At 39.2% G+C, this 51,249-nt stretch overlaps 1 protein-coding gene across 2 annotated transcripts; it reads left to right on the top strand.

Moving 5' to 3' along the window:
- The first annotated feature begins 19,063 nt into the window (after nucleotides 1–19,063).
- NSMAF (neutral sphingomyelinase activation associated factor) lies at nucleotides 19,064–51,044 on the top strand. Of its 2 annotated transcripts, none has more exons than XM_015855615.2 (31): nucleotides 19,064–19,242; nucleotides 27,083–27,172; nucleotides 27,272–27,350; nucleotides 27,433–27,500; nucleotides 27,588–27,624; nucleotides 30,332–30,382; nucleotides 31,713–31,784; nucleotides 32,174–32,221; nucleotides 32,320–32,372; nucleotides 32,873–33,002; nucleotides 33,936–34,007; nucleotides 34,837–34,945; nucleotides 37,720–37,896; nucleotides 38,777–38,856; nucleotides 40,033–40,123; nucleotides 40,216–40,279; nucleotides 40,390–40,441; nucleotides 41,510–41,630; nucleotides 41,909–42,040; nucleotides 42,807–42,849; nucleotides 43,167–43,324; nucleotides 44,756–44,864; nucleotides 45,496–45,554; nucleotides 46,136–46,203; nucleotides 47,253–47,320; nucleotides 47,559–47,682; nucleotides 48,363–48,446; nucleotides 48,924–49,074; nucleotides 49,433–49,535; nucleotides 49,964–50,073; nucleotides 50,691–51,044. In XM_015855615.2, exons 1-31 carry the CDS (start codon nucleotides 19,190–19,192, stop codon nucleotides 50,783–50,785), a joined length of 2,751 nt encoding a protein of 916 aa, XP_015711101.1. In that variant the 5' UTR covers nucleotides 19,064–19,189; the 3' UTR covers nucleotides 50,786–51,044. The 2 variants fall into 2 exon arrangements, with proteins under 2 accessions (XP_015711101.1, XP_015711099.1); XM_015855613.1 differs by lacking the exon at nucleotides 19,064–19,242 and adding an exon at nucleotides 22,262–22,332.
- Nucleotides 51,045–51,249: the final 205 nt, after the last annotated feature.

Genomic DNA, 51,249 nt, shown 5'->3' with positions numbered 1-51,249 from the left:
ATCCTGTCATTTTTACCCATAATCCCACACACATCTTCATAAGAATTGTACTCTCTCGCAGCATAAGGGTAGCGTAGCAGAACAGCAGTCCAAAGAACAGTTTTTCCCTCACGTGTGGCAGAATCTCACACAACAAACCTTTTGTGTGATTTTCCTCTATTCCACCATTGTAGTGCCTCTCTACTATAACAGAGGCCAATGTAAATTATCTAAAAATATTGCCGCAAATCTTTTGTATAATAGAGTTAGGTGAGCCCTTTATGTTCTTTAGTGTATTTCACTGGACTAGCATTGTGACTTTCGCTTTTGTACTGATATCAGACCTCATTTTTCCAGTCTTGCATCAATGGGACCAACCCAATGTTTCCCAACTCCCAAGAAAATCTGACCTTATCCTTTTTCGATATAACAGTCCCTAGTGTGCATATCTGATAGCTATATTATTTTATTATTAACTTTTGTCTATTCCTACATCTTTCTCTCCCGTTAAGGCCATTATCTAGAATTATAAAATATTTTCTCATTGCGCTGCATGGTTTTGCACTCTCACTTCCGGTTGCCCACGGATATTTCATTTTAGTGAATTGTAAATTTAACTTCTATTAATGATCTTTGTTGATCCAGAGTGGTTGAAGTCGTGTGTAATATTTTTTCTCGTTAGATTGAAGCCTTCGATTTGAGCACTAAGTATTACTACTCAAGCGAAACCACTATACACTCCCACTCAGTAAATCTGAGATACCTTTTTATGTTAATCAGGGATTTTGTGCACATATGCATGTTACCCCTGTCAAGACCCCACAGTAAATCCTACCTCCACATTTCAAGGGAAACCAGGAGTTGTGATGAGTGAACTGAGTAATGGTCCCACTATTGATATGAGCCCTTGGTTATAATGATCCTCCCGCGTCCTTGATGTTGCAAATCAGCCCAACATCACCTACATATCCAGCAAATGATGGTCATATTCTGGCACCAATCTTACCTACCTTCTGAGCAGATGAAGAAAGAAACAACCAGACTCAAACAAGAGGCTTAAGTCATCCAGATTCACTGTCTCCTCACGCTGTAAGGCTCTTAAAACTATGCTAATTTTCGCGCGTAACACACCCAAACCATATGTCTCTTTCCACACTGTAAAAGAGAGGAAATCAAAAAGTGTTATGCATATTTTACATTATCTTGCCTTAACCATACAAACAAGTGTGCAGGACCAATTGGCTTTCATGTTCGTTTTACATTTTTTTCCTAGAGCAGCGATCGTTTGTGATACCACTATATCCACTTTTTAATTTTGGGCTGCCCGCGGTAACTCCTGAAGGTTCCCCACCAAGGTAGACCCGACTCTGATGGTCTACTTATCAATAGCGAGTCGTGATCTCCATGCCTGTGCTAATATAGAAGGAGTGCTAAGAGAGATCATATTCATACATTAAGGATTTTTAGTTGATTACATATTGATTTAAAGACTTTTGATAGCTCAGATCTTATGACTGATCACACTTCATGCGTGCGCAAAGACCTTCTGATTTTTATGAATTTCTTTCCGTTTTTCTCACTTATAATTTAGAGGGATTATTAAGTAAACTCTAAAAAAGTTATTTACTCTATATCTATTATTTTCTAAACCACATCATCACGGATCTTCATACCTTAAACACGCACTAGGCACCTGACATATCCGGGCAACATCACACAGAGCGTAATAATGACTACTCAATATGATTAGCTATCAGTCAGTACCTTGGCTACCTTGCATGAACTGAATCAGTTCACGGAAGTAAACTTACTCTTGCAACAGTAACACTCATCATACTGAAGTATACAGTATTGCAGGATAGTAATACTGCGTGAGAGATCAGCTACTCAAAGACACCTTGTTGCGAGTATTATTATGACCACATTACCTGGCCACTGAGGTAGTCGTTGACGGACCTAGCGCTACAGTATACAACACACACTATGTCAATTATAAGCCTCTCCTTCAGATATTATCCCTGAGGTCTTCTTCTAGATCATATCTTTTATTTAATTGCATTCATGCTGCTTATAGAGAGTGTTCACAATTATATTGTGATAAGATAGCACTGGAGGAGCCAAGTGTTTTGTGTAGCCTGAAACAAAAGTGTACAATGCTTTGAGCAATCCGCATTCGGTTTAGATAATACGCATGTTTTGAAGCGTAAACATATAGAGCTGCAGTCGCCACCTTTTGGAGAGGTGTGCAACAAGTTTGGAGGGAAGCCAAGACTTTGTTTCGGGCATTCATTCGCTGCATAGAAGGTTCCTCCCCCTCCCCCCGCCTTCCTCTTTGAACGGTAAATTGGTTTCCAGTGCTTCAAATACGCCAATATCCTCTATAATATCCATTGTTGTTGGTATAGCCTATCGAACTAGTGCAAAGTACAAAATCATGCCCTAGTGCTTTTATTTCTCTACCCTCCAATCCAATTTGCTAGACATATGAGGTGGTCATATACAGAGAAAAACTTGCCTATACAGCGTAAATCCCCATATAATTTAGCAGTGTAGATTGTGTGATGAACAAATACTTGGCCTTCCAGTGGTATAAGACATCGGCAGGTAATCGGAAGAATGTTGAGATTTGGACTGCAATGCCTTTTGATGAGTGAATAAGTTTCTCTGCGTTCCCTCAGCTTCCTCAGTTCAGCCGACAGAAAGCATCGTCAAGGAGGTGTCAATACAGAAGAAGGACAGTCACTGATCGATGACTGCAGAGGGCCTAACATACATGGCCAGATGCTTAATCTGTATCTTCTTTAATGTAGAAGACTCAGCTCTTTTCCCAAACTTGCACTCGCCAGCTCAGGACCCACAATTTAGGTATTAAATACAAAAATCGAATCCAAGGTACCAAAGAAGGGGAAAGAAAACCTTTCTACTACTGCACCACCACAATGCTGCAAACAAGACGCTTAATTTAAGTTGATCCTTCTCCAGCAGCTTCTTTCAATCGTCCATGACAGATACATAATTTGGGGATAAAGCAAAATGCTACTTTAATGACTCCTCAATAGCCTGTTTTGTTGTTTGTTGTATGTGCCTGTTTTTTTCAATTATGATTTTTTTATAGCATTGTTACACCTAAAATTATTTTTTTTTTATTCCCCTTTCCCCCTTCTGGGACTTCGACAACAATATTTCTGTTTCTTAACCATCAGGAAACTCCTGATAAGTCTTTCCAGATGGTTCCAATAAATAATTTATATATCTAAATACACCAGTGGTATTTCAATCAGAGGACTGCGCCCAGACCCATGGATATAAATGTGTGCGCTGTACTGTATAATTTCAAAGCACAAAGGTTGCAAGATCCTGTCTTCCTTTCTTTCTATCTTTCCTTGTCTCTTCTTTCTCTTCTTGATCTTTCTTTTCTTTCTTTTTTTCCTTCTTCCTCTATATCCTATTCTTTTCTTTCTCTCTTTCTTTCTCGTCTTTCTTTCTCTCTTTTTTCATTTGTCCGGCGGTCCTTATTCTTTTTAGTCTCTTGGGTTCTCTTTTCTATCTTTCTTTAATCTTTCTCTTTCTTATTCTTGTTTTCTTCATCTATTCCTTCATTTACGTTGTTTCCGCTTATTTCTCTTCTTTCGTTCTTTACCTCTCCATTTCTTTCTTTCCTCTCTCTTACTTTTTCTTTCATCTCTTCTTTCTTTCTTTCCTTTCCTTTCTTCCATGTTCATTTTCTTTCGTTTCTTCCTATTTCTTTTATCCTTCTTTCTTCCCTTCTACTTTTCCTTTATCATTCCCTTTCTATTCTTATCCTTCCCTCTCTCTTTCTTCCATATACCTTCCTTCCTACCTTCCATTCTCCCTTCCTTCCTCCTTGCCCCTTCTTTCCTTCCTCCTTCCATTCCTCCTCCTTCCTTCCTTCTCCTTCCCTTCCTTCCCTTCCCTCCTTCCCTTCCTTCGCTTCCTTCCCTTCCTTCCTTCTTCCGTTCCTTCCTTCCTTCCCCCATCCTTTCCTTCCTTCCTTCCTTCCTTCCTTCCTTCCTTCCTTCCTTCCTTCCTTCCTTCCTTCCCTCTTTCACTCTTTCCTTAACTTTAATGGGCCAGACTCTCAGTTTGGGTAATCTGGAAGATCTGTGTTGATGTTAAAGGAGCTGTGCCATGCTACATTAGCATCTGGCTTCATAGCTTTTTTCCTCTTTGTATCATTTTTAGTCTTCAGTATCCATACACCAATAATTTGAAATCTGTAACTAAATGTATTTTTTTGTGGTTGTTTTAACAGAAACTACTGTTCAAGAACTTGTGAAAATCAGTAGCCTCTGCAAGAGGAAGGTTGTGAGTATAAAATGTTAAAGCTGGACTTTTTCAATTTGGTCTTCTACCGAAGTAAATGGAAATGTTGACAGAGCAGAGGATGAGTGAAAACATATAGACTTGTTCGCTTCAATCTCTCTGTAAAGAAGAGGGTACAGTAATTCCTACCCTCTTTTAAACTCAGGCACAAGATTATTCAGAATTAGGAGGCAACTGTGATCTGTTTTTTGCCATTAGGTTCAATCTCCGTGACTTCTGAAAGCAGCTTGAAACCATGACAAACTCTCAGATCTGCCTGTTTCTTATCTATTGACATCTTGTTGATCCCTTTTGCCATCCACAAACTTGAATTTAATGATTAGTTAAGACCTTGTATTTAATGCTTCCTCCTAATGATCAACAAGCAACAAGATATTATGTAGGATCCTATCTGTTCTGGGGGCATCATTGGTGGGGCCATACTACCAGGTTTGCTGGCTGGATGAACCACTAACTTAGATCTTAACAGGGCTGTCCCTCAAGTTTCATTCAGTAAGACCAAGATTTTATCCTTAGCTTGATTACAAAACTCTGACATGAATACCATGACTACTGAAGTGGTCCTTTAGCTAGCTTTGTTTGCAATGAAGAATTGGGCTAAACTTCTATTAGATTCATAAATAGTAGCATACCTGAGTGCATATAATTATGAGAGAAAGAACTGAATACCATAGAAATATATTATCCACCTTATTAGGTGGCTAATGGCTGAGAGGAATAAGTAACGGACTAAGTGAACATAAGAGAGCTCCCTAGTTGTCTGCAGAAGTGTTCCTAGATGAGCTGCTGTCATTTTGGCATTTTATCCTGTTTCACAGAGGTATAAATTTAATGCAGACCTGTCTGAATAAAGATTTCAAGTTTTCATGAAGACACAGAGGAGAGAAAGAGCAGCAGTACCCAAGACATTCGGACAGCACAGTTCATGGCAGACTCACTGTCTGTCCCCATGTCCATCCTGCTGGAAGTTTCCCTAGTAGCCCTCTCAGTGGGTTTCAGATTCTTTATTATTGCTTTTGCAACTGTCTTGAGACCTTTAGAATTTATTTTTTTTTAATATAAATTTTTGCTGTATGACCAAACATGTGAAGGAAATGATCATAGTTCAGCAGCATAAGGAGAGGGCGGTTTCTGAGTTGCAATGAACATCTATTCATTTTGAGTACAACTATAATCAAAACTTGACATGTAATTAAAATGATGATCATTTTCAACCGTGGCTGTAAAAAATTAGTTTTTGAGTTATGCAGGTTCAACACATTTACAAGAAGCATAAGAGATGAAGATACGTAGCAGTGGGAAAATTTTATGACAGTGTATAATATTGAATAGATTTCTTGAGCTCTCCATTTCTCTCCTTCATTTCTCTGGCACTGAGTCTGTGAGTTTGAGTTTAGGCTTAGCTTTCTCTGCTTATATTTGTCACGCACAATCTAGACCTGCATCTAAAAGACAGAACTGCTTCTATCACTTCTGAGAAGATTTTCACATATATTCCCATACATATTTCCAAATACAATTTTACTGGTATTACATAGAATTGTGTGATTTTTCACGTGGTTTATACAGTTGAGATCACATTTATCCAGCTTCATGAAGAGACTGAGTTTCTTGTAGTTGGATTAAACTTAATGAATGTATGATCAGATAGCCAAGAAAACAATGTATTTTAAATACGAGAAAGCCAAATTTGCCCTTATTTACCTTCTGTGGATACCTCCTGTGGATATCCATGCATTTTTATGAGTAGAAGAGAGAGCAGAAATTGGTTTTGAATATTGTGGAAATCACTCCAGTATTTTGGCTAACCATCTCCTCTAACTTAATGTGGTTAAGGACACATGAGATTACAAAACCAACCAAAATTCTGGCAATGGATTCACTGGCTGGCAAGGAGAAAATTACTACTTAACTGAAGCCACGACAAAGTTCACAAAACCCCAGGAAGCACCATATTTCTTGGATGTGGCAGAATCACTGGGAAAAAGAACAAAGTGAAGCCCTTCACAACACTACCTCAGCAGTAGCTGGAGCTGGAGCTGGATGAAAAACCTGATAGAGGTTACTCAGGATGAGTACCATCCAAGTCTCTCATACCACAAGTAAATAAAGTTAGTTATAAAAGAATGGAAACAAATGGAAAATACACTAGGTAACACTCTAAAAAATTATAAAAAGAAAGAAACATTGCCTTTAAATACAACGACCACATTTCCTTCCCCTTAATCAAGACACGTGTGACGTAATGGCATTTCCCATATTCAGCTCTATGAAAGTCCCTCTGTGCAACTGCTGCTCATCCAGTCACCTCTGCTCTTTCAGGAGTGTTGCTAAAAGGGCAGAGAGTGGTTGCAATCAGCAGCGTCATTTCTAGAGCTGCTTGGGAGTTTTGTGCCACGGCTCATGTTTACTGGTTCATTAAGACCTACTTGTGGGAAAGGACTGAATATGATCTCCATTTGAAGAAGAAAAAAAATCCCCTCCTTTTTGAATTGCTGTAGTATCCTGCTTTAGATTTCCAAAATAAAAGACTGCTTTTGGAGGATGTAAAAAGTCTTTCAAAATCTTTGGGTTTTTTTTTTTCAAATCAAAGTAACTTCCTGTGTAAGTCAAAAAAGCATTATCACAACGTAATACATTCTTTGATCCAACCAAAGCATGTTTTATTGCTGGTCTGTGAAAATTTTCCAAAAAATTACTTTTTCTCCTTTTGTAGGATAAGAAAATACTTTGAAAGCTCCAAATTTCTGTCAATCAAATACAAATATTCCCTTCCTGCCCAAATCACATCCTGAAAAGTCTCTAGAAGGGCTCAGTTTAGCCAAGATTTTTCTCAGATTTCAAAGCACAAATAAAAAGAGCACAGGCATTGTGCTGGATAGGCCATGAGGAGGTGAGGTGCCTTTACAGAGAAGCAAGAAAGGCTGCAATCTGCCTTTAGCCATCAGTCACACCAGCAGCTTCCTATAAGAAACTGAGATCATCCATGCCAAATTCTCCCTGCTTCACCTCCACATTCACACAGTTAACCCTGACATTTAGCCCTGAAATATTGGCCATTTCCCTGTAGCTACTGAGATATGTAAAGGGCCAGGACATCCACCTGTTCTGCTTAATGTAGGTAGCCAGAAACAAGTAGCTGGCTTTACACTACAGTGGAAACCTTACTGTCCAAACTCTGTAGACAGGTCTGTCAGATTTTATGCTTGAAGGCTTCATTCAGTGTGCTATATTGGAAAAGTGACTTTTGTTCTGCTCAGAAATGCTATGTATTCCATTACTTTGTGGTATTTGTAGTATGTCATGAACTTTAGCAAGACAGACGGAACAGAGTAAGCCAGATTTCACAACTGTTTCTAGGTTTTATGTTTGTTTATTTTTAATCTTCCTTATGTCTGAAATCTGCCCTGAACAAAACAAAACACTTCCATCAGGCCAAGCCTTTGAAAAAAATAATAAACTGGCATAGAAATATTCTTGTGCTGTTAGTGATTAATATGTATACTGTGTTAGTTTAGTGCCATCAAGTGACCAAAAATGTGAAACAGCACTTTTATTCTGTGAGGTTTCTTATGGATATTTCTTATAAATATAAAGAAAGCTGACTTGTTATCCTTCCAAAATATGTACACAGAAACAGTTTCACAAGGTTTTGGTTCTTCGCTTTGAGAGCATTTCTTATAAGAATACAGAAATAAACTTTAAAACTTCACCCATACAATGCCAAGGCAATGAATCCTTTCATCTCCCTGTTTATCAGGTTTGAAAAACCTCATCCGCTTCTCTCTGGCTGCAATCTTCACTGCACGCAATTCAGTAAGAGGTGAGAAGTCATGATAATTTTATTTCATGGTGATATCTTGACACTCTGATACAAACTTATCTTTTTTTTTGACTGAGGTTATCATAACTTTGATGTATAAGTCCTTACATTAGTTTCTAAAACGCAGTAACTAGCTCTGTTAGTACAAAGCATCCTAAGTGGATATAGAATAGAAAATGTTTAGGTTTTAGTATGTCCATTAATTATACGAATGGCCACTGCACAAAGTAGCATATGTAACATATGTAAACATCTAAGAAAACTTTTCTACAAGTTTTTATTTGAGATTTTCTTTATGTAAATGTGTATGTAAATTAACTTTGAAGCAATCATCAATCATAGAATCATATGAGTTGGAAGGGACCTTTAAAGGCCATCTGGTTCGATTCCCCTGCAATGAACAGGGACACCTACAGCTACACCAGGGTTATCAAAGCCCCATCCAATCTGACCTGGAAATGTCTCCAGGGACAGGGCACCCACCACTTTTCAGGATGCAGAGTCCAAGCATAAGTATGCTTCTGATTTGTGAGGGTAGAACCAAGTTCAAAACAGAGGTGAGGGCATTTTATCTCCGGGATATTACGTTAACTTCCCACCAGCAGAAAAAGTTCCGAATCAGTCATCAAGTGAATGTGAGCCCTTCAGAGGGAAGTGGGAGAGCTGAGAATTCACAGGCAGAGCACTAAATACAAAAATCCCACGTAATGCCCCAGTGAGTAATAGGCTGAGAACAGGGGCCTGACAGAACTAGGCTGTGGTCGAGAGGAGCCTGGAGTGTAACTACAAACCATGCGTGTTACTGGATAGCCCTCAGAGTTAACACCATCGGTAGTTCTTTAAAACTTTTCCTGAAGGTTTGCATCATCTCCAACAAATTCCTTTATCATGCGCACACAGGTAGCACTTGTGGTTGTAGCTACTGGTGAAATATAAGGAGGAACAAAACCTGGCGGTGTTGCTATTTCACAAAGGGCTGTAGTTTACAGTTGGATCTACTTTGCGAAAAGCCTGTAAACACTCTGTATGTACCCCCCAGCTTCTATAGGCTTCATTTGTCTGGAAGTCCCCTAAGAGCACATATAGTCAGTATGTATGTAAATATTCAGATGCTATTTATGTTCAAAATACATGTATGAGGGCTGCATAGAAAGTAATATCTTCTATGTTATGATGTTGGCCCATGACATCAGAGGCAGATGGTGGCGCAATGGCAGTAGAGGTTGAACTTCCCACCAGTATTCCATTACATTTTGTTGCTGCGTGACAGATGGCAGCAGAAAGGTAGTAGGAAAATGAAACTAGTGAAAATGTATAGCTCCCTTACCAAACTTACTGTTTAAGCTAACATAAAGAGGTAACAAATGCTTGCATTCAGAGTAAGGAAAATAATCAAAACATCCAGTTCTCATATAAAATAAACTGGAAGAGTGCATCCCATCCACTGGACATGTGGGGATAAAATACATTCTTGGCTTCTTTTCTTTGGTTCTCCTCTTCCCAAACCAGCTACCATTCATTGCTCAGTTGGTAAGGCAGAGCACAGGATTCCTTGATGCCTGGTCAATAGTGATGCCGAGCACACAAGGTCCTTTGATGCAAAGGATTTCAAGCTCAAAACCTCAGAAGACGAATAATACCATTTTGTTTTATACCTTTTAAAATTCTTAATTACACAGAGTACACCACTGAAACATATGAACCTCTTAATCTTTGCTACCCAAGAATGAAAGCCAAAGACTGATTTGACGTCTAAACTGTCTTTCAAATACGCTTTTGAAAGAAGTGTTCAGGTACCTTGCAGTTAAAAACAGTTTCTTCCACCCATGGTCTTTCCCTTTAGGAATTTTTAAAATACATTTCAATTTTGGAAATAATATACCATGAAGAGCTTATCAATTTATATCCTGCACAATGCTGAGTGATGTAGTCCTCAGCAGTTTCTCACACCCCATTCTGTTCCAATTCTTTGAACAGAAGGCCATTGAAGTCAGGCTATAATAATGAGACAGCCATATCAAATACTGGATTTTTCTCTTTTAAATCATACCAAGTGGGAACTCTAAATGTGATACTGTGGAAATTACCATATGCTTATGAGTACCAAGCAGAAGTCCTAGTTTGCTTTCAGAAATTTTTCAGAGCACATAAGAACCTAGAATTTCATCTCCGCTCTTGAATTAAAAGCAGTCCGTGTAAAAAGCAACAGACTGCTTCTCCTCTCTCCTACTAATGGCTGAGCTGATAGCAGCTATGCCTTCGCTACAATGAGAGCACGATCTGCAAAGCAGCTGAAAAAGCGGTGAGCTTTATGTCTGGGGAACTATTTCTCCCTAATGCTGCCTAATGGGCAGCCTGTTCAGGCACATGTGATGGTCATAACTCAGGATATCAACATAGCCACAGAAATATCAGCATGCTGGAAATTACTGTGTGTGTTACTGTATCTACATGTGTTACTGCATGCTCATTGTACCTAGACAAAGTTATCCCAAAATAGGAAGTCTAGACAGTCATCTGGACTCTTCGTAGCAAGTGGAAAGCATAGGAAGCACCATAGGAAGCAACACATTCTCCACAATGCACTGTAGAAATACAGGAGGCAATCTATGGCTAAACTATAGGTGAGCAGAATCCATCTTTAATGCCTAAGATTTCATTATTTCCAGAAGAAATTCTGTCCTAAACAATTTCTCTGAATAGAAGAGTCGTATTCCCTACTCACTTTCCCAGCTGCTCTGAATTAAAATCCAACTTCATTGACTGGTAACAGGGGAGACAGAAGTTTCCAGCCAAGAAAAATTCTGGTCTTGCATTCAGGAAGATATTTACAGGACAACAGTGTAAGACATCACTCAAAACACATCCCATTTTCTGGATTGGAGTACTGTTGAAGAAAGGGCCTTTATATCTTTGTTGTGTAGCCTTCACTACAGTGCAAGCAGTCCAGTTTGTTTATTCAGGCTTTGGCTGAGCTGGTTTTACACCTCCCCAGCTCATCACACAGTAGGAGCTTTTAGACCAAACTTAGGTTTGCTATTATTCTTGGCCGATCTAGGTTTTGATTTATGGAAAGCTGGATAGAGTGAATCAATAATTTAAAATATATATCAAAGAAACATTCCAAGCTTCCATGTATGTCTGAAAATTAAATTATGGATCTGCTCTACTGAACTAAAGTGGAAGTACTATTTTATCACAGCTTCTGCTGTTGCAGCAAGAATTGTGTTGGACGCGGAACAGAAGTAGTTAATAAAAAAAAATCAATCAAACATATGTAGAACGAGAACCTACAGGCAAAAATACGAGAACTGAAAATATCCTTGGCCAAGATATTTAAAGTTTTCATCTGCAATCTAAATTGGCAAATTACAAAGAACTGCCCTGTATCTCAGTTCTTCTTTCTTTTCCCTCCTGTACAACCAGGCAAACCACCCCCTGCAAGAAAAGGTACTTTCTTGCAGAATGCTGAGACTGTTGACCAAAAGAGGGAAATTCCTTTTTTTAGCATTTATGGGTTGGCACTTCCCCTTGCCAGAGTTTTATACATACGCATTTTTAAGCATACCCTCAAATGCACTTGCTCACAAGGAATGGGATAAAACAATGAATTCATTTGCAAACTTACATTCTGCCAACAAGTCAGCTTTGTTCATAAAAAAATAGGGAAACCCCAACAATATTATGCATTTCTATCTAAACTTTACATGTATTTAAATAATATATTAATGTGGTGAATACAATGAAAACCAGATCTTACTCTGAAAGGTTGTATTTTTATATTACTGTCATGTAATACATCTGTCTTGAATGTCCTCCCAAAGACTTCTGTGGAACTGCCTCACCATTACTATCCACATCTATTTTCATTGCTGGGGTTTTGTTTTGTTTGTTTGTTTTGTTTTTAACACAGCTCTATTGTCCTGAGGACTGTGCACAACTGTATGTGACAGGTTTACTAAAATGCCTCTCTTTAAAACATTGGCTACACAGGAAAATGACTCAACTGCTTCTCCACATGTCAAACAAGTATTTATGGTGCCATATTTAGCATTATACCTCAGAGCACAGTGACTCCTACACTTATAATGGCAGAAAATGAAGTGCTTGGGCAATGAATTCATGAGGAAGAATCTTACTAGAGGAACATAATCTTTTCTCCAGTGCAGTTACTGTGTGTTTCAAACCTATTTAATAAATATACTCAGTTATGACAGAATAGTCTTTCGTCTTTAAATCTTACAGGCCTTTAAAAAAAACTGAATTAGTATGGAGTGCAGTATTCCCGATCAGTGCAGGTATGGATTCTTTTGGGATTATCTTCTCCCTACGCTAATCTACAGGTTCTCTTCAGGACACTTTCCTAATGAGCCTTGTACGGATCTGCTTGTGTGGGAACAGTAGAGGCTGAGCAGCATTTATGAGATGTTTACATTTGCCAGTGTTCACTGATGGAGGACCAACCATATGCAAAGCCAGGCAATGCCCTGATGTTTAAGAATCAATCTTAATTTTCAAGAATATGATTAAACAGTAATTCAGCTCACTCAGAGATATTCAGTTCAAGCTTCTGCAACAGGAAAAGACAAAATACCTCTGCAAATTTAATCTCTGACCAGGTAAGACACCTACAGCTCAAAGGAACTTATATATATAAGACTTTGCTGACAACCTACCTCCACTAAATTGCATCTGCAGTTTCAAGATGCCTGTCATTTCCCATGCTTGCTTGCATCAGCCACTTTACAGCTCCTAAACAGACTGAACTGACCGAATCAGAAGATGAGAATCCAGCCTTGAAATTCTTCATGTCTTATCCTGTGATAAAGAGCTGCTAGCAACACTAACAGAAGATCCAAAGGAGATCTAAAGGAGATACATTAACTGACTAACCATTCACAGAGCACTAAAATCACAAGTTAGTGAAGCACTTCATTTAATCACTGAGGTAGTTCAGAGGGATTTCACTGGAAACATTACTTTTGTATGAAATTGTCAATTTAAATTGTGTAAGATGCTTATACAAAATTATCTCTTTGTTGTCAATTTTTTTTTAAGAACCACTTTAAAAGTTCACTGAAGATGTGCTTCTTGGGTAGTTTTGATCCAAGTAAAATGGTTTAATTAAAATTGATTTTAAATCAGCTAAATGCTTACAAAGCTTGTGTATGTATTTTCTAAAAAAAAAAACCAAAACACTTTAGGACAATTTAGTACAAACAATCTGATTAAAAATTAGTTTCAAAGTGTTCACACTGGGTAAATTTAATGTTCATTGTTATATTAGTAGAATTCCTGCATGTATCTCCAAGTCATTATTCAAATCAGGGCAACAGATAAGCCAAGGCACATATAATTACTGTTGATGATGATGTAGATTCTATTATTGCTGCTGTGGTGGAAGCAACGTGTACTAGTTGGGGATCTATTATTCTAGGCTGAATACACATACAATGAAAAGATAGCATATGCCACAAAGAACTTTGAGCTAGCATCAGCTTTGCAGAATTCAGCCTGCGCAAGCTTCTGTTGAAAGCAAAACTATTCATTTATTCATTTGAATATTAATCACAACAAAAAGCTAACTTTACAAAATGGGAAATGTATTTTGAGTAGGTTACATTCCACTGAAAAACAGTGAAAGATGACTGTGCTGTTTTCTGTTTACCATTGTTTCTAAAAACAAACAGCTACAGTATTCATTACTAGTTTTATTTTTGGTTAATATGTCAAGTGCGGGCCATTACCATACATGGCAGAATAAATATGAAATATATTACTGTATGGGTCCTTGAAATACAGTCAGGAGTCTTTTATGATCCCAACAATTCAGTGGGAATTTCACTGACTTGGATAGATGAGGTTAAGTCTATCCTGAATGTGTCTAAAAATTATCTGTAGAAGAGAACAGATTAATGCAGCTTCCTCGAACACTGTATTTCAGGAAGATTTTCAGGTACAAGGACAAAGCTTTACTGAAGAATATCTGCCAGAAACCTACTATTGTAAAAATCTTCCCTAATAAAACTGCTGGCACAGTTTCATTATGATCCTACACCCAATATATGAATGCTGTACTTACAATGATAGTGTTGTATTATATTAGGTAATATATACTCATGTGTTCTCCTGTCCTGAAGAAAAAATTATGTATGCCTTAAAGCTGGTGCTGATACATGGTCACTGACTAAATGGAACCATTTATTTATTTAAGATTGCACTAATGGTGTGAAAACATAATGGTACTACGTCTTGTCATTCTGATGCATTCAATTACTTGCCCACCACCAGATTCTTCAGGAAAAGGAAAAGGAGCAGGGGTACTAACCTAGGAAATAGAAGGGGTGATAAGGACATCATTAGCAAGGTGCTGACACAACACAAATCTAGAATAGTGGAAGCTAGGCGGAATTGCAGGATTATAGCAGCACTTTGACAGAAGAACTAATAACTTTGAGGTGAAAGATGGGGTTTAAGTTACTCTGTGATGAATACAGAGGTTAACAGAGCAGTATTGTGGATGAGTTGACAGAAGGTCTGAACAATTTGACCACTGGGTATTTATTGTTCTTTAGATATATTTCTTGCATGGGAAGAAAAGGGGTCAATTCAACAGAGACAAGAAAGAGCATTAGAGGACAGTGACTAACACACAAAGAGACATGATCTTTTAACAACATAAGAAAGAGGCTTTGAAAAAGAGACCTGTCACAAAGATCCAGAAATAAGGGGTCTCAGAGAGGTAGAGAGAGAAACAAATGAGTAGGCATTAAGAGAAAAGAAAGACATAGAAGACGAGTTGGGATTTGAAGTCAAATGTCAGGGATTTAGTGAACCTGTGGAAAAAAATATGAGTTTATCAACATCACAGAAAGAGAGATGGTGGCACACTTCAGTGATAGCTGTATATAAGTATGCAGCTTGCTAAGGAGAATGGGAAGAGCAGTGCAGGATAAGATGCCTCATTTTGCATCAGATGCAGGAAGAAACAAAATATATATTGTGTATTGGTGAAAATAAAAAGGAAGAAACAAGAGTGTGTCATGGCTAGAGTTTATTTTTCACAACAGACTATAGCTCTATTAAAAAGGAGGAGGTTATCCTAAGCAACTAATAGAGGTATTCCAAAAGCAGTGGATTTCAATTACTTGAAAATCAGAAAAATTATATAGCATGGCAAAAGAAGGTCCATTGATTTCTTGTAATGTTTTAAGGATGATCTCAAGCTTCAAGGGCCAGACAAAGTCAAAGAGGCATTACTAACTTGATTTTCATGACAAGTAGGGTGGAACTCATTTTGAATTTAAAGGCAGAAGGTAAACTGAGTGAAAGTGATCATTACATGTTTTACCAAAATAGGCTTCTCTGTTCTAAAAAGAGAAAGAAAAAGCACCTCTATGCTACCAAACACCGACTGCATTGTTATGTAGAAATGGTAAAACTAGCTTTAAATCAAGCTAATCTTGGTTTTAAAAGCAGGATCATCATAAAAGCATACCATTCTATATGAGTTAATTAACCTCCTTTCTGCATGGACTAGGCTGCAGCTCAGTAATTTAAAGCTAACCTAGATTTCCTACAGAGAACAATAGACTCATTTTTAATTAAACATACAATAGCAAGCTATCTTGATGTGAACAAAAGGAAGGGGAAGCTTAGGTAGACTGTGTTAAAGTCACATTAAGAGCTCTTCAAGGATTTGAAAAAAAGTCATAATAAGGGGACAAAGAAGACTAGTATAAAGGAATAAAATCACGTAGCCTACAGTACAAAATGAAGTAGAAAGAGATATAAAAGGCAACAAGAAAATATTCTGGGAATATATTAGAAGTGCCCCGATACTTACTTAAGTTTATCTCACAAAAGAATTTAGAGAAGAAATGAGTTAAAAACTATTTAGATGAAATATGCTTGAGTTAAGAGCCTGAAGAATTTGGTTCAAAAATACAGCAAAAACAATATGAATTGTTAAAAGGCTGCGCAGATTCAAAGAGACCAGAATAGGATAAAATGCGTATAAGGAAAGCACATCCAAAGCGATCTAGGTTAATTTTTACCCTGAGGGACACTCTAGAAAAAATATGTTTACACAAATTTGTCAAGAATAAGCGATCTCACATTAATCTCATGGCCTTTTTCACAAACAATTTCCCTGAGTCTGTAGAAAAAAAAGGTGTCATAGATCTTAACTTCAGAATAAGTCAGAATCTGTCCCATGACAGTTTTATTAAAACAAATAGCAAAGTAAATACGATTTTAATGAAATACAGTTTTCATGAAATCAAATCCAAAAGGCACGTTCCTTGCAAAAAACAAACCTGGAGAATATTTTCAGCAAGATCCCATAAGGGTATATTGTCATTTCACTCCACTCAATCATTCCTTTAATGATCTGCAAGATATAACAGAATATAGATATGTTAAAAAAAGGCTTTTCACCAACTTGGGAACTGTAAGACAAAGTTAGAGCTCAAAATCAGTTCTGTAACTTGGATAAGTATCTAAAAGTTAGCAGTATCTAGAAGTCATCAGAGCTAAGGCAAAATGTTACACCTGAGAATATAAATGCATAGTCTAAAAATGAGAGAACTAGGTGGTAATATATTAGAAGAGGTTCACAGCAGAAGTAAGGCTTTTGTCACAGAAGCAATCACAAAAGCAAATTATTTCTGGGATGTACTGATAGAATTTGTTCTTACATCTAATAATGTAATAACATAATTTCTACACTCTAGTTGGTGTTGATGTCTCAGCTGGACTACTGAAAGAGGCATTATACGTTAAGGTAAATGCAAAAATCATACTGGAAAGAAGCTAGAAAAGAACAGTAAGTCGTTTATTTAATGTAGTCTAGGATGAATGTGAGCAACACTGTTTTGTCTATGAAAAGATAGTGTACATATACGCATACAAACACTTGTATAAATGAATGCATATTAACACACACTTAAAAAAAACATATGTGAATATATTTTTAAAAATATAATTTAAAATACTGTTCATTCTCATTGGAAATATGAAAAGGAGAGCAGCAAGAAAATTCAAGTTGGATACAGGAAATATATTTTCATGCAGGTAAGCATAGGTGCAATCTACACACAAGTGTTGCAGCTTCCCTTCAAGTAGATGTTTTAATAAATCAATTAGACAATTTTTTTGTGGGCGATGCCACTTTTGAAAAAGTGATCCACAGCCTCCTTAGATTCTGTGAACTACTCCAGAGAGGTCCATGAAAAACAAATGAGCAAAGCAAACCTAATCTCAGCATATACAGCAGTTCTCATATTCATGTTTACGAGTGCACAAATTGAAGATGTTTGAAGAATGTGGATCAACATATATCTGAACCTGCCTCAGTGCAGAGATTAGATTAAACTCTTGGGGCCTATGAGCCTATAATTCTTTTTATTCCTATGTGAAAAATCACATCCCCTCTGCAACTCAATTTTCTTTTACTTAACAAAAACACAAATAGTATTTTCCTGTCTCACAGGGGACTGTGTCACTACATGCGTTATAGATTGCTCAGATACGGTGGCAGTTGCATGAACTAAAGCATTCAGAATTCTATTTTTCTCTCCTCCATGGAGGTCTTCTAGGTTCTGAACATCTGGAAGAAGGATGTGGAGCTGCTGGAGTAGGCCCAGAGGAGGGCCACAGGGACGATCAGAGGGCTGGATCACCTCTTCTACAAAGACAGTTTGAGGGAGATGGGCTTGTTCAACCTGGAGGAGGCTCCAGGGAGACCTCATCATGGCCTTCCAGTGCTTAAAGAGTTTCTAAGTTTATAGTGATAGGACAACGATGATCAGCTTTAAACTAAAAAGGGAGATTTGGGTTAGATGTTAGGTGGAAATACTTTTCTCAGAGGACAGTAAGGCACTGTCACAGCTGCCCAGAGAGGCTGTGGTGCCCCATCCCTGTAAGCACTCACGGCCAGGCTGGATGGGCCCTGGGCAGCTGAGCTGGTCTGGGGGGGGGCAGCCCCATTCTTGGCAGGGAGATGGGACAGGATGGCTTTAAGGTCCCTTCCAACCGAAGCTGCTCTGTGACTGCTCTCTATTAGCTCTCTATAACTTCCTGAAGGGAGGTTGTAGTGAGCTGGGGGTTGGCCTCTTCTCTCGTGTAATCGATGATAGAACTAGAGGGAATGGTTTTAAGCTGCGCCAGGGGAGATTCAGGCTGGACATTAGGAAGTATTACTTCTCAGAAAGGGTAGTCAGGCATTGGAATGCACTGCCCAGGGAGGTGGTGGAGTCACCGACCATGGGAGTGTTCAAGAAACATCTGGATGTTGTGTTGATGAATATGATTTAGCTGGGAAGTATTGGTAATGGTTGGACTAGATGATCTTCTAGGTCTTTTCCAACCTTGATAATTCTGTGATTCTGTGCATGATCTCATGCCTATACAGCATGTGTCACATCATGGGCAAAAGGAATCTCACAGCGACTGTATTATATTTACAATACAATAAGTAAGTAAGCTCTTTTGATACCAAATAAAGAATAGATAACATGAGCACGTGCAATTGAGAAAGCCTGCACCAGAAACTTCCACAAAGCTTTCACAAAACACAACGACTTTGGGCTCAGGGGTGCCACCTCCGTACCCACAACAGAAACAACGCGGCGTTAGTTCTGAGGAGGAAGAAGAAGTAGGAAGGCAGGGAGCCATGCGAGCGTTGCCTCACGGAAGCCCAGAGGAGGCCCTGAGCGGCCGCAGCGCCGCGACCTGATCTAGTAAATGTGTATGTTCGGTGGCCCTGCCAGGCAGGGGGGTTGAAACGACATGATCTTTGAGGTCCCTTCCAACCCGGGTTATTCTGTGATTCTGTGACAGCCCGGGCGAGGGCGCAGGGCCCGGTGCCGGCAGCCTTCCTTCCCCTTCCCCGCCTCTCCGCCCGTATAAGCGGGGCGGGCGCCCCCGGCCGGGCCCGCCAGACCGGTTGGCTCCTGCGGCCCGTGCTGCTCCCTCCGCCTCTCCGAGGCGCGGCTCGGCCGGGCCCGGCGTCCTGCGGCCGCATAGAGGCCGGGCGGCTCCATGGCTTTCATCCGCAAGCGGCGGCAGGAGCAGGAGCTGTACTCCAAGGAGAGGTGAGCGCCCGGCTCGGCCTCGGAGCGGGAGCGGGCTCAGCCGGCCCGAGGGGCGCGGGCCCTGCGGGAGGCCCCGGCGGAGCGCTGGGTGGAAGGGGCGGCTGCGGCGCCCGGCTTCGGTGTCCTTGTTACTACTGCTGTCATCGATTACCCTGACATAAGGCTGAAAGGGCTGCAGGGTAAAGCTGGAAAACTAAGAGTTGCTTATAAGCTCCGATTTTCGGTTGTGTGCATGGCGTGGAGGCACTCTTGCACCGTAGATGCTGTTTACGATTTACCTGAACATGCTGAGCAGCGTGTTGTCAGCCCTCGCCTTATGGGCTCCCTGGCAGCTCCTTAGAGCACTGAATGCAGCTGCTTTTCCTGCTGTCTGTCTGCAGCCGCTGTGCTTTGTGCCTGTGACTGCCTGAACCTGTGAGCAGGCCGTACCACACATGCCTATGTAAGTTTTGAATGTGCTCTCTTATTTTTAGCCAGTGACACAGTTTCCTTTATGTGCCTTACCTACATCTGGCTTGTCAGAAAGCTTCAAAGTCCCTTCTGATCTTTGTATTTCCACAAAGATCTCTGTGAAGTAAGAACAGGGCTCAAGTGCTCCCTAGTTGTGGCCCACACTGTGAGAGGCAGGTCCCACATGGACACGTTGCTGGTGTACATCTCTGCTGTTTGTTGTTTTAGGAACAAATCACGTGGCAAAGAGTTTGGCTCACTTTGTCCTATAAATTCTGATTCATCGCTGGTGAGAGATGATGCTACTACAGCTTTCGGAGTGTTGACATGGGGGGGAAGGGGAGAGGTTGGAAATCTTAACAGCATTTCTTAAGCACTCTGAAGGGCTTTTGTCTCTGAAATATCAAATGAGTAATATGTAATCCTACCGCCTTTTGTGGCAGTCATGCCTTAAAGCAGCACAGAGAAGCTGTTTACTTCTCTCTCTTCAAGAGGCTGCACTGAGATCTTTTCTTTAAGCCTTGCTGGGTACTTGTTGCAGGGATACAACACAGGTTCCTACCCCTGAGCTTCCCTTGTCTGAAGTAACATCCCTGTAGTTATTTCATAGTTGACTAAGGCTTGAAACTTAGTGGTAGCGGTGTTTCACACGTGGATTTGTTGTTTGTTTATTTGTATAAAGCAATGTACACATGTGTAAGCTGTGAAAGTTCTGATTAACAGCACTGTGAAACAGTGGGTAAAAAGCTAATCTTCTTACATAGTTGCTTTGGGGGAGGGAGGAAGGAAGGAAGACCAGTTCTAAGTGGTAAGAAAAAGGCCTTGAACTAATTAGTTGGACTGAATTAATATCTGATTACATAAGCCTACTTTTCTGACTTATTTTCTAGGAGAAAACAAGGTAATTCTAAAATGCCTTGTTTGTATGCTGAGAACAGAGGGGGAGTTGTTCCTTTAAATAAACCAATCCACCTATTGAGTTAATTCTGGCAGCAGTTTCCCCTTCAAACATACCTGTATTAGAAGACACTTTTTCACTTTTCCTATGTGTTCAGAGTTTAATAAAAGATGAGATATTGTGTCTTGTTTTCATTATGTGTGTTGATACCCAGTGCAACCTTTAAAAACAGTCTACATTCATGAGTAGGAATAGATGTGTATTTTTCCCCAATTAATCTTAGTTAAAATTGAAATTAAGTGATGTTTTGTGAACTTGTTGCTTTCTTTATCTCTCGAGTTCTTGGTTCTGCTGGCTGTGTGCCCAAGCACAGGTGTTTCTAACACTTGCTATACAGGTCTTTTATAAATAGACCTGCTGGTTTGCCTGCCTTGCTTTCTGTTGCCAGAGTTTATCCTTTCTGCTGCTAACATCACTCATGCAATGTAGATCCTGCAGGTTCTCCTGTGTGATGGCTGCTTGCAGCTTTAAATCTGTATCTTTATCTCGCCCTCTTGGGACAAAATATTCATAACGGAGGGTTTTATACAAACATTAGCAAAGGAGTCCTACAGTTGGCCAACAGATGCTGTGCTTTTAAGAGGAGGGTCGCTGTTAGAGGTAGTTTATGTAGCCACATGCTGCCACAAAAGTGGGTTACCTGCTGTGACCCTGGCAATGTACTTCCCTTATCAAGACTGTGCTTCCAGTATCTTCTCAAGGTGTGTCCAGTCAAACACCTTAAGGCATCGTGCCCCAGTGGTTTTCCGGCATGTGCAGTGAAGTGATGGAAATGGGAACAATGGAACAATGCGGTCACGGTTAAGAAATTAAAGCAGGATCAATGGGCTGGCTTTTCTTCTGGGCAGTATACATAGAATTTTGCTGAGATGTGTCCCTGCACACTCATTCCTGTCTTCAGTTAGAACTGATTTGATGCTTGAGTTGGTAGGTGATATTGGTACATAAAATCAATTGTGGGTTTGTCGGTTTCCTTTTGCTGTTGTTGGGTTGGTTCTTCCACACCCTGAACAGTCTTCTGCTGGATCTCAGCTGGAGCTAGGTTTGGTTCTTTGAAAACTGAAGTATAAAAAGATGTGCACATTAAGCAAAATAAGAGTGAAAAACCTCAAACCTGTAAAGCTGTGTCTGCTGGGGGATCCGTCATAGCATTCTGGCAGGGCTTGCACACCTCAAGTTGAAGTTAGTACGACAAGAATTCTGCATTTGGTTTCAGTGCTGAATGCTTTGAACAATGCCAAGAATGTTTGGGGTGTAATTTGGGTTCCCAAAACTTATATTTAGGAGATGACATCATGTGAAGTTAAGTTTTGCAAGTGTTTTTCCTGGTACTTAGCATGCTGCCTTGTTCTTTGATGTGTATAGGGTGTGTTCTTGGCTCGGATCCCTCAGCCCTTTTCTAAGTGGCAATTATATGTCAAAAATAAACAGAAGGCCGGAATACTTCACTGCTTTGTTTCCCAGCCTCACCTGCAGTACGCTAGTACTACTGTAGGTTAACTAGATTAACATTTGTTTTGCTTGGCAAAGTGCTTGTGCTTTGTTTTGTTCTGTTCTTTTCTTGAAGCTATTTCCACATTGCTTCTATCTGGATCTTTCAGATTTCCTTAATACCGTTTTTCTGGGATGACACAAGAACATGAAATTGTCTCCAAGTTATACTGGCATGTCTTAATTTACTTGTAAGTGTGGGTATTTATTTTCTAAGCTCAAACAATTAAAAGAGTATCTGTTTATTCCACAAGGTTCAGTGGACTAATGCCAGTGGATGTGAGTTGGTAACAGGATGCTCTGATGCAGAAGCTGTTAGAGCCTTTAGTAAAGTTCCTTCTTCTAGTCTATTACTGCTTCTGCGGTTGGTTTGAGATGGAATGTTTGCTTTAAGTCTGAGATGTGGCAGCTTAAATGTCCTTCCACCCACCATAATGATCAAAACTACTGATTGATTCCATCCTGGAAATTGGAACTGCTGCTTTCTCTGTCTCTGACCACAGAGCTGCCTGCCAAGCAGAAGGGTCTCCTCTCTGCTTATATTGTTCTTATCATGACCCCTTCACACTGTATGGTGTCTGGTCCTTGTTGTTCCCTTCCATCAACTCATTTAAGTTATTCTAGCCAGGCAAACTATGCTGGGGAAACTGCACGGCTCTGAATGGAAGCGTGTATACTTTGCTGATCTGATGGCTTCTTCAGTTGGAAGTGAGATACCTCTGCTGCTTTAAGCAGGCTGTGGGGTGGAGGAAGTTGGTAGGCTGAGTTGGACCAGTGGAGCTATTAAAGCTCTTCAGATTTTGAAGTGATCCAAAGCTTTATGCACATTATATATATATATATATATATATATATATATATATATATATTATTTTTTTTTTTTTTGAGAAGCATCCTTGCAATCTTACTTTCTATTGGCAAGAGTTTGAGGGTAGAGACGAGACTGTTAAGAAGCTAAAATACAAGGCATGAGCATCTTTGAAACTCTCACTCTGTAGAGATATTTTATTCATAGAATCGCCAAGGTTGGAAAAGACCTAAAAGATCATGAAGTCCAACCGTTCATCTGTTACCAATAGCTCCCACTAAACCACATCCCTCAACACAACATCCAGTCATTCCTTGAACACCTTCAGGGTTGGTGACTCCACCACCTCCCTGGGCAGTCCATTCCACTGCCTGACCACCCTTTTTGAGAAGTAATACTTCCTAATGTTCAGCCTGAATCTCCCCTGGCGCAGCTTGAAACCATTCCCTCTGGTCCTATCCCTAATGACACGAGAGAAGAGGCCAACCCCCATCTCGCTACAACCTCTCTTTAGGAAGTTATAGAGAGCAATGAGGCATCCCCTGAGCCTCCTCTTCTCCAGGCTGAACATTCCCAGCTCCTTCAGCCTCTCCTCATATGGCCTGTGCTCCAGACCACTCACCTGGGGGTGTTCAAGGAATGACTGGATGTTCTGTTGAGGGACATGGATGATCTTGTAGGTCTTTTCCAACCATGGTGATTCTATTAATTAAATAGCACAGTGTCCACAAAGAACGTGAATGTAAGCCTGTGACAAATGCCTATATTATGGAGCCAGAATGAGTATATCCTAGGGTATGCTAAGCTGTGAGTTTTATTGCTTGATTCCAAAGGCTTTGGCATCAACAGGTACTTTCTGGGTTGCTTTTCAAGAGAACACAGGCCAAGAGAAGTACAAGTTCTCCACTTATACTCTGTTTGCCACTTTCTTATGCTGGGTATCGTTCTCTTCCTACTGCTTGGTTTTGATTTCCCTTTTCCTGCTCTCTCTCCCCTTGCTGCACACAGAAGAATCAAATTGCCATTCTAAATGTATACCAAACATGCCTACAATTCTTGTCATAGGACTGTGCGACAGCTGATAGCACATAAATTTTGCATGTCAGTATCCTGATAACCACAAGTGTCTTTAGAATACCTTTAGTTCTTTGGAAGACAATCTCACTGCAGGTTCATCTGAAGTCCATCTGCTTTGCTACATGTTGAAGATCCCCATTGCTGCAATTGTGTAGTTTCTGTGCTAGATTTGCTATTTGTGCAGCCCTTCACAACACTGTTAACTACTGATGCAGCATAGCAGAGGTTATTGTGTTCCCTTGCTATCTGCAAATACTTGTTAAACCTCCTGACAGTTCTGAAATAACATATGATGTGGTGACGGCCCCTCTCGAGAGACCCTGTTGATACTATAGTATTAGTGGCTATACTTTTTGACTTATTTACATGAAAATTCCAGGTTATTCTATAGGTCATGCTTCATAATTTCGAGGTTCATTTTAAGACGTAATTTAAGCTGGTCTAAATTTGTAAGCCAGTCACAATCGGTTGAAATACAAGTTTGATGATTTTTGGTATCATAAATAAAATTTATTTTATTTATTAACATATATTATTCATATTATTCATATTATTCAGTTCATATTATTCTTAACATATATTCACTGAAATAGAAGTGAGGTAGAAGGGGAAACATACCTCAAGTCCTTCCCATTGGCCCCATGCATCTGGCTGCGGGAGGATGAATAGATGCAAAAGCTGTTGAGTATGAAGACAGAACGCTTTGTAGGTAGGGAAGAATCATCCTGAAATATTTCAAAGAACACTCTTGGCTTGTGTATTTAGTTTTATGTAAATGTGTTGGTGTCACTGCAAATAGCATAGCCAGTGTTTTGATGTAGAAACGTGACTTATCTTGAGTATATGAAGGATTCCTGCATTTGTTAAAACCATAAAAGGGAAGTCTAATAATTATATAGACAACGGGTGCATTATGAAAGACCATATAAATGTGTGGAACTTGTCCAAAGGATGGATGAAGACAAAGGAGTGTAAGAATGGAGAACTTCGGAAACTAATTCAATGGAACATGACCGTCTTGGAAGAGGATTTTGGGACCACTAACATCATTGGTCTGAAGCTGGTTGTTTCCTATGTCTGTAGTGTCAGATCCCTGATGAAGAGACTTTGGCTTGTGGATACTAAGCAAAGTGCATAGGCATGCACATATATATATATATATATATATATATATATATATATATATATATATATATATAAAATATCAAAAAGAAATGTTCTAATGTTGAATTACTGTTTAGGTATTCTGATGTAACTTCAATAAAAAGCTTTAAATAAAATTGTGATAGCACTTGCTGTATCAGTGTTTGCAGAAGTCCAGGCCTTTTATGCTTGTCCCAAGTGATTTGAGTAATGTTGAAAAATGAGATTTAATGGTATCTGTGTGCACTCTGCTACAGTTTCATACTTCTCTGCCCTTTTAACGTGTAGAATGCTCCTGGTGAAGGATTTTTTCCCTTCATAATGTGGAGCTGGAACCTTTGTTTCCTGAGATGATCAAAGTAAATATGATTCAGCTCCTTCAGAGGCACCAAAGCCTCTGAAGCCTGGAAATTCAGTTTATGCCTGTTGACAACTCTTTGGAAGGGTAAAAAATAGCAAGACAAGGGGAAATGGTTAGAAGTTGAAGGAGGGAAGATTTAGGTTAGATATGAGGAGGAAGTTCTTTATTATGAGAATGGTGGGGTGCTGGAACAGGCTGCCCAGAGGGGTTGTGGATGCCCCGTCCCTGGAGGTGTTCAAGGCCAGGTTGGATGGATCCCTGGGCAGCCTGGTCTAGTATCAGATATTGAGGTTAGTGGCCCTACATGCAGCAGTGGGGTTGGAGCTTCATGATCCTTGAGGTCCCTTCCAACCCAAGCCATTCTATGATTCTATGACAGGATGTGCTTTCATAGGTTGCAGTAAGTTTGCTAAGTCATGACACAAAACTTAAGTAAACAAGATGAATTTGCCAATAGTACTCTTTTTTTCTAGTATATAATTCGCTTACTTAACAAGCAGAAGCTTTAGTAAGTAGTTCATTTTATGAACCCTTGACACGCTTACTGCTTGTTATTTAAATGTGAAATACTGCTCTGGGGATGCTTGGCATTTATTAGCATTGTCACGAGCGTTTCTTGTAAAACGCATCACGAATGCATTACAGAACTTAGCTCAAAGCATGGACATGACTAATGGTAAGTACTTCTGCCTGTCAGGGCAGCCCCATGCGCAAGCAGCTGTTGTTCCTGTGACTGAAGGACTTAAGATATTTCCACTCCTCCTGCTGTGCCAATACTCAGTCATTCCCTACCACTAAAACTTGTAGGTGAGCATGGATTCACCCTGCTAGTAAATATTTAATTACATGCAGCAGTTGTTGAAGCTGTTTGAGGATGTAAGTTTGCGTTATATCATGGCTAGCCTACTTGTATTTACCTTGTGAGAGTATTGGTGTGACAGTGGTCCTATGGCGAAATACATCAGACTTTTTTCTATATTTTTTTGGTTGAGGTTTGTTTGTTTATTAGTTTAGAAACAGGCATTTGAGCAAGCACAGGTACAAAGAAAAGTGGTTAGAGAGGAAGGTTATGCTTCACTAGAAGGGATCTGTAGAGTGGTGCAGTAAAAACCACACGTGGTCTTAATGTTTTAAATCAGTGACGCTTGTCTTTGTTTCAGAAAGACCTTAACTTACATTAATAACTTAGTTCCTGCTCCACCTCTCGTGTCACTGCATATTTTGGCTGGCTTACACTAATGTGAGTTAAATGAACTACTGTTTTAAAAGACTGACTGTTCTAAGATAGTTCACGCCTGAGAAGTGAACAACATGAAAGATCAAACTTTACATCTTTTGGAGGAGCATCAGACAGTCATTGTTACATGCACAGAATTCCCATTCAGATTTGTTATTTTACAAAGTTAACTTATTCATTCTTAGGGGTTGAGTGAGAAGCAGGGCACCAATAACAGCGAACATTTCCCGTGCGCTTGATGTATTTTGTTAAGGGTATTAACTATTCTACATTGTTCTGGCTATGAAGGAATGATTTGAGTTTGTTTCTTTGCAGGTTTTCACTGCTGCTTCTTAACCTGGAAGAATATTACTTTGAACAACACAGAGCTAATCATATCATAAGTAAAGGTTGCAGAGATGAAAGGTACAAAAGTTTTACCTTCACTCATTTACAGGAGCCATTCTAGTTCCCATCTACCTGCAAAACATACACAACTACTTATTCGTTTATTGTTTCCTTTAGGAAAATAAGAGGTTCTCTAAAAATCTGCTCAAAGTCGATCATTTTCGAACCTGATGAAAATCTCCAACCCATTATCAAGGTAAGCAGTGCAACACTGCAACTTCTTGGGAAAGTAAGATTACATTTAAGGAGCACGCATTTATTTTTATAACCTGCTGCAGATACCATTGAGAGACTGCATTAGTATAAAAGCACCAGAAGACAATGAAGCGAATAACCTCTTCTTACGGTATGTGAATTGAAGTTACTGTACATATGCATTTAACTCTTTTTAAAGCTGAAATGTCCGTCTCTCAATATCTTACTTTCATTTTAGGGAGATATCTGGTGGGATTTCTGTTGTGTGTAATCAGGTAAGAGCTGCATATAACAGATTTTCAATGTATAAATATGAGAGGTTATGTATTTCAATAGTGTTTCTCAGAGCTGGAATTCTAGGATGAGGAGTTGACTGGAAGCAAAACTTAGCATCAGTGTGAAGCTATTGATGCTTGGGAACTTTAAACTGTTAGTGGCTCTATTAATGAGACTTTGATTAAAGGGAATTTTCTGCACTGTGCATGTTACAATGGAGCTTAGGATAATTTTAAAAGCAAGTTAAAGAGAGTAGGCTGATCTTAAACTGGATATTCATCATCTTTGTTTTGGTCTTGCTACAGTTACATGTAGTTTTCTTCCTTCTATTGCTTGTATTGGTAATGGCAAAGCCATCTTAATTCTTGAAGTTCAGTAGAGTATGTTTTCACAAAGTATGTGTCCACCAAATCATTTTCAGTTGCCATCCTAAATCATGGATTCATGTTCCAGTTGTGAGTTATGACTGACTTGAACGTGTTTGTACTTGGTAAAAACCGATAGAATATTCTTTAAACTTTGATTAATTGGAGCTGGTAGATGTTCCAGTGCTTCAAAATAAGTTCACGTTTTCATTTCAGGAAGTAACTGAAATGAGGTGGGAAATACTTCCTTAAACATTGCAGCAAATCTATAAGATTTCTTTTTACAAGGACTAGCCTTACTCTGTTAAGTACTGTGGCAGTCAAAAAGGAGCTCAGGCATGTAATTTAATTTGCACTAGAAAAGTTCATGGCCTGTGTTAAAGTAATCAGTACACTTAATTTCATCTTGAAACTACTTTTTGGAAGAGTTCTGCTTAGTTAAGGCTCATTGTGTTCATGGCTTTGTATGTATTCAGCCGTTTTATTTTTAAGTCATTTCTGATTATTCTGTGTAAAATTCCAGGTGGTAAAGGAAAAAAACAAATCTGAAGTATTGTATTTAATGTCACTGCCCTTTTTATTACCTGTCCCTCTAGCATACAATATTAACATATGATCTGTAGAATGGGTTTTTGCAGAAACATTACAAAGGAGAAAAAAAGTTAACTTTTAAAATGGCAAATGTTAGCGCCATCGTGTAGAGTGTCAGTCATCGTTCTGTCACTGGGGAAGTGCGCTGAAATGTTTTGCTGGGATGACACGTGCTTATATCTTTGTATAAGAGTATGTCAGGTATGAAGTGCTCGCAGGTTGTGTTCGTGATAAATCATGACCTCAATATGAATATTTCTTCAGAGTGGAATTTCTGCATTATAGGAAAGTGAACACGTTTAAGGTGATCTGATCATTCAATGTTTGCCTTTTTTGAGGCTCAAAAAAATGTTAATCCATAGCCGGACAAGAAGCTTTGCTCTGTCTAACAAGTAACTTAAAGACTAATGGCTGTACAGTATAGTAAATAGTAATAATGTGGGATTATATAATGTAATTTTTCTCAAGGTAGCGTTGGAGAACCATCTTACAAAATAGGAAACTAATACAACATGCTAATTTTTATTTATTTATTTATTTTTGGCTCTGCTTCTGTACGTATTTTGCTGTGTACTGTCTGCTTTTCCTATACCATTTAATTTCTTCTGGCATATCGGTACTGTGCGTTGTCTTGTGGCAAAGGCCACCTTGCCTACTTGTGGGTTCTACTACTGTCAAGGCAGATGCTATCCACTCACTTAACCCTCATTTGCCAGGCCAAAGTCTCTTCCAACTTGAGCAGTTCTGTGATCCTATGATTTGCTTTTGTCTTTTTTGCTTGCCTTTGTGTGCACACCCACAGGCCTGGTGCTTGCTGTAGGAAGCACACTAAGGCACTGGGCCCTAAGCAAGCTATGTGCATGGAACGGGTGGATCTGGTGTGTGAGAAGGCCAGTGGAGTGGGTCTATTGTGTTTTCTGGATCTCATACCCATTTAGAGTCTTAACCAGGTCTGAGAGTTTAGCAAGTATGAGCCTTTCCTATAGACAGAGTGAAACATGACTCATTTTTGGCTTTGGCATCTTTCAGACAATAAACGATGAGCTTTTCTGTAGGGGCTGTGAAGAAAATGAAATGAAGGAAAGTGGTTTCTTATGCTTTTTGTTGGTTTTGTGTGGGTTCTCTTGAGTGGAGGATTCTCTCCAGATCTGAGAGTAGCATCAAAGAAACAAAACTGCTCAAAAGTAAGCTGTGGGATGGGAAAGGAAATGACATTTTTAGCTGTTGGAACTGGAAGCAAAATGTTTGGTAGTAGAAAGAGCTCATTTGAGAAGACCCGTGAAGCGGTCGTGGAGTGAGGTCCCTCTGTGAGAAGGGGCATTGCCTTCAGAGCAGAACCCCAGAGGCAAAAGCTACCAGAAAAAAGCAGGGAGAAGTATTCTGTTGAATGGGGTTAGGCTGGTGGCTGTGCTTACTGCCTTCAGTCTTACAGCTTCTTGAAGGTCATATGATGGGAATAGAAACTCACTAATTGACCATCAAAGTAAGCCTGTGAAATGCATTTGAACACTCATCCCTTTCACAGCAGCAACAAAAGGTCATTGTTTTTTGCTGTTTATCTAGTGTAGCTAAAGCAGGATGTTGCAACCTAGTGTTTTGGCTGCTTAAGCAGTGTTCTTAGCTTTGTATTTATCAGAACATACGTGTATTATTGATGGTGGGGGGAGGGCTGTTATTTTGTTTTTTTGGCAGGTTGTTGTTTGTTAGTGTAATTTTGGACAAAAGCCATAACAGTCTCTTGCTCTTTCAGGTTTTTCTTATTAAAGAAAGAAACGTTATTGCACCCTATAAAACAGTAAGAGTAAGTATACAGTTTTTCATTATCCTTAGCAAACTAACATTCTGTGAAGATCAATGCTCTCCATTATTAAATAGTAAGATTACTATCATATTTCTCCAATTATAGTTAAACTTCATGACTATAATTGGAGAAATACGATAGTAAAACTTCAAAAAATACATGATTATGTATATGAGATAAAATTAGTGCCTGAATTCTTCCATAATGCATGTGTGATATTTGTTGGAATACGTGCTGCAGTCTTGTCTCTTGCTAGTTACCTCAGTGTGCAGCTCTATGGGCTCAACAATCAGACAGACAACTTGATGCTCATATTCAGTGGGCACCGTTTCTCTTCAGTTTTAAAATATGCACCCAGCTGAATGGGTCACAGTTCAAAGAAACTGCAGATAAAGTTTGCTCGCAACAGAAACCAGAGCTGGCTTCTGATGCTTTCTACTCTAATTCTTGAGTTTGAAGGCTTCAAGGTAAGGAATTGGGGGTTTTTCAGCTGAAACGGGAGGTAGATGAAGATACAAACGCAAAATGGAAAACAGAGTTATTTAAACATTGTTTTTGCCCCCAACTTTATTCCACAGTTCGGAAATGAAGCATACAATTAAATTTCTTGCCATGTTTCTTCAAATAAAAGGCTCCAAGAACAAACAAGGTGTAAACTTACATTGTCACATTGAACAGCAGAGTCTGTAGATAATGTCTGAGTTATTTCCAACAACTACTTTGGGTTGTTTTGGTGGTGTTTCCAAACTAGGATTTTTAATATTAATATTTTCCTTTTTAACTTTGTCACTAATTCTTCATGCAAAACCTCATTTCTGTTCTCTTGTATTCTCTGTTTTGCTTCCAAATGCGAGATTTATTAAGTATCACATAACCATCAATAGCATTGCTGTGGTAGTTCTGTATTTACACCTGACTGAGCGTCAGCCAAACCTGCTAGTAGCAAGGAGGTTGGAACTTGGTGATCTCTAAGGTCTCTTCCAATATAAGCCTTTCTATGAATACATGATTTGCTTCTGTATGTGATGCTAAACTAGTTAAGAGCATGTATTAGTTCTAGACTTGGAGGTGTTGGTGCTACATTAAATGGAGTGCTTCAAAGCTGTTATGTTATATTATATTAAGTAACTGACCAAGGACTGCACAAGGAAGTTACTATGGGAAGTTAGATTTATAAAGATAAAATAAACAACAGGTTTTACATCGGTCTTTCAGATGTATACTTCAGCCTCGGGAAACATACTTTGACAGTGTTTTATTTCAGTTAAATTTATTTTTCCTTGTATTGCATTTCAAGCTTTTTTTGTAGCAAATATGCTTTTGATTGTAGGGTAAAACAGAACACCTATTCCAACTGGATGTAGCTGGGAAACTAGGAGATGTTGTGCAAACTCTACATCAGGTATGTGATTATCACATCACTACACACTTTTCCACAGCATCTTTTTTGATATTCAGTGGGCAGCTTTCTTTAAGTATTTTTAAGTAATTCCTTTCTCCAAGTGAAATTCATTGACTATCTGGTTTTTAAGATGCAGCAGTTGAACTTACCTTCTAGTTCTAAAATCTGTTATAAGCTATTCTCATTAGCTTTCTACTATCCATGATGATGATATATTGACAAATTACTCGACAATAAAAATGAGTGAATGCGTTCAACTTTAAAGAGGAAAAAATAATAGCTCTTTTAGTGCTCTTTTAGTCAACAAGAATGCTAATGCCCTCCTAGTTGCTATAGACATTCAATCTGTGAGAGATCAGTGCTGTTTCACTTAGTTCGCTGTCCTTTAGCTCTACAGGGCTTCTTGTCTAGATAAGATGGGAGATCAAGCTGCCATGGTAAGCATCTGATTATTTCAGAATATTATTGTTTCTAATGAAATTCTAATTGCATTTCAATCCTAAGCCATATTAATCTATTTTTTCTTTCACATTAGATAACTGCTATACTGCAATCCCGTTTGGCTAGAACTTCATTTGATAAAAACAGGTATCTTTCTGATAACTTATGGGAAAATGTTTTGTTTTTTACCTGTTGGTGTTTTAGTCAATGGCTTCATTACATAGTAGGTGCTTCTTTGGGCAGCGTAAGTTGTCTAAATTAGAGATTTATCTTTTTTAATATTCTGAAAAATTTGGTGTGGAGAATAGAAAATTCTGTGTAGTGAAAGTGTACAAGTTACTTTTTTTCCTGTTTTTTTTCCTCTTCAGGCTGTTCTATCCATGCATTTGTTCCAAGTTAGGTATTGGTATATGCCAAATAAAGCAGTATATAAGATAAGTAGTAACAGGTTACTGCTCTGAGAATGAAGCAGTACGTACAGCTTTCCTTTCTGGGCTGCCAGTTAGAGTTTTCAACAAAGAACCTTCTTCACACCTAAAGCATCCCTGTTCAGATGTGCTGAAGTTATAAACTAACCTGAAGTATTTAAGGATAGCCATGCATATGTAAGAACCAGAAGTAAACTTACTCCCTTTCTTCACTTGTAGATTTCAAAGCATTTCTGAAACACTGCGTATGGAATGTAAAGCAGAAATGGTGACACCACTGGTGACTAATCCAGGGCATGTGTGTGTTACTGATGCTAACTTGTACTTCCAGCCTCTTAATGGATATCCTGTAAGTGCCTCATAGATGGTCTTGCATATGGTTTGAGCACACTGCTCCTCTAAGGGACAGTTTCCAGTTCTTGTATTATTCCCCTTAAATGCACGTAGGGCACATCTCCAAGATTTATTTTCATTTCTGAGAAAAGGTCCTTAGTTTTCCTGTAATTTCTGCTGCTTTGTTAGATTCAGTACTCTGAGGTTCTGAGCTAACTTTCTTAACGTTGACAGAGCACAGAATATTCTTTGCTTGTTCTCCATTAATATTCTTTAAAATAACTCTGTAGCACATAATTCGAGTTTCTAGTGTTAATCTGTGGTGCTGCCCCTGCCTGATGAGAGCTTTCATTCACTTCCTATTAGCTAGGAAGTTTGTAGCTAGGTTTTCTATTAATCTGAGTGTTTCTTTCCCTATTGGAAAACTGAGTGCATATTGCAGATGGATTGCTGCTTTGGAATTTAATCACAAAGAAATAGCAGCAGTAGTTCTAACAGGTCTCTAAGATCTGAAAAACATGTCCTGACAAGTAAAATCTGCTTCCAGATTATTATGGTGGCTTATTGTGACTGAATGCATTCAATTTCTGTCCATCAGGTGGCACCCTCAGCAAACGTTGTGCCCACGAGCCCGATGGCTACCTTATTTTTAGTATAGTTCTGTGTGTTCTGCTCATCTTTTGCTTGATTATGCTTACTGGCAAGAAATTTGGGTGATAAACAAGTTGTTATTTAGTCTTAAGCTGTGATGTGAAGCTACAACAAAGATGAACTTCTTTTTAAAGTAGCGGCTTAAAACCACTGTTTGGCTGCTAGTGTGATATGGAATGATATAGCTTTTGTACTGCCTAGTGTCCCTAGTTCAGAGAAACTTCAGGTTGACTGGGAAGGTTAAGGTAGAAGAACACGTCTCCGTCTTTTCCATCCCTCTGCCCCATTCTCCCTACAGAAACCAGTAGTACGAATCACACTGCAAAATGTACGCCGCATCTATAAAAGAAGACACGGTCTAATGCCACTGGTAAGCTCAAATACTTCTTTTTGTTTTTTAAACAACATGCTGTGTATATAGTTTCTATTTAAGAACCAGTTCTATTTAAGGACCAGTCGAAATTGTATGCATTGTTAGGCAGAAGTAGTTTTAAAAACTATGGATTATGCAGTGAACAGCACTCATAAAATACTTCCTGTTTTTGAAGTGTTTTAGTTCCTTGTGTTGTCAAAAAGATGAAAACATAAGAAGCAAATTCTGTCAAGGATGAAAAACTTTCTTTATAAGCAGTTGGTGTAGAGGGGGAGAGAAGGGAGCACTTCCAGGAAGCAATTCATTCTATTTATCTCAAACACCTATCTTAGGATGGAATGAATTGCCTTCTCAGGCATTTTCTCTCTGGATTGATTCATGAAGGGTGTCTGATCACTACTGTAGATTGAAACTAATGTGGAGTGATGAACCCTGCTATATGTGACAGTGCAGCAGTGGAACCTCAGTTGTGTTCTTCCAGCATTTACACTGAAAATTCAGACTTGAACAAAACCTTTCTCGCAAAACACATTTAAACTAAAAAACAGATAAACAACACCTCCAATAAAACATTACCTGCCCTTAAACAAGCTGGGTAGAGACTGTCTATGCACACCTGTTATTCTGTTTGCTTGACTGGGTGTAAATGGAATATTGTTATGGTTGGAAGTAGGAAAGATGAAAATGCTAGACTTGTATGTATGTAAAACTATGACCAGCACTAAGTTGTAGACATTAGTAACTGGAATATTCTGTAAAAGCATGAATGTTATGGCTTGTTAATAACTGCTTTCAATTTGCTTTTTCCTTCTCTTTAATTTTGAAGGGACTCGAAGTATTTTGCACAGAAAATGATATCTGTTCTGACATCTACCTGAAATTCTACAACTGTCAAGATCGAGATGAGCTCTATTACCTTATTGCTACATATATAGGTTTGCAGCATTTATTTATTAATGTAGTTTGTAGTTCCTCGCAAGGACGAAATTTGTCTGGATTTTTCTCTCTTGGTTTGTGGGAAGAATTAAAAGCTGTAGTAGCCATAAGAATTTTTAATAGAAGACAGCAAAGTTCAAAATGGATGTTGAAAAGTTGCATGTTTTGTTTGTATTTGAAGAGCTGGGTATGGAAGTTGAGATAATGGTATTGAAGTGAAACTGATTATTTTGATCTGCAACTTAACATGTACCTTCAAAGGAAAAAAAATACTATCTTCAACAGAAAAGAGTACGTAAGATCAATTCTGCTGAATTATGTTCTGTATGGGTGGATTCCTCTCCTGCCCCATTAAGTCTGTGTAAAGAATCCTAGAATTGTTGGAGTTGGAAGGGACCTTAAAGGCCATCTAGTCCAACTCCCTGGCAGTGAACTGGGACATCTGCAGCTTGATCAAGGGAACACCTCCATCGACATAACATTCACCACTTCTCTGGGCAACCTGTTCCAGTGCTTCCCTAACCTTATTGTAAAAAACATTTTCCTTGTAGTTTGTAGCGGTTTCCCTTTGTCCTGTCACAACAGACCCCCTAAAGAGTCTGTCAGCTTCTCTCTTACAGCCTTTAGATACTGAAAAGCCGCTTCTATGTCTCCTTGGGCCCTTCTCTTTTCCAGGCTGCACAGCTGGTCCTCATAGGGGTGGTGTTCTGTACAGGAGAAAACCCTTGTAAAGAAATGGATTTTAAGTACACACACAAATATCTGAACTTTACTAAGGCCCAGCAATGAATGGTGAAATCTACCCTTCTAAAACAGTTACGTTCTTATTTCTATTAAGTCCTTCATTCATTACATCCTAGCAAACGAGCATATCTTTTGCAGATCATGAACAGAAACATTCCAAAATGCTGGCACATGTGATGAGAAAATGCAGGAAAAGAGACTTTTTTTTTTCTAGAATGCTACTATGACTGAAACATTGGAACTCCTGTTTATTGCCAGTATTGAAAGTGTTCATGTAAATTCTGTACTGTCTTGTTATTGTACCCAAAATCTTGTTCTATCTTAATGAATTTGCCTAAGCATCAATTAATGTTTTCCCCACTTCATCAAAGCTTGGACTGTTCTCAGGGATAAGTGGAAAATCCACAGAGGGATATTCCCTCAGAACCATTTTAGTCTTTTCATCTTGTTATTGAAAAGGAAGTAGATTCTGACGTGATTTTCTCTCTTATTGAAATAATGGTGTGCTGTTGGCCTACATTAGACATTGTTTGCTGGGTAACTTTATCATCTATTTTTTCGAAAGATGAGATTTCCAAGTGTAGGGACTGATGAAGTCAAAGCTTCCAGTCTGGCTGTACTTTCCAAAGAGGTCAGCACATTCCTATAAAAAAAATGTACGAGAGTGTGGAAAATTGGATAGGGTTTTGTTTTCTTCATTCCCTTTCAGAACAGTTCTTTGGTCCATCTTGCAGCACTTGATGAAACTGGACATTAGAAAGCAGACTCAACCTTCCAAAAATGTTCTTAACATCATAGTAGGATCTTCCACTGTCAGTGGCAGCTTTCTTCAAAGGTGCTCCCAGTTTTTATTTGTAGAACTTCCAGTGGCAAGATGAGGACTGGAATATGTTTTCTCCATCCTACTTAAAACAGGCCTACCGCATGCTAATCTGAATTCCTTTTCCTAGCAATTCCAGTGGTAATATTTGAATAATTTTAATGTTCTGTAGAAATATCAATTCTTCGGTTTCTGAATATATTCTAGCTTTCAGCAACAAATAGCAGTAAGAGATATTTGAAGACTTCAACCAGGAGAAAGAGCAGCTGTTGACAGAGAAGGAGTAAAACAAGCATGCAGAAGTATACCAGAAGTGTACTGTGTAACAATTTTCATAGCAAGGATATAGTTCTACAGTGGTTACTTGATGAGGAGCCTGACTTGGAGGGCTTCTTGCCATGATTACAGTCATTCTGCTGTTTCAGGCACTTGTAGAGGTGCTGGATTGGTAGCATGAATAGTTAAAAACCAGAAAAGCACATTTCAGTTGTTAAATCTCCACATTACAGGACAGAATCAAGACAACAAAGAAACCTCTTGAAATTTATCTTAAGACTGAGGTACAGAATGAAATCAGTGCTCCTGGGTCATTATACAGTCAAGAGGCATATTTCTGTGTACAGCCACTGAATAGAGAGTAAAGCAGTTGTGAGTTTCTTGAGCCCTTGCACACTGCTTTAAATTGAAGCTTCAGGTACCTAGTTCCTATTTTCTTGAGTGGTGGTCAAGTTGCACCTTCCACTAGTCTCTCTGTATTAGTTGTTCTAAAACTGCTCTCTATTTCCATGTGTGGCTCCTTTCTATCTTGTCAGTGGGCATTCTTAGCTGACCAGTAGAAAAATATATTTAATTTTTTGGTTTCCTAGCAGAGATGCTTTTAGAAACTTCGAGTCTTAAAGTTCTGTTTGCCAAGAAAGCTGTTCATGGTCTACAAATGTTTTTTGTTACCTTCATAGACAGACAGGCTCTTTCCCATCCTTTATTTGCATATTCAGTTCTAATACTCCTCTAGGCCTATCTGAACACGTCTTACAAAACGCATTAAGTGTAGCATCTATTGAAACATACAATCGCCACTTAACTCTACCTTTTTATTTTAAGCTTCTGTGCCAATCATTATATTGTATTACCTTGAATAATGTTGATCTCTGTGAAATGTTATGAGTGGAACTCCAAACCTCAAACCCGTAATGTTTGGTTTTATTTCAGAAAATCATATTACAGAGCATACAGCTGAGAGCTACATGTTGCAATGGCAGCGAGGACACATATCAAACTACCAGTATCTACTTCATCTCAACAATCTGGCTGATAGGAGCTGCAATGATCTCTCCCAGTATCCTGTATTTCCCTGGATCATAGCAGACTACTCTAGTGCAGAATTAGGTATGCGTATACGAGATGACATGTTAATGCATCATGCTTGGCAGCTTGGGGCAAGGCATTAGGAATGTGTTTCACTGCATGATGTTCCAAGTATATCAGGATGCACCCGTCGTTATTGGCCTTAGATGCTTTAATGTGTATTACTCTTACTCTGGAGCTCACTGGAAAAAATACCTCCATCGTTCCACTTTTTCTGTGGAAAAAAATCACTTTTCAGAGCGTTTTGTGTCTGTTCAGTTACTTTGAAAATTACTATTGAAGATTCCAAGACTGCCTGTGATTTGGAGAAATGCGTAAGAACCATTAGAATGGCCTTTGGAACAATGTGGATGCATTGAAATGAATAAGATCTAGGTGTTCTTGGGCAGGTTTTTAATACTACAATTTAAAAGAAGCCAACAAGGCTTGTGTCTAAGTAGGCTAGTTTTTTTAAGGGCCTTTTTTTAATGTGTGTTGGAAGCTTGTCCTTTCGAGGATTGAGTTCCTCTAAAACCAGTGGAGTAGGGGAAGCACCTACTCAGATTCTACAGTCTGATTGTTTGGTGGTTTTAACTGTAGCATGCTGAATAGAAGTAGAAAGAAAACTATACTGGCTACTAGCTGGTACATTATGTCTCATGTATCAGATGATATTAGTTGCAATAACTGTGAAGTATGTATAACCACTAGTTCTTAAGCAAGAAATTTGAGATAAGTCTGCTGGGGAGTAAGGATACAAGTATGTGCTTATGGTAAGAATTTTATTCTTTTGTAATTGGGGAGGAAATAATTTGAGTGTTTCTGTTGTTGTTTTCCTGTTGTTAGGGTGTTTGGGGGGTTTTAGTGTTGATCGGAACATGCCCCTTTTTAGCAGGAATGATTCATGGTCCGTTTTTTCCAGATCTGACAAAACCTGCAACATTCCGTGACCTTAGTAAACCAATTGGTGCCCTGAATAAAGAGAGACTTGAGAGATTATTGGTATGTATATCTTTATCTGTAGTATGCTTTTGGCCTTGTGCATGTTAGCGATAGAAGAAGCTTTGTCAAGCAACTGTTGGGAAGTATGCAGACCTATAAACAAACTTGCCTATAAAACCTCATCACATTTGTGTTCAGTTTGATATTTATCTGTACTGATTTTACGAGTGAAAAATCTCAAATTATTTGAGTCTAGTTTCTCTACCTTAGTACCATTCTTATGTGTTGTACCTTTAAATGTTCTTTATGTTAGGTTGGTTGTTATAAAAACCACCAAGTCATATAACTACTATAATGAAAAACATAAAACTTTAAGAGCAAAAGAATGAAAAGCATAATGTAAAATATGGCAAAGTAGGAGCAATGCAAAGGAAGATGCAGAGTTTAAGGGAGAATGCTTCAAAGGGAGGAAATAGGGAGTTGTGGAGATTGGAGTATCATGAAGATCCCCCGTGCAGATAATAGTGCATGTATTTCTTCCATTTCTCAGAATAAGTGGGCATTCTTTTTCACAAGCAGTCAAATAATACAATTAGAGATAGAAGGTCCTCAGTTTCTTTGCTTTCAATTCATTGCTGTGGTAAGTTAATAATTCCCAAATCACGTACAGTTCTTCAGATTCTGTGTACAAATACGATCAGCGTTATATTTTCAATAACATTAACTAAAGATTTCTTTCTAAGATCAGGCTGTTTCCTCAAACTACTAGCCATCTCATATTTACTTCACTAATAGGCTTCTCATTTCAAGTACAGCAGGTTCTAGGGATAACCTGTAAAAGTCATGAAGAAATGTGCCAGGTTGAGTTCAATCAATGTGTTCTTCCATAACCTTAGTAAACTTCACATGAAAGGCAAAGAGGGGGAAGTCAGTGTTCATGTTCCTTTGAAGTTATATCACTGCCTTAGCGTGGGGAAAGTAAGAGAAGAAAAAAGTTAAGACCTGATAATTCTGGATGATGAGTTGTAAGAACCTTTGTGCCTTATTGATTGCCCTGATTAAATCTGCATGCTTATTAGTGCTTAAAATGTGTTTTGTCTATGGGAAAAAGAAATGTAATGGGTGGCCTTCATCTCTCACTTTTTTTTAGTAAATCTATAGAGACTGTGAGTAAAATAGTGAAAGAAAGCAGGAGCGCTGATACTAAACAGTCCTCTCTTCCTTCTTATGTTGTAGACACGTTATGAGGAAATGCCTGAACCTAAGTTCATGTATGGGAGCCACTATTCATCCCCGGGTTACGTTTTGTTTTATCTTGTTAGAGTTGGTGAGTTTGCTTTTACGTGCCTTCTGTTCAGACAGTTGCCTCAGAAGCAGGCAAGGTTTGAAGGAAGATGCTGACTTCTTATTCCTCTCTAGCTCCAGAATACATGCTCTGTCTGCAGAACGGGAAGTTTGATCATGCCGACAGAATGTTCAACAGGTTTGCTTACATTTTGTCTGTATGTAAGTTGTCATTTTAAAACAGGCATCAAGGGAGTGCGAAGCATTTAGAGTGTCTTCTAACAGATGTGTCATTGATATGTTGTCTAGTGTTGCAGAAACCTGGAAAAACTGTTTGGATGGAGCAACAGATTTCAAAGAGGTAAATGGCCAGGAAATGAAACTTGAGTTTAAGCACTTGTGCAGGACTCAGATGTCTCCTGTTGATCTTCATTCATTTATATTTTATCTCAGCTATCGATGGCACTTTGTGTCCTTTCATGTTTTGAACCCTTTTTTCCTCTGTAATTGTGTGATTCCTCGTATGTCTTCTGTCTTTTCATTTGACAGAAATGTCATTATGAATGTTGAAGGACTAAGGGGGAAACGTGCAATTGTAGGTATTGGGTTCATCTACTGGGATTTGGCTGTATTATAAGTCTAAGCAGAATGGTGCGGGTGATATAAGAGAAGGAAGGGATGCCATCTAAAGGAGCATGAACAAGCTTGGGAGGTGGGTCTGAGAGAACCTGATGAGATTCAAGGATACCAAGTGCAAAGTGTTGTGCTTGGGTTTGGGTAATCCCAGATATCTGTGCAGGCTGGAAAAGTTGTTGAGAGCAGCTCTGTGAAGAAGGACTTGAGGATGAATCAGTAGTATGTGCTTGCAGCTCAGAAAGCCAACTGTATCCTGGGCTGCATCAATAGACAGATGGCCAGCAGGGCAAGGGTGGTAACTGTCCTCCTCTGCTATGCCCTTGTGAAGCCCTGGCTGGGGTGCTGTGTCCAGGCCTGGGCAGTACAAGACAGACACAGGTCCAGAGGAGAGCTGTGAAAATATCTTAAAGGCTGGAGCACCCTTCTAAAGAAAGGTTAAGAAAGCTCAGTTTGGAGGAGACCTCACTGTGGCATTCCATTATTTAAACAGAGCTTATAATAGAAAGGAGGCTGATTTTTTTGCAGTCTGATAGCAGTAGGACAAGGCAGAATGGTTTTAAACTAGAAGAGGGAAGATGTGGATATCAGGAGTTGGAAGTCTGAAACTGTAATGTGAGGAAATTTCCAGTGCTTCTTTTCTGACAAATAGGAAAGCCTGGAGGAATTGCTATCCAACTTCAGGCCTGAATGTGTGAACGTGGATAACTTTGTGTTTACTGAATGTCTTCTAGTTAAAGTGACTAAAGCTAAGCTAACCTCAGAACTTTTTCCTTTCTTATTTCTTTTCTACCAGTTGATTCCAGAATTTTATGAAAACGATTCTAGCTTTCTAGTAAACAGCTTGAAATTGGACTTAGGAAAAAGACAGGGTGGAAAGACTGTTGAAGATGTAGAGCTTCCCCCTTGGGCATCAGGTAGTAGTCCAGCTTCTTGTGTTATGAATGAATTCAGGATTATTGTTGTTATTTCCTGGGATTTTTTTTTATTTTTTTTTTCTCAAAAGCTCTCAGTTATTTTCTGAAGTAATTTTTGGTGTTAAATATGGATATATTCTGGAGTTGTTTCATAGCAGTTTTGAGTTTAGTATGGGTCTTCTGGTTTGGTTCTTTCTGGAAGAACAGAGAGGGATAACGATAGTAAGTGGGAAATATCTAATTAACCTGTCTCAAATCTTCTCTAATTAACCTGCCAGGTCCTGATGACTTCCTTCGGAAGAGCCAAGAGGCTTTAGAAAGTGAGTATGTATCAGAGCATCTTCATGAGTGGATTGACCTCATATTTGGCTGCAAACAGAAAGGAAGTAAAGCTGTTACAGCTTGCAATGGTAGGTACACATTGATAGGTTGTCTTTGCTTTTATTACTGTGCTTTAAATGCTTGATCCTAAAAGGAAATATAGGTTTTCCTTACCGGCAATAGTGCCTTACTTGTAAAATATATTGCCTTCACCTTTGAAGATGTAAAATCTTTGCTCAGGGACATGATTTAGCAGAGGGTTGTTAGTTTGGGTAGTATGGTCAGATTGTGATTGGACTTGATGATCTTTAAGGTCTTTTCCAGCCTGAGCAATTCTGTGATTCACTAGTGGTAGCTGAGATGATTCTGCAGCGTTCCTGTTATTTAGTTACAGTGTAGCACAGCAATGTAGTATTGAAGTAGGCTGTCTCAATTAGGAATGAGAGTTTGTAGGAGCAGCCATGCAAACAGGCACTGAATATTTTCTATGCTGTGATTGTAGTCTTGTGTACAAATGAGTTGATATCAAGAGACAGTGTTCATATACAGGGCAATGTAATTCGCAAAGTTTGCAACCCAGTAGTGTTACATTGAATAAGCTGGAGCATAGACTTTTATGATCTTTCTTGCTATATTCTGTTACCTGTCTATAAAATTACCAAAGATCTAGTTACGTAGCCATGAATTTTTGGGGAGGTGGGAGGACGTTCTCCTTCATGAAGATTAAATAAGCTCTTCTTCCTTTATGAAGGAGCTGGCTTTGGAAACTGCTTCTGAGTCTCTTAGATTCAAGCCCAGGATAAACCTTGTTTTTTTTTATCTTGTACAAATACTTATATATATTTTTTTTTGCAGTGTTTCACCCATTAACTTATGAAGGAGGAGTGGATTTAAACAGGTAATGGAGAATTTGAACGTTTTTGTAAAAACAGTTAAATTTATTGTTATCTCTTCACATTCTCTGCTGGCTGTAAAATAAGCCAGTGAACTGGTACCAGGTTGTCAATTTTAACAGATGTTCAAAGATCGTTACTTGAACTCTTCTTTGTGTTGGTTTCTCTGATTTGGAAATTGAATTGTGGAGCTGTTGTATGAATGTCTGTTGTGTCTGTGGTAAATCAATTCTGTGATGAGGGCAGTAACTGTACTTTCAGCCTGTGCTTCCAGGGTGGAAAGAAAGAACTTGCCCTGACTAATCATGTTGTTTCTTTAAAGCATTATGGACCCCAATGAGAAAGTAGCTCTGCTGACGCAGATCTTGGAGTTTGGACAGACACCGAAGCAGTTGTTTACAACTCCTCATCCTCAAAGGATAATGCCAAAAAGCTCCTCTCGAACATCTAGTCACAGCGTTTCCATACCTGAATCTCCAGGTAAGTGTGTAACAGATAAATTGATGATGAAACTCATTTGTAATTTTGAGTTCTCTATCTTTTCCCACAGGAGTTCATGATAGGCCTCTCCTGGCCACTTGCCCTTTAAGTAGAGTCAAAATCAATCCATGAGATTATCTATTAAAGGAAAAACTGGCAAGATTGGTTTGAAATCTGAAAATACGCTCATCCTGTAGCTGTGATCCTGCACTTTGCTTTATGTTCCAGTTGCCTCCTCTGGGACTGTTCAGTGTCTACTTTTGAAGATGTAGGAGAGCTGTGTTCCTTGGCCTTTTGTGACACTTTAGAATCAAACTGACACGACAGCAGCTTCTTTGACAGTCTCTAAATAATGTTGAGATTTGTTCTTGAACAGAAATGTCCTTAACATGATTCCTTCAGAAGAGGGCTGGCCAGCAGGGACAGGGAGGTGATTGTCCCTCTCTACTCTGCCCTTGTATGGCCCCATCTGGAGTACTGTGTTCAGTTCTGGAGCCCCCAGTAGAAGGACTGGGAGCTGTTAGAGAGGGTCCAGAGGAGGGCCACGAAGATGATCAGGGGGCTGGAGCACCTCCCCTATGAAGACAGGCTGGGGGAGCTGCGCTTGTTCAGCCTGGAGAAGAGAAGAATGCAGGCTGACCTCATTGCAGCCTTCCAGTACCTGGAGGGAGCCTGTAAACAGGAGGGAAGTCAACACTTTGAAAGGGTAGATAAAAGCAGGACAAGGGGAAATGGTTTTAAATTGAAGGAGGGAAAAGATCTAGGTTGGATGTCAGGGGGAAGTTCTTTACTATGAGAATGATGAGGTGCTGGAACAGCTGCTCATAGAGGCTGTGGATGCCCTGTCTCTGGAGGTGTTCAAGGCCAGGTTGAATCGGGCCTTGGGCAGCTTGGTCTAGTATTAAAGGTGGAGATTGGCCCTGCCTGTGATGGGGGGTTGGAGCTTCATAATCCTTGAGGTCCCTCCCAACCCGGGCCATTCTGTGGTTCTGTCATCAGCCTGAACTGTATGAAGCCTGAGAATTTAACTTGAACATCTGGATATGAATGTGTGAGACTGGGGTCTCTATCCCACTCTGCCGTTGCTTGAGTGAAACTCTGTAGAGAACTTACTTTGTACTGACAGTACATAATTTATATTTAGTGTGTTTCCTCTTTGTTATCCCTTAACTTTTGAGACGCTGCAGAAAATAAACTTGTGATGTTCCTAACCAAATGTAGTAGGATAATAGGTAGGTGGCTTTCATGGTACTTTTCCAGTTGGGAAACTCTTTGACATTTCAATGTGTACAGTAACCAGAAATGTGTATTCCTGGAGATCTGTGAGATTTCTGCACTTTTGTATTTATCTTTGTACCTTCACCTACTTCCCGACGTTTATCTTTCCAATTTCTGTATATGGTAAAACTCTACTTTGGCATTTTGTCGTAGTTTCTCCACATGAAGAATCATTTGAAGATTTGACAGAAGAAAGCATTACGCTTGCTTGGAACAATATATCTAAACTAAGACAAGAGGAACAATATAAAATTCACAAAGAGTAGGTACTGCTCTTCCCTCTTCAGTCACAACTGTTGCATTTAATTAGGGATAGAAGCATCTGTGAGTCTATTAGAACAACGGGTTAGGGCTTATATGGTATCTAAGTTGTCTAAGTACAGTAGCACCTAACTTAATACTATTTAATTTGAACGTTTAAGCCAATTAAAAGCTCAGCTACTGCACAACCCAGAGCTGTCTCCTTGTGAGGAGTTTGTAAAGTCTCCATTTATGGGCTGTAAGGTAATCCAGATACCCCACTGGTGTTCTGATGGGTCCCTAGGGAGCTGTGCACCAGCAGCCCCATCTCAAGTGAACTTTGACAACGCCCAGCTAATCCCACATTGGGAAGATTGAATGGGAAACCATTAATCCTTTCACATGGGCATGTCCTTTCCAATGAGGATGAAGTACTTGCAGAACCTTGTAGGGAACCTGTACTGATGACAGCAAGATACATTTATGTATGTGGGCATCTTGTTCACCACTGTAGTATTTTTAATCTCACTGAATATCTTGACTTTTTTTTTAATAGAAATCAAATACCAGATTTCAGCAGTATTTAATTTGCAGTATTGTGGGTATGTTTCAAAGCCTATGAAGTCACTGATGAGCTTACTTGTATTCAACAGGGCAATTACAGGAATAGCAGTCACCTGCAATGGGTCTTCGGTGTTCACCACATCCCAAGGTGGGTATTATTGCAGTTATTGCCTCAAACCTGCAGTGCAAATGCTTCAGTAAGTTGTAGCACCAGGTGATGTTTTGTGAACGAAGAAGCAAGCAGCTTTGAAATGTGAGAGCAAAATTAAGGCAGAGTTAAATGGGATCGCTGAGTTCTCATTTGTGCAGTTTTCAAAGGAGCACAGCCCTAATGTTCTGCCACATACAAGATGTTCATTTTCACTTCATGCCCTGTTGATTCTTGCAAATACTGAAGTTCTCATATACATCATTACTTTTGCTTGCTTTTGGTTTGTTACGTTTGCAAGTCACCCATTATGGAAATTAATAAAGTTAGATAGATATTTACTGTAATTAAATAGATGTTTAAGTTTCAGATCTCCATGGATTTCAATGTTTTCCACGTCTAGGCTTGTGAAGGTGTTAACTTCTCACCTTAGATTATTAATTTGAAGACTGAGAAACAAACACATACCTGATTTTAGCAACTGAATATATAAATCTTCAAACAGACACTAAATTTCTATCTTCTCTAAGATAAACCAAGAAGTCATTTTATATGTAATGTGCTTTGTCCTTTATCCTTAGACTCAACTTTGAAGATGTTCTCCAAAGAATCAAAAACACTCCAAAGAAGCGTGTCCTTTTCCAACATGGTAAGCTGCTGGCAAAATAAAAACATCAGTAGAGTTCTTGAAAGCTACTCACAGAAATGTCTCTTAGTGTCTTAGTGTACCTCAGTGTGTTCTTTCTTCTCCTGACTCCTCAGTTATATGACATGTGGATCATTTAGCAGAGTGAATGGAGATTCCCTTTTGGGCCTCCAGGGAGATCACGTTCTGTGGATGCAGGAAGGGAGCATTAAATGGTTCTCTTTACTTATGTGTTAATGCTGCTCTGAGTTTTCTGCTATATAGGGAAGGTCTTGTGGTAGACAAAGATACCCTGGCATGAGCAGACAGGTCAAGACACTGGAGCCTGTCTTTACATGCTCCTCTTGACAATGTACAAAGGAAGCTCCAAGTCCAAGTTAGTCTCTAGTGAGGAGGTCGTGTACACTTTTGTTCTCTTCATTTTCTCCTGCCCCCTTGGAGGTTTCAGTGTTATCTGTTGCAGCAAAGCCAGAAGCAATAATCTCTTTGTATTCCAGCTGCCTGCTGTTCTTAAAAACAGATTTTGTGATGACACAGAAGCATTGCCCTGTTGTTTTCCTTCTACTTCCAGTGATGTGACTGGGAAGATGTCTGTAAAGAATATTCAGTTTGTTTGTTTCTTGCTGTTGAGAATAATAGAAATTACATAGCGATATCCATTGCTTCAAAGAGCAGAGCAGATAGGTTGCTGTCATGGAAAAAAACAACATGAAAGAAAACTTGTCTCTTCAGGTTTCTGCTTGTGTATAGAACTGACATAGCTTGAAAGATGAAAAGCTGGCTGGTTTCTCCCGAGTGTGGTGGAATCACATGCCTCGTACCTGAAGTACTTGGGAAAAGGAGATCCAATCCATCAGTTGTGTGTGTGTTTCTGGAGTTAACTTTGTATTTACTGGAGTTTTTCATAAGGTTTTTCTTAATTAACATTCATGCAACACCTGAATGTTGTGCATATAAAAGATCGTTGCGCTCCTTGTTTTCCAGAGCCATGTTAATGTACTTCTCTTTGAGGGTCAGAAATAGAGCACTGCTTTGTTTTTCCTTTTCCACAGGCTTTGTCATCTTGCATCATCTTACCAGGAGATACCACTGTCATAAGTTCTTCATGGGACAATAATATGTGAGTATTTACTTCCTGTTGACTCCACTGAATTAAACTGAGTACCTTGGTAGTTATCCTTTTGGTTACAGATACAGAAGGTCACTGATAAAATGTGGTATCTGTACTTCTGGTTTTATTTTCTATACCAGTCTGGTTCCTGTTAGAAGCTGTAGAAAAGAAGTTACTTTCATCAATTCAGAGCAATATGTTCATGTTTTCTTGAAGGTATAATGCCTTTATGCTCTCTTCCTGCTAGATATTTCTATTCAATTGCATTTGGAAGACGGCAGGACATCTTAATGGGACACGACGACGCTGTCAGTAAAATTTGTTGGCGCAATGGGTGTTTGTATTCTGCATCCTGGGATTCCACTGTGAAGGTCTGTATGCGAGTTTGTAATATTTCAGTAACTATTTATCGCTAGCAGTTGATATTTGGCCAGAGACATGCATTGGAGTGGAATATTTTTAGATCATTTAGATCATATTTATAAACTACTATAAATATTATAATAGAAGTTGTACAAGTAGTTTATCTTGTGTTAGCTTTACATCAACAGTTTTCAAAGGTGAAATGTTACTTTAAAGCAGTGTCATTCACTCTGACTTAATATTAATTTCCTTTTTTGGGGTGAACAACATTTATTGGAAGAATTGGGATGTTTTGTGACCTGGATTGACAATTGTTTGCTGACTAGAACAGGCTCCTAATTGTAGTTCTGTAGTGTATTTCTTCAGCTAATTGAAAGCATACAGGTAGACTGAATAATAATGTGGAAGTTAGAGGTAGGAAAGCATTTCCCAAAGCCACCTTGTGCTAAGTATCCATTCAGTGCTGTGATATACAGTGCTTTGGTAATCTACTTGGTAATCAACACAGTCATGTTTAAGGTATTGCTTTGCTTAACATGATCAGTTTAAGGTGCCAGTTGCTGTTGTGCCACACAGATGAGGTTTGCAGTTACACAAGCAGCACTTGTTCTGTGAGCATTAAGTAAGGGAGAAACTCATCCAATTTCACTAATGCTTCCTTGAGCAAACTTAAATGTCTGTGTTGTAGGTGTGGAAATGCGTACCCGGAGAGACATTGAGCAATAAAAGAAACTGCTTTGAATTGCTTGCAGAGTTAGAGCACGACGTTAGTGTAAGTATGCAGACAGAGGTGCAATACCTCGGCATTTGAGATTATATCAGATGATCCCGACTCTCGTTTTAATGAGCAACTGAAGTATGAGGGTTGTCTGGGGTGGTGCTTTGTTTTACTGTGTGTTTTTTTCTCTTAGGGGGTTTGGGTGTTTCTGGGGCAGTGTTGTTTCATTGGCTTTTGTTGGCATAACCTTGCCTGAGGTGAGCGTCCTGCTCTCCAGCACCCCCTCCTTCCTTGGTTGAAAGGCCTGCTCTTAAGGAGCAAAGCGACAGCAAGAAGAGTTCTGTGTTCCTATTCTGTGCAGTTAATCACATGCAGCTGTGCACTTTTCTTACAGCATCTAATGTCACTCTTACACTATATTTAAAGGAAATTCCTTGCCATTGGTTCTTTCTGATAAACCTCAAGGGTAAAGTTTTGCATTACAGTGGAGAATACGGGTACTAAAAGTAGTCTGTAATGTTTAACTTCTAGGTAAATACGATCGACCTTACAGCTTCAAACACAATACTGGCATCTGGAACCAAAGAGGGCACCATCAGTGTTTGGGATGTTACCACAGCAACAGTGCTGCACCAGTTGTCGTGTCATTCCGGTACTGTGTTCGATGCTGCGTTTAGTCCTGGTATGTTGGATTTCAGCTTAACATAAACACCTGGGGGTTCCTGATTACATGTCATAGACTCTGGTTATTGGAATTACTAGTCTAAGGGGAATGGCGTGGTAGTTGGAAGTAGGTGGTCCCTTCCAATTCAGTCATTCTGATTCTGAGACACTTCTCTGCTATAAGACATTTTTAATTGATGCAAGGCCAAACTGCAGACCAGTAGTCTAGATTCTAGACCAGTGTTTATCATTGTATGCCTGCAGACAATGTAAATTTTCTGTAAAGCAGGTCAGGCCTATCACAGCCAACATGTCGTACTGCGTATCTAAACGTGCTCCTTTTGTTTGTTGTTGTCATGGTTTGCTCTCTTGTATAGATGGTAGACACCTACTCAGCGCGGGAGAAGACTATTGTTTTAAAGTAATAGATGTACAGACTGGAATGCTTATATCTTCTGTGACTGCTGATGAGCCACAAAGGTAATCCTGAGAACGTATGTATGGATTATGAAGCTGCATGCCCAGCTTAGTTAACTGTGGAGATGCTCAGTGGTTGGCCATAGCAACAAGAAAAGACAGTGTTGAAAAAGAGCTGTTTAGCTGTAGCACCAACCTGCTCTTCCAGAACTTTGGCTACTATAATTTCTCTTATTGCATCACCTCTGTCAATAACCTTTATTTTCCAAAGCTCCTTTTTATTTTTTATGTAAGCTAAGAAGAGATGATTGGCTTTTGAATTTTAAAGAGCACTCAGTTGATACAGCATTGTGTATGTTTTAGTTGGTGAAAAAAACAGACGTATCAGGTAAAGAGATGAGGGTTGAAGTAGGAAACAGGCAGTAGCCTTTCCTATTTGTTCTTGCTTGTATACAGAAGTTCTGAGTGTACTGACAAAGAGTTATTTGCAGGTGCTTCAGGTGGGATGGAAATACTGTCTTGTCAGGAAGTCAGTCTGGTGAATTACTGACTTGGGACCTCCTCAGTGGAAAAGTCACTGAAAGAATCAAAGGACATGCAGGTACTGCTGAACTATTCTTGTTCTCAAATTTCCTGGGAGCTTCCTATTTTGTTGTCTGTGTTCACAAGCTTTGAGAACCACTTGCTCCACTCCTCAGTGGCTCATGATATGACATGTACCTTTTTCTTCTGTCCCAGGTAACACCTGAGTCTCCTAGGAAATGTAAACCAGCAGTGCTCTTCCACTGTAGTTATGAGACTGAACAGATGCACATGAGTTTTCTAATTGCAAAGTTAACGTATCAGTCAATAGCCAGGAGAATGTTTAAAAGTGAGCTGCTAGGCATACATTTTAACATGCTACAGTTCTAATATGTAAAGCCCAAAGGGCAAAGTGGAAAACTTTCTCCTCCTCTCCCAGTGACTCCTTTCGCTGCTGTGATCTGTATTCTGTGTGTCAATTCAGTTTGCCTCCTTTTCCTCAAGTGACTGAGGCAGTGTACCAAGGAGTCACTGAGGTTAACAGTATACAAGGCGGCTCTTCCTACTGGATATACTGTCAATGTAATGCAAAATACTGACTGATGATCCTGATGAACTGACTTAAGTTTGTTCCATTCTCTTCACTACTACTCATGTCTGTTTTGTTGGTTTTTTTTTTCATTTCTTTTCCTCCAGGTGCTGTAACCTCCATGTGGATGAATGAACAGTGCAACAGTGTTATTACTGGAGGGGAAGACAGACAGATGATATTCTGGAAACTGCAGTACTAAGTGCCTTTCCCTCCAGATGTTTAAATGAACTCTTTCATTTTAAACCAAACCTTTTAAAGGAACTCACTTAACTGTGTGCAATGATGGCTGCTGGAGTTCAACCAGAGAAGAAGCTTTGCTCAACCACACCTTTCCAGCTTCTGGTGACTTCACTGAGAGCTCTTAACTTCCATTATGTACGCATTTGGTTTTCATAAACTACCAAAAATGCTTGTCTAATAATGAGATGACATTAAAGACCTATTTTTCTGTAACTAAAGAGCCCCTAACTGGTAGTTATTGTTGTAGCCGGTTGTGTGAACCACTTCCAAAGAAGCAGCAGTTGCATTCTTTAGAAGATTTAAGATACTTACAACATGACTTCTTTGCATCATACATCTCCCTTTCTAGCAGTGATGTGAAGGTAAATGCTGCTTTGAACACTTACAGCTTAGGCAGCTGAGCAGGGGTCAGTCTACTGTGTA

Source organism: Coturnix japonica, chromosome 2, assembly GCF_001577835.2.
Source record: "Coturnix japonica isolate 7356 chromosome 2, Coturnix japonica 2.1, whole genome shotgun sequence".
Taxonomy (NCBI): Eukaryota; Metazoa; Chordata; class Aves; order Galliformes; family Phasianidae; genus Coturnix; species Coturnix japonica.
Note: the sequence above shows the minus strand (reverse complement) of the source record. Positions and strands in the feature narration are given on the sequence as shown.

Bases quoted from the DNA above. Each gene is read 5' to 3' on its own strand.
- NSMAF (XM_015855613.1), top strand. From the start codon at position 22,277: ATGACACAAGAACATGAAATTGTCTCCAAGTTATACTGGCATGTCTTA. The intron at 40,442-41,509 runs GTAAATGGCCAG...CTTTTCTACCAG, and splicing joins GAGCAACAGATTTCAAAGAG to TTGATTCCAGAATTTTATGA. The intron at 46,204-47,252 runs GTAAGCTGCTGG...CCTTTTCCACAG, and splicing joins GCGTGTCCTTTTCCAACATG to GCTTTGTCATCTTGCATCAT.